The sequence below is a fragment of the Malaclemys terrapin genome, chromosome 5 (genome assembly GCF_027887155.1).
Source record: "Malaclemys terrapin pileata isolate rMalTer1 chromosome 5, rMalTer1.hap1, whole genome shotgun sequence".
Lineage (NCBI taxonomy): Eukaryota > Metazoa > Chordata > Testudines > Emydidae > Malaclemys > Malaclemys terrapin.
This window is the reverse complement of record NC_071509.1, coordinates 43,880,406-43,941,353: the sequence shown is the minus strand read 5'-3', so window position 1 is coordinate 43,941,353 and position 60,948 is coordinate 43,880,406. Positions and strand designations below refer to the sequence as shown.

General features: G+C 41.1%; 1 protein-coding gene across 2 annotated transcripts; it reads right to left on the bottom strand.

Moving 5' to 3' along the window:
• Positions 1-8,166: 8,166 nt before the first annotated feature.
• KLF3 (KLF transcription factor 3) lies at positions 8,167-43,282 on the bottom strand. Of its 2 annotated transcripts, none has more exons than XM_054029524.1 (7): positions 42,802-43,282; positions 37,931-37,984; positions 29,086-29,181; positions 19,809-20,304; positions 18,922-19,072; positions 15,116-15,276; positions 8,167-13,023 (listed from the first exon to the last, which is right to left on the bottom strand). In XM_054029524.1, exons 3-7 carry the CDS (start codon positions 29,140-29,142, stop codon positions 12,842-12,844), a joined length of 1,047 nt encoding a protein of 348 aa, XP_053885499.1. In that variant the 5' UTR covers positions 29,143-29,181; positions 37,931-37,984; positions 42,802-43,282; the 3' UTR covers positions 8,167-12,841. The 2 variants fall into 2 exon arrangements, with proteins under 2 accessions (XP_053885499.1, XP_053885500.1); XM_054029525.1 differs by lacking the exon at positions 42,802-43,282 and adding an exon at positions 38,610-39,004.
• Between the last annotated feature and the right edge of the window lie 17,666 nt (positions 43,283-60,948).

Sequence of the window (60,948 nt, the reverse complement as noted above, 5' to 3'; positions counted from 1 at the left end):
ATTTACCAGCACTTATTCTGTCCTATTTACAAGATGTGAAAAGAAGAAGTAAAACATCTTAACTTAGATTTCCTGACCTATGCAAAGCAGTGAAATCAACAAGCCATTTCTTCCTGTTAGCTAATTTCTGGTATTCTGGTTGGTTGAAGCTCTCAAACTTAGTTTTGTTGGGAATCATGATTTTTTATTTTTTTCTAATTTGCAGGTAGCTGGAAAGAGATCATTTGATTCCTGAAGTTCTCTAAATATGATTATTAACCAGTAACATTCTCTTATACTTTTTCTTTCCTCCCACAAAAGTCCAACTCAGAGGCAAAGTGTTAATTTCATTGTTTACATATCATACCCTGCTCTACTGGCATTTATAATACAGTGCAGAGTCCCTCTCAATGAGCAAACTTTTTTTTAATTTGTTTTTGGAAATGTTTCTTGTAACTTCTTTGTTGTAAATGTAGTTTGTTTTTCTGAAATTGAATAGGACAGTGTGCGTCAGGCCAGGGGATACGCAAAACGTGGGTTCCTCTTGGCTTTGGCTAAATGCCACAAGAATTTTCTTTTCCTCATAGGTTAAGTGAGAAAATATGCTATGGCCAAGAGCTTTAAAAAATAGATGCCTAAAGTTAGGCTTCTAGGGAGAGACTTTCAAAGGCACAAAGGCGGATTTAGGCACCCAGCTCTCATTGACTTTTCAATAGAAGTTGGATGTCTAAATGCCCTTCATACCATTGAAATTCTCTCCTTAAGTCATAAGAGGCCTGATTTTTTTCAAGTGTTGAGCACCAAGCAGCTCCTACTAAGTCATAGGCAGTGGCTCGCCATGACATTTTTAGTCAGCCATACAATTCTACACTTGCATGCAAAATGGTATCCTCCATGCTGTGACCTTGCTCATACTGCGTGTGCGAGGTCACACTGTATGGCAGATACTATTTTGTTCTACAAAATGGTGTCTTCTATGTCCTATAGAGTCTGGATGGAATTGCCCTGCTGACTCAGCTGGTCATGGGGCATGCAATGCATACACAGGCAGCACACCACTTGTCGTAGACCTTAAGTGGTACATGATATTTTAGTGGTGCCTCACCTTTGTGCTGTCCCCTCCATGGGGGTGAATTTCAACGCCAGAGAACAGGGTAAGTGTATTTTATAAACAAAAAATAAATATTTAACAAAGATTGGGAGTACAATCTTGAAAACATTCGGAGATCTGGGTGTACAAAGACTGCATGATCAGACTCTCTGGGGAAAGCTAGATGTACTAGCTGATTAATTTTTTAAATGTCTGATGAAATTTTTTAATTGTAATTAATTCACTTATTTCTTAATAAGTTTGTCGTTTTCCATGTTCATCTGTATTCATATGGAGTAAGGGCGACATCCAGTGGCCAGCTGTTTAATCGTTGTTGAGTATTTCCTGTGTTTCTCTTAAAGGATAGCTTACATTAGAATAGATAAAGCACACTCTTCCTTTGAATAAAATGCCACAATAGAAAGGTAATGAATTGCTTATCCAGTTCAACACATTCAGGAACATCTCCCATGTGCAGGTTCATGTACAGCAAACAACATAACATGCTGCTTAGAGCATGGGACTCCAGATGCAAAGATTTGAGTGCTATATCTACCAGTGATTCGGGGCTTGCCTTTTGGAAAGTCAATTACCTCTTGGTGCCTCAGTTTCCCATTTTGTAAAACACACATATCTACTCATTTTTGCTAAATGCTGTGAGATCTGCCAATGCACAGCATTGTATAAGCACTAAATAATATCATGTATGCCCCTAACAGGTGGTTCCATTGGAACCATTAGGAACTGGTGCTAAACAGATGTTTTATTCTCATTTATTTCAATTGTTGTTTGTAGGGACTTATTTTAGTGCATTTGTTTCTTCTGTATAGTTACCCAATACCATATTACTTTTGACAATTTTTGAAAATAAAGTAAGTGCTCATGATTTTGATTTGCTGGGCCTGTCTCCTCTCCCCGTTACTTCAGGGGGGGTTTCTGAGTATTTTGTGTGTGTATGTGTATGAAGGGAGAACACACAGAAGCTCAGAACAGACAAAGGGGGTAGAGGGAACAGGCAGAGGCAAAAAGCAAGAAAGCGGAGCAGTAGATTGTGAGCACAGTTTGACCCTGGAAAAAACTAGAGAGGCAGCTTTTGGGTCTGGTGTTGGCTAAAGAGGGTTGGTGCTGTAAGTTAAGAATCTGCTCCTTTTTGTTCTTGGTTCCTCCTATGTTTGGAGGAGCAGGACTGTGATGCAATCTTGATTGTTTACACTGAATATAGGAAGAAAACACCAGATTACATCAATTTCTACTTCCAAATGGAAGAGGGCTTCACAATTTGACTAACCATTCATCTTGAAAAGGGGAACATCTGAACATCTGAATATGACTAAGAAAATCCCTGATCCTGCAATGAACTTACCTGACATCACTTTCTCACTCCTCTTTTTCTTCACTGCCTGGTAGCTCATACTGGGTCAGAAATGTGAGCTATAACCTTCCTAATTGCAGCTGGTCTGTAGCTTGAAGCTGATACTGTAATGAATTGTCTAGCAGAGGTTCTCAACCTATTTACCATTATGGGCCACATATGCAGCTCTCTATGTGTTATGTGGGCCACATCCACACAATATACATACTACCTGTATGGCCCTGAGGATGTAACATGGGCCACATCTTGGTGCTGATTGGGCTGCAAGCGGCCTGCGGGCCGTAAGTTGAGAACCACTGGTTGTGTAGGCAGATCATGGCTCAGTTGTGTATCTTAAGCCCAATACTTATAATGGCTAAAGGAGATTCTCCTTTAGCTCAAAAAATAGGTACCTGTGCATCTGAGTTCTCTCTCTTCTGTTACAGTGAATGGCCCTGTTATACAGCACAGTAATGATGGCTAAGTCCTAGCTTGCCACAGATTTGTTACAATAACTTAGATTTTTACTAACTTAAACTCTCAGTGGGCCTTGCTGTCAGTGCAGGATTCAGGCCCCACTGTGTTTTTTAAAATCAGGTCTAGTTACTGGACTGACATTCACGTATTTTAGTTTTCTCAACCAGGAGATAGTTGAAAGTATTTTGTAAAGGATTTTAATAAGTAACTTGTGTACAACATCAATCATTAGTTGTCTCTGTTAATATTGATTCAGAACACGAAAGAGTCTGTTTCGTGCATGAAAGGCTTTGTATGAGTTTCTGGTCCTTGCTCTGGCTTCTTCACACTGCTCCAGTGACGCAAAACTGCCAGAAAGCCAGTTTAACCAGCTACCTCATGATGCCCTCAGTGTAGGGGCATCCCAAAGTGAGATTGGGACAACACAGCAAATCTTACACCACTCCCCTCGCCCCACCCTATGGGATCAGGCTGCCCAAAACATCCTGTGTTGCGTGTTCATCAGCTGGAACATAATAAGCAGGGTTAATGAGGCCACAAGGAGGAAACATTTCCTAGTCCTTTGTCTTTAAGAAAGATGTTCTGAAGCAGCCTCTTGCTGTGGTAACTATGTATTTCTTTCTGTAAAGAACAGTAAATGGACAGATGACATGCATAACTGAGCAACACGTAGGTCACTGCAACCTGAGGCTACAGTAAAATCCACACCCACTTCTTAAAATTACTTGAATCTCTGGATTTAATGGTCAAATGCTTATTCTACCCTCCTTGTGGCCTTATATAACCCTTATGTGTAGCACAATTGCATTCTTCAGCAGGGCCAGTGCTATCATTAACGCAACCTAGGCGGTTGCCTAGGGTGCCAAGATTTGGGGGCGCCAAAAAGCGGTGCCCCCAATTATTTTTTTACAGCGTTCCTGGGCTGGGCTGCCAGCAGCGCGCTGACACGTGTGGCTCAGACTCCCTCTCCCAGCGCAGCAGCCGCTCCACTTCTCCTGCCTCCCAGGCTTGCGGCGCCAATCAGCTGTTGGCGCTGCAAGCCTAGGAGGGGAGGAGAATTAGAGCGGGGGCAGCTTGCTCGGGGAGGAGGTGGAGCAGAGGTGAGCTGGGGTGGGGAGCTGCCACACGGGGGGCGCCTCAGGGCAGAGGGGGGATGCTGCTGCGGGGTGGGAGGGCGCCTCAGGGCGGGGAGGCAGGGAGCTGCCTCAGGGCTTGGGAGGGGGGCAAGGTGGAAGTTTTGCCTAGGGCACGAAACTTCCTTGCACCGGCCCTGTTCTTCAGAATTAAAAGGCTTTGGTAAATAGTGTAGCACTGAAATCTGTATGACTTTGTTTCTTCAGTTTCTGTAATGTTGATGCTTTAGAGTTGAGCAGAAAACTTCTGCAGGGTCTACATCAGTGGTGGGCAACCTGTGGCCCACGGGCCGCACACAGCCTGTCAGGGTAATCTGCTGGTGTGCCACCAGCCAGTTTGTTTACATTTGCACAGCCGCCTGCAGCTCCCAGTGGCTGCGGTTTGCCGTTCCCGGCCAACGGAGCTGTGGGAAGCAGTGCGGGCCACAGGGACATGCTGGCTGCCGCTTCCCGCAGCTCCTATTGGCCGGGAATGGTGAACTGCGACCACTGGGAACTGCGGGTGGCCATGCAAATGTAAACAAACTGTCTGGCTGACCATCAGCCACAGTTGGGCCGCAGGTTCCCCCCACTGGTCTATATGCTTCTGTGCTGACTGCTGTGCACAGCAATTATTGACAATCCAGATCTGCAGATTATACAGTAAGTCTACATAAAGCAGTGGTTCTCAATGTATTTTGCGGCCCACAATTTGGTACCTGGGCTGCAGGTTGAGAACCAGAGTGCCCCCCAGCCCCAACCTCCCCACAGACCCCTATGCCCAGCGCCTTCTCCATAGAGTGGGACCAGGAGCAGACCCTGCTGCGGAGCTGGGCAGCAGGGCAGCCCCAGACCCCACCGTGCAGCAAGGCAGAGCAGCTCTGGCTGCCCCAGAGCCTGCTGCATGGGGCAGGGCAGCTCGGCAACCCGACTCTGCTGTCTGGGGCAGGGCACCTCAGCAGCCCTGGACCCCCCCATGTGGGACAGGGCAGGGCAGGGCAGCCCCGGACTCCACTGTGCAGGGCAGGACAGCCCCAGACCTCACTGCACAGGCAGAGCAGCTCCGGACCCCACTGCACCCTGGTGGTCCCAGACCCTGCTGCACCAGGTAGTAGGGCAGCTTGGCCCCTGGGCCCCGCTGGGATGGGCAGCAGGGCAGCCGGGACCCCAGACCCTGCCGTGCCGGTGTAGCAGCCTGGTAGCCCAGACCCCACCATATGGGCCCTTGCACCTTTAGCACACAGCTGGGTTTCATCTGTATGCTAATTGGGCCGCATGCGTCCTGTGGGTTGAGAACCACTGACATAAAGAGTCTTAGTGCAGAAAACGCCATGGGGAGTCAAGAGAGGGCCTAAGACACTCAGGCCTTGTCTACACTACACAGTTTTGTTGGCAAAAGGTAGCGTTTGTTGACAAAACAGAGGTGTACATGCTAGAAAACTACTTTTGGTGACAAAACTCTCCTCTTTTGCTGACAAAATAAAAAACACCTTGATGAGTCACATAGAGCTTTTTGCAGCAAAGTTAGAGCAACAAAGTGTCAGTGTAGACACTGTATTTGTTACGTCACGTAACTGGCCTCCAGGAGGTATCCCACATTGACTGCTCTGCTCACTGTTTTGAACTCAGCTGCCCTGCATCCAGCTATACAGGTATGTGCCCCCCGCCCCTTTCAAAGCCTCTCAAAGTTTGGAAACTGCTCAGCATGGAGAGCTCACATAGCTCCTGCCAGCTGAGCATGCCGGTTCCAGCAGGAAACACACTCCTGGCTGGACTACAGGGGAGGGGATGGATCTTCTTGGGCTGTGGGGAGAGGAGGCCCTGGGAGACCTCTGAGGGAATCACAGAATCATTAATGTGGAATCCTGCTCTCCCACAGCAGAAGCAGGAAGGCAGGGCAGGCTACTGCTGGAGGAGGAGGGCAAGAGACTCATGCTCTGCTATGCAAAGCCAGGGAGGTAGGCAGGGGCTGATGTGTGTGTGTGGGGTGTCCCTCCCCCTTCCTCAGGACTGGTTGCATTAGGGTGACCAGATGTCCCGATTTTATAGGGACAGTCCCGATTTTTGGGTCTTTCACTTATATAAGCTCTTATTACCCCACACCCCGTCCCGATTTTTCACACTTGCTGTCTGGTCACCCTAGGTTTCATCCAGCTTCTGTGTGAACTTAAAAAGACGGCATGCCTGATGTACTCACTTTCCGCCAACACACACACTTCCCCCTCCCCCACTTCAGTTGAAAAGCAGCTGGCAATCTAATAGGATGCCCATGGAATGATGGGATTGAGAAACCTGCATCATGTGATGCTGTACCTGCCCCATGAGGCACTGCAAACCCTTCCCAAAGCATCCTGTGGCCAGTTGCACAGTAGGATGCTCTCTGTGTCACTGCAAGAGCTGCTATTGTGGCTGAGCTCTGCCAACACAAAGAACATAGTGTGGATATGCAACAGCGGTTTAATTAAAGTGGTGGCTGTGTGTCGGCATACATTGCGTTGACAAAACTCTGTAGTACAGACCAGGCCTCAGTGAAGTAGCCTGTACTTTGCAGGCTGCCCTCAGAGGAAAAGAGGTTGGGGGTTTTCAAGGGAAACAGGTGTGGGCTTTCAAAACCATGGACCCCATTGATCTGTGGGGGAACTCTGCCTCTAGCCCCACAGAATTCAAAGCACTTGTGTTGCTCCTCAGCTCCCCCATGCTACTCCCTTGCAGAAAGACTTCTTCAGAATCTATACCATTATTGGCTGCTTTCCCCCCCTCCATGGCTGAGTAGTAGCAGTTGGAGAAAAGCTGCTGGTTTAATTAGGGTCAGCATCATTGCTTTGAGGATAGCTAAGGAATTTGGAAGGGAGTGTATTGCAAAGTATATTAGGGGATGGGTTTACTTCCTTTCCCTCCCTAAACTCTGATATCAAACATATTCAATTTACTTTTCAATGCAATTACTAATTGCTTTATTATACTCCTGCATATAGATCTGCTGATTGTAGGCTCCTTCGGACAGGGACTATATTTTTGTTATGTGTTTATACAATATCTAGCACAATGAGCCTGGGGCTTCTAGGTGCTACCATAATACAAATAAAATATACAGTATTGTAAGAAATCTGTTGCCACCTCTGCTGCTCCATTTGTCATTATGTTGCAAACCGTAGCCACTCAGAACTTCACAGAAATGGGTATAGATCCTACGCTTCCAGAGCACACATTCCCATCAGTTGAGTCAACAGCAAGATTTTTGGGGAGAAAAACAAATATATAGGGCAGACCATGAAATAAGAGGAGGATTAGAATGGGAAAGGAACTAAGGGAAGAAAAGCTGCTTGCTTTTGCCATTTGACATTGGGGCCACAAAAAAAAAAAAAAAAAACAGGGGCGACTATAAAGACGGAATTGGCTTGAATATTATAACTATGCCATATGAGAAAGGGATATCTGCTTTATGAGCTGTGCAAAATCTTTCATCAAAACTCGGTTGTGAAACTAGAATTTGTTAATTGTTTTTACCAATTTATTTGAGCTTGGATTTCTCACAAACAGTTCAGAGCAATTATTGAGTCAGTGATTCAATGTTTGGAATTCATATGTACCAACGTCATACAGTCTTGTTTCTGTTCTGTGATTGGATGGCCTATACCTCATAATAAACATCTGCCTCAAACATTATTTATTCATTCATTAAACTAATCTGGACTGTGAACCTGAAATTCACTTTGTGAAAAACATTAGTATAAAAAAGTTTGGTTGCTAGGGAATAGCAAATAATAAAGAGGGGATGGAATCAAAATCACTGTGACCTGTTTGCACTAAGTTTTTAGTTTTGCTTTACCCTCTTCATTCGGATGTATCCATGAGATATGTGGTGCATGGACTATAGTGAATCTAACCATAATCTATATGATTAATAGATCAGCATACTCTTTAATGGATATAGAAAATGCATGAAAATGTGTGTGGTGCTTTAGATATTCCAGCAATCTGACTTCTGAAGAGTTTTTTAGGATTCAGAAATGGGAACTTGTGCTTCTGGATTTTTTTGGTTTTTGTTTTGCATTTTAACAAGTGCTAATTTTACATATTTCTAAAGCTTCTTTTCTGCACATCCTGGTTCATATGTAAGTATATTCTGTTGTATGGTATATAACTTCATGATCACATTTAATATTCTGATAGTTTTATTAACAAGTATAATACATATTGTATACTGTATATAGTATGAGGACTGTACAGTACAAATTTATGTTCACAGTTTGACATGACAAAATGTCATTACTGAATTCCCATTGGACTACCAAAGTAGAAACAGTGAAAGTACATTAAACATTCACATCTTTAGTAAGAAAGATTACCAAAATGTTTCAGTATTTGCAAGTTATAGTAATGCATGCTAGAAACCTTTAATTACCCACTTAGTCTTATTAGCTTATAAAATATATTACATTTTATTAAAAAATTTCTGTATAGTTTATACAAGTATTAAAGTAAATGTAATATCCCTGCTATATTTGCAGGTAATGTTTTAAGAAATGCTAAGCAGAAAGATTATTTTGACCCTCTAACATTTAAGGTACATAAATAGCAGAAAAGTGCTAATATCTGTAAAACAATGAAAATTTTTGTAACCCTCTTAATACATGTAAAATGTTTTTTGTTTTAAGAAAGGATTTGCATTCATTTACAGTTTGCTAACCTTGACAGAGACAAAACACAGACAACATATTCAGACAAGTTTGTGGCATTAGACAGATCACTACAGAACTACAGTGTATATTTAAATAAAACCACATTACCTGTCATACCTGTTTAACTCCGAAGGATTGTCTCGGAAATATGTAATCCATTATAATGTCGAATGGTACATACAGGTACAATATTAGTATAATGGTATTCCAAGTTACATACTATACTATACAGTGCAATATTGCTAGTGCACAGGTTTTTCTTTTAAATACACAAAGCAAATCCCGCAGCAGAGTTGTGTGCGTGTCTTTAGACCCAGACAACAAGAGGAGGAGTGAGCTCTTTAGATTGGAGCTGATGCTTGTTTAGTATTTCCTTAGTTAATATTTTTTTTTGATGCACTCCCCAAACCAAAGTTAGAGTTAATGCCCCATTTAAAATGCAGATTCACATTTTAAACTAAAAAGATAAAATTTATTTTGTAATTGCTTTTCTGACTTCCCAGAAGATATGACACCACATATATAAAGTGAAAAATCCTATTACAAAGCATTTACATGAAACGATCTTATTTGGTTACAAATAATTAAGATTCTATTTAATGTTTAAATTTAAACCTGCTGTCAGTGTCCTATGTCATAAAGCATATGGCCAAGGGCATTTTATAATTATATTGCATCTTAACAGTATTTCTCCCTACAACTCATTATAAATATATTTAAACAGAGGCAAACAGGTTAACAGCTGATTTAATAGCCTACATCTCAGGGATTTAATGCTCTGCTGGAGTAACTTCAGTGGAGTTATGCCAGAAGAGCATGTAGCCCCAGATTATAGTGAGCAAAAGATGCAAACACTTAACAAAACTGTTTTATGAAAGACCAAAAAAAAAAAAAAATTAGCAGCATGGGAAATTTAATGTCACAAAAATACCAAATTTGATGCGATACATTAGTTAAAAATAGAAATGGAATTAGAACGTCTGACACCTGCTTTTCTTTATAGGATCCTATCTGCTTGTTTCCAGGTTATAATTGTTTTCATCCACAGCATGCCAAACATCTATCCTCCTGTGATATATTTCAAAGTTCAAATTCAGGAATTGATCCTGTGCAGCTCATTGTGTGGAGCCCCTATTAAAGTCAATGAGTTCTTCATGTATGGAATAGCTAGCTGTAAATAACTAGAGCTTAATTTTGATATCAATTTTGATTCTGTGATGTTACTGGAACTTAAAAAAAAAAAATTGGTGCTAGTCTATGCTAGTTCTCTTTCCAGGAAGTTTTTTCATGTTAGTGACAGAGCCATGTATCTATCAACAGAAGGCTGAGAAAATTTACCTGGTAATTACATTTCTATCCAGTTACACAACTATAAATCTGGCATAGTTTCAACTGATTCCAGGGAAGTTACTCCAGACATACAGTGGTGTAGGAGAGCAGAATGTGGCTCAGATCCCTTACACAAAACTTCCAAGTGCTGGGAGACATGGTATGAAAATTCTCATTCCTCACTGTATGTTTTGACTGTGTAACACCACAGTATTGCAAAAGGGTAAGAAATTCTTTAGACCAGGGGCTCTCAACTTCTTTCTGAGGCCCCACCAACACGCTATAAAAACTCCACAGCCCACCTGTGGCGCACCTGGTTTTCTGCATATAAAAGCCAGGGCCTGCGTTAGGGGGTAGCAAGCAGGGCAATTGCCTGGGACCCCCGTGAAGCTGGCTTTGGCTTCAGCCCCGGGTGGTGGGGATTAAGGTGTCGGGCTTCAGCCCCATGCAGTGGGGCTTCAGCTTTCTGACCTGGGCCCCAGCGAGTCTAATGCCCTGCTTGGGGGAACCCCTGAAACCTGCACATGGACCCCCAGGGGGCCCCAGGCCCCTGATTGAGAACCGCTGCCTTAGATAAATGGATACCCAGTTCCATACGTTAGTATATGAATGTTAATTTTAGAGCAGGGAAAATACTTCATATTTTATGTCAGAAGCACCCTTTGCACTTTTCTGTACAGTAAGTGAAAATATCCCCAATTACTCTGACACTTGGCATTAAAGTTCAGACAGCTGTAAGATATAAATTTATTCTTTACCCTCCCAAATGTCTATACATTGGCCTATATTTATACTACTAGAGACGCTCCCCTTCCTGCCAGTTTTGCTGACAGAGGGGAGCAGCTGTGGATGTCAGGTAGATGTAACCACACTGCCAAGAGAGTAAACTGGCACAGCAACTCTTGGGCTTGGTCTACACTACCCCCCTAATTCGAACTAAGGTACGCAACTTCAGCTACGTGAATAACGTAGCTGAAGTCGAAGTACCTTAGTTCGAACTTACCTTGGTCCACATTCGGCAGGCAGGCTCCCCCGTCGACTCCGCGGTACTCCTCTCGCCGAGCTGGAATACCGCAGTCGACGGCGAGCACTTCCGGGTTCGACTTATCGCGTCCAGACTAGACGCGATAAGTCGAACCCAGAAGTTCGATTTCCAGCCGTCGAACTAGCGGGTAAGTGTAGCCAAGGCCTTGGATATGCAGGATTTTCCAGGTGTCCAGTGTTTAAGGTCATGAACACTTCCTGCGTCACAGGCTCTCAAATTCCTTCCCATAGAGGGCAGCATGCAGATATTTTCCTTTCCAGTGGGTTTTTCCATGAGGTGAAAATTTGACTATGACATTTTCATATTGCAGGAACTATAGCTGATTGCATAATGAACTGAACAAAAAACATTGTGGGACATAACAGTCTAGACAAATACATCTTGTTTCCTTGTGGTGTCACAAAAGCAGCCAACTAATAAATGCAGGAACCTCCCTTTTAATGCAGTTAACACCTCCAAAGTTCTGGAACAGATTTAGCACCAAACTTTAGGTTGTTTTACTTGGGTATTTATTTTATTTTGTTAACTGAAACTGGGAGTTGAACCTTTCTGACTCAATTTTGTTAATACAACAAGCACATCCATGGGATCTCTTGGTCCACCTAGCATCAAGAAACCAACAGAGCCACAAATCAAATCACAGAGTCATTAAATGGCTTATCAAGCCTACTCTCTTCATTTGAGACATTTACACAACTCAATTTCTCACAGGAAGTGCTTCCTATTGGATGCCATTTAGCCTTTTGCCATCAAAAAAATCTTGTGAACTAAAATTTAAATACTGTAGTGTATCAAATTGGCACTTGCTTCCACCAATGGTACAGTTTTGAGCATTTTGATATGACAACTGCTGCTTTTGAGGTATGATGAAGTTTTTAAAGAACAGGAAACACAGGGGAGTGATTATCAAGGGATACATCTTTACCCCTGAAATGAGGTATGGTAGGTCTCTGTGAAAATAATTTCATGTCATGGCATAGGAGTACCGTGTGTTCCACCTATACGGCTGCACACAAAACAGAGATAGTGTCACACAGGAATCACACACTTAAGGCATCTACCAAGGCATCATGCAATAAACATAAGCTCATGTACTACAGTATAATACAAAAGATAGGTGACGTTGGTTTAGAGGCACAATCATGTGTATACACCAATTTCTGCTGATGATTCTTCAAATATTATTATTCATTTAGTCCAAATCAGCTATCATTTAATCTTTCATGATGTAAAGAGAGTACTTTGCTTAGTTAGTTATTACAGTGTCATTCACTGTCTTGGCAGAGGGGATTTCTACAGTGAGAAGGTGTCTTTCTAAAAGTGTTGCTTTAAACTTGCTGCTGTAACCAGCAATGTTAGAAAGTCCATTCATTGCACTGTTGAGCATAAAAGGAGAGTGTATCCTTTGCAGGGCTCGTAAATAAAGTCTCTGGCAAGGACTGGATATTCAATAACATTTACTCGTTGATCAATTTATGCTGGCTGATTATATGGCAAAACCAACAAAGTTGCTAGTTTACAAATTCCCTTATTCACAAAGGAATACATTACACATACTGTCTGCAGGAAGGGTTTGCTTAGCATCCCTAGAAAAAAAAATGTTCACATTCTTTAGGTCTGACCCGTGGCAAGGACATAGCAAGGTTAGATAACATCTATTACTGACCATATGGAAGCTTTTAATTGTGTAAGCGCAGAGATTCAGACCAGCTGAATCCAAATTAAAATGCACATACAAAAAGAAAGTGTGATGGGCAGCTGAGGGACAAGAGACATTCAGACTAGCATATGGCGTTTCCTGTGGAGAGCAAGATGGTCCGAGCGTGAGAAACTACGGTCACAGTCCGGGCACTGGAAGGGTTTGATTCCGGTATGTTTACGGAAATGTCGTGTTAGTTCATCAGAACGAGCAAACTTCCACGTGCATCCCTCCCAGGTGCACTTGTATGGCTTTTCACCTGGGAAAGGGAACAGAGAACGAGGGATTTAAAGTGGGAAAAAAGGATGGGGCTTCTCCAGGGTGTTTCTGAATGTTAACACACAAATATGTGAACTGCTTTATACCATATGATTCATCCTCTCTCTCCCATTCAGGCTCCAACTAATTCTTTTCCACTCATCCAAACTGATCTACCTAGCTAGCATAGTTTGTGAAGTTCTTGGTTTGCTTATGAATTTTTAAATGTGCATGAAGTGACTAGGTCAAGAAGGTTTGTGTGTAATATTTTGTTTGTATTACTCTGTCAACCCATCCCTCCCTTTCTTATCCTTGCCATTGGTTTGTTACATGTGCACTTGTTGTGTCTGGTCTTAATCTTCAGTCTCTGATCTTGCAAAGACTTAGATTTCAATAAAGTTAAGCACAAGCTTATGATACTATTCATGTGCTTAAAGCAAAGCTTGAGTTTAAGCATTGCAGGATTGAGTCCTTATGTTGTAAGTTCTTTGGGGTGATGATTGTCTCTTACTACACGTTTGTACAGCATCTAACACCACAGGGTCTCAATCTGGTCGCAGTCTCTACAAGTTACTGTAATGTAAATAATGATGTTGTCATAAAAGGTACATTTAAAGGTGGATCTGCTTAACTAATTTCCTTTCTATGAGCCTGATTCTCAGTTACACTAAGCTCCAGTATGTTGCTGGGGTGTAAACAGCCATAGTGTAAATGGGAATCAGGCCCTGTATCTTCTCTGAACGTGTCTTATTGTCACAAACTTCCAGTGTATGTCCAAACGTGTCCGGGCATACCTGGAACATGGTGATTAAGAATAGGTATGGGGACATCTTTATTTGAAAGGAGCTCTTAGAAAAGAGCATTCAGAAGGAATCTGACCAGTCTAAGAGTGGCTGGATGCAATGCCCAAATCTTAAGACGCTTTACATTTGGCGCCCAGTTGAGGCCTGTGTAAATGAGTGCTACTCCTATGGAAGTCTCAAAGCCAAATGTAGCAGTGATGCAGGTTGTGAGGTAGTGCAACTTGCATTGATTTGCATTCGGTGAGTATGCAAATGAGTACCTTACATGCCATGTGGGCAGAAGTGGATCTAGTGGAGAAAAAAGCAACTAACACGAGCATATAAGAGATACTAGGAGGAGCCTGCTTTGACTTACAACTTCCTGTTAGCTGCTTTTCCTGCTCCATCCCCCTTCTACTCCATGGCCTGTAAGGGCATATCTATGCTTGGAGTGAGGGGTGTTATTCCCAGCTCAAGGAAACATACACTAGTTCCGACTTACCTAGAGTGCTAAAAATAGATTGTTGCCAGAGCAGCACAGCGGGTAGGATGGGATGCCTAGAGTATGTACCCATCTGAGACCATGGGCATGGGTGGCTAGCCCATCCCACTGCTCATGTCGTTGTGGCTGCACTCTGTTTGCAGTGTGCTAGTTCAATCAGACCTAGTGTGAGTATTTCTCCTTGAGCTTTCACACCCCTAGCTCCAATTGTAGACATACCCTATGTTACACACATTTTAACATAAGAATATAAGAACGGCCATACCGGGTCAGACCAAAGGTCCATCTAGCCTAGTATCCTGTCTTCCAACAGTGGTCAATGCCAGGTGCCCCAGAGGGAATGAACAGGTAATCATCAAGTGATCCATTCCCTGTCACTCATTTTGCAAACCCAAATGAATGTCAAACCTGTCTAACCTGCATGACTTCACCATTTATACCTGACATGTAACCTACCATTACCACTGAATTTTAATCTTGGGTTTCTGTAGCCAACCCGGACTAAAGGAAAGATTTTATCACTACATGATGGGACTTCCTGGGTCATGTGACTAGGACTCAGTGAGTTGGCAGAAGGAGATACATTTAGATTGCGTTACCCGTTCTTTCTTTAGAATGTTGTCTTGGTGGTCTTTACTTTAAACAGAACAATTCGGATAAATTTATGCTAGCCCATATATTTCCTTTTGTTTGAAAAAGCCTGAAGCACCTGTTATATATCTAGAGCTGGTCTTCTGCACAAACTAGAAGTCTGGCCTTGACTGATCCACACCAATATGGATGAAAGGAAAGTGTACCAAGACTCATACCTGTATGCGTTCTTCTGTGTGCTTTTAGGTGGGAGCTTTTAGTATAGACCTTGTTGCAACCTTCATAATCACACCTGTGTATTCTGCGTTTCCTTTGTGTGTCTGGAGATTCCACAGGTAAAGGTCTCTTTCCCGGCTGAACTATAACTGAAGGGTGATTCCTATGAAGTGAAGTTATACGTTATGACTGATGAAAAGTATTTGACAAAGTAAACCTCATTGCAATGATTCACAATAGAGCCCCTTTATTCACTACCACTCTGTCTCTTGGCAATGTGAACTACATTACGTGCATGTAAAAGAATTTAAAAAGACTTAGCAAATTTCGTAGATTTTAGCAGTAATATTTTGATTCTTTCCTCTTTTGAGTTTATTCACTTTGTGGCATGAGCAAAACCAAAGATATTCTTCTCAGCATGCTTGGATTTTAATTTATTTTTACTTATAAAGGAATGAAAGTCAGACTCTTGTTTCTCAGGCAAGTACACACAGGATTTCCAAACTCTCTCACTGAGTTTCCAGTTAACTTTCATTGCTTTTATTTACATTTTTTATTCTTCCTTAGAAGGCAGCTAATTTGTTTTTAATTTAAAACAGCTTTTCCATATTATTAAAGACATCATATCTTTAGTCTTAAAGCAGAACTCAGAGTCTTTATTGTTCCAGCCACTCCTTTAGAGAGTAATTAAGAATTTCCTGTTTGGTGCTGGCAGAAGGGTGCGGCCTCCCTTTACAACTGACGTCAATTCCTAAAAGTAGAGTTTAGACTGCATGTCACACCCACAGGATGTCTGAAATTGGCACGCCACCTTCATAAACATGATTTTTTCGCCTTTAACCCCACAGGTACTATTCAGGTAAGACATATATTTTGCATGTACAATTTTTTTTATACATATAAACATTTATGTGTATATGTGAATAAACACACCTTTCTAAGGATATTATCAGCTGCATATAAAAAAGACTGGGACCAGCCACGAACCTGCCTTCTATGCCAATGTTAGAGGAAGGAAAAGAGCAAAATATATTTTTTTAAACAGATAGGTCTTTTAAATCACACAGCTTCACTGGACACATTTTCCAACTGATTAATGAATACATATTACAGATTCTTAAATATTTTCTAGCTTTTAAGTGAAACTTAATGTGCCACTTCCCGCAGCTCACATTGGCTAGGAACAGTGAACCACGGCCATTGGGAGCTACGGGCGGCCGTGTCTGCGGACAGTCAATGTAAACAAACTGCCTCGCAGCCCGCCAGCGGATTACCCTGATGGGCCGCATGCGGCCCGCAGGTTGCCCACCACTGCTCTGAGTCCTGGATATACTTGGTGACTTCTCTGTGAGCCTAAGGTGCCATGAGTAACTCAAAAAAGCATGCCCAGCGATGGAAAGATTTGTTGTTCAACATCATATTAAATGTATTTAAATTATTATGATGGGGTCACCAGATGATGCTGTTACACAGTCCTACATGTTCCTAGAATGTGAGCAAGTTTTTAGTCTTAGAAAAAATGTCTATTATGGTTAGTTTTGTTATGCAGTAGTCCTTTGACAGATGTTGTGGCAGAAAGAAGAAAGTAAATTCTCTGCTTTATTCTCTGGATTTGGAGGCAATTCTTGAGACACCAGCTTCTTGAGAAGTAGGCATTGGTGTGCAAGCTGACATTGGTGAAAGAGGAGGTTGCCTGCATGCAGTTTGTGATGGCCTTTGTTCCAGACTGGTATAGGTGTGTAAATAAAGCAAGTTACACTTAGAGTACATGCAGACTTTCTCTCTTATTCCTCTTCCATTGGGAAGCCAAGCTGCAAGACTACAGAATTCTGCAAGTGATTTCCAGAGGGGGACACTGGTTTAAGAAATGAGACAATGGTGTCGGAAGAAGGGCCAACGTTATTAAGTAACTGCTGAAATAAAAGATCATCTGTAATTCCACAAGGTCTTGTCTCTGCTTACACAAGCATATCTGAATTTATTTGAGCCTTGCACATGTGGGTGTTTTTCCTCAAACAACTAAGAATGTCTTCCAAAAATCATGTTATGACAGTTTATTTAAGCACGGCCTTGTCCCCACACCCACAGCCCACGTGATGATGGTAGCATGAGTCAAACTTTGTGTTTTCTTGTTTGTGTGAAATCAGAATTAAGGCTTCATATTACGTTTCAACCCTGTCTGTGTATGGCAATAGTCTGAAAACAATACATGAACTTTGACTTAAAGGGAGAACTCTGATATTTCTTTAATTCCCACACAAAAGATGTTGACGTGCGTTAAGATAGCTAGATTGTACAACCCACCAATGCTCATTGTAAGACGTCAATGGCTTTTATGTATTTTACATACAACACCCCCCCTTACAATATTCAAATAGCAAATTCAAGCACTCAAGAGTTAAAAATTGCCAGATTTATGGTTGCTTGTGCCACCTTCATTCAGTCCCCTTATATGTACATCCCATGCACTGAATAAGGCAAGGGTCCTGTGGAAAAATAGTATGTTATTATATAAATATAATAATGCATGTTCAGAAGGGGACCAAATTAAGGTTGCATGGGAAACTCAAAATCTGACTTTCCTAACTTTCAAGTGCTTGATTTTGCACCTAAAAGAATGTTAGTTTAATGCAATATTTTGTATAGGATATCCTAGGTTTTTTTGAAAGGACAAAGTTAAAAACTATTCTGTACAAATGACCTCCCTATTATGCATCAATAGTAGGATCTGAACCATGAGCCTTCAGCACTACAGCAGGACTAAAAACACTACATGGCAGTAGGAGAAGGCTGATATGCCAGAGTGGAGGAAGGGCTGCTGGTGCCCGATGCTGGGTCCAGAGGGTGATCAAGGGGAGTCCAGCCCAGCTCATTCTCTCTGGTCCACCCTAGGTTACTAGATCCACAGGTTTATTGCTTGGCTCTCTCTCCCCCCACCCTTGGGAGGTTGGGGACTCCTGTCCCATATGATGCTTCTGGTGGGGATGCTTCATGTGCCAGGCTGTCGAGGATGGAGGGATTATTGGGGGGGAAGCCCAGCCCAGCTCTCCCCCAACTACTGCTATAACTGTTCTGGCATTCCCAGGCATTCCCAGTATAGAGTCTGCTGCTTTGGCAGAAGCATGGGCCAGGCTCTCTAGAATATTCAGTGGCTGTGGCGGCTGCCAGAATTTTCCTGAGGAAATGGTGATTTTTTTAACACTACAACTGAGGTAGATCTGAATGGAGTTACATGGGACAAAAAAGGCATTTCTGTAACCCGAGGGGTTTCTCCCTAGCAAATATCAAAGGCCTGATACCACCAGGAGGTGTTGCTCCTTCTCTAAGAAAAGGTCACAAAAATTCACCCCATCCCCAGTGTAATATTCTTCCAGGTTACCAGAGTTTAATACCTGTTTAAAAATGGGCCCAGTTCTGTGAGACTATTACAGGAAGAACTACTATTGACTGCACTAGAAGCTCCATTTGTAGTGGTTTGCAGGACTGGGCCCCATATTACTTTAGGAACACATTATACAAATCTAGAAGATCTATGTAGTTTACATGTACATAGCATGCATACTAACCATTACACTGCTGAAAACAAAGTTGAGGCTGAAGGTTAGAGGAGGAAAAAACTAAGCACAAAACTCAATTCATTTACAATCTGCAACCCTTATTTACGATTTTTCATCACGTTTCAAAGTACAGTAGCTTTCCCCTCAAAGAACCTATATTTTGTAGCTTCCGTATATGGAACCCAATGTACAGCAAGGCAGTATGTTTCATTGTTCAACTGAAGATTTATACTTTAGGACTAATTACTTACTCTTGCAACATTATTTGCTGAGGTGACAAGGAGGTCATCATTGGAGGAGACATTTGTTCAGGATAGAACTCGGGTCTTGGGGATTCAATTCCTGGTTCTACTTTGATTGTTTTCTTTAATGTGGGCTTCTCATAAGATTCAATTACAGGCACTAGAGGGGGAAAAATCAAATATATAAAGAATTATGTGAGTTAAAGGAAAGACAAAATCTGTACAAAACCTCCCAAACTAACATGATATCTTGCATCAAGACTCGTATTAGAATACAAGACTTTTCAATTTTCAGTCTACCTCCTGAGGAATTAGAATGCAACACAAGTCTATTCTTATGTATACCAGTTCAAATCTAGATTACTTCTATTTATATCAATAGATTTATATGGGTATCAATGAGAGCAGAATTTGATCCAGTAAAACTAGGGGAAAATATTCACACAGTAAAGTCTAGGGATTGTGTGTTTTAGAAGAAAACAAAAGAATATTTGTCTCCCTTTTTCATTTCCCTTCAAAATATTTTGACTTATCCTAAAAAACTCATGGATACACAGTTATTTTTCTAGATCTGACTAGCAAAAAAGGAGTAGTGGCCCCAATTGTTTTGCTGGAAGAAAATATGTCATACCCCCTCTCTCTCCCCAGCAACTGAGCAAAACAAAAAAAACCAAACCACACCACACCAAAGCAAACTAAAGAGACAAAACAACTCCTCCCCCTATAGCCAGCTGAATGGAGTGGAGGAACACCTCCCCTCCCCCCAAAAACAACCCCAAACCACTGAATGGCACAGCAGTACAGCAAGCCCCCGGAAGTTGGCACCCAGGGCAACTGCGTTGCATAAAAGAGCACCAATCCCGCATAAAAGAGAAACATAGCACAACAGCACCCACCTTGCATGCTACTTGGATTTTCCAACTCTTCTGGAAGAACAGTAGACACCATTATAGGTTGCTGGAGATGTGGAGCATACATAAAAGGAACAGGTTGGACCACAAGTGGCTGTATAATTGGAAGTATCCCAGGGCTCCTAAGTCCAGGGCGTGAAAGAGCAGCCATTACTGGAGGGATTGTTAATGGCATGGAAAAAGGTTGAACTCCTGGGGGAGGTGGTGGGGTGAATTTTTTCATAGGTGGGCTGGGTGAGGACAAAGTTAATCCAGGTGAGGCTCTTCTATGTACAGTCTGAAATTTCAGAGGAGAAGGAGAACTTCCAGCTGAATGTGGTGAGCTTCGTTTATTCACTGTAAGGTCAACTGGCTCCATTTGGATTCCATTAGATAGTCCTTCTGGGGTTTGATAGAATTTATTGTGCAACATATTTGGGGTAGGATAAATGACACTGTATTTGTTTGGCTTCATTTGGTCCATGTAATTGGACTGGTATGACTGTGAGAGGGGAAAAAAAAAAAAAAAAGGATGAGAATTGATACAGAAGCCATAACATAGGGAAAAAAATAAAAATCTAGCGCTAAGTTACAAATGGCTGATCAAGTGAAGGAAAATAAAAAAGATGAAGACAAAGCATTTTCATGTACTTCTTTCTCTGAGAGATTTCTCACAAGGGAAATGATTAAATTTCTGATTCACTAATCATTTGGGAAGCAGTACACAATACATGATGAAACAGGGAATAAAACCAGACAACTCAAGACTTATTCAAAGTGCTTTACAAATATTTATTAAGTTTCATATCCATCCTGCATGGTAGGTACATTACGTACTATCCCCATTTAGAGATGGATAAACTCAGGCACTATGGAGACTAAGCAAGACAGTGGTGAAGCTGGAAATAGAACCTCAGGCATCCTAAGTCCCCTGTGATTGTTCTAATAACTGGAAAACACTGCGCCTCAGTCTTCACTAAAACAGAAATCAATTCTACACACAAAGCCACCCCAAACCAAAATGTATGCAACTGAGCTCCACAAACAGTATCAGAGACAGTAAATGTGAAAAAGCAAAGAGGGAAATGAGTACATTCTAAACCATTTTTTCAGTGTTTTTTCTTGGAGAGGGGTTGGGAAGAATGCAGCTAACTTGCTGTTTTAAACTTGGAAAACAGCTATCCAGAAGAGGGGCAAAGGGTCTGATTATCTGACGTGCTGAGTGAGTATTTCCTGTAAGTCAAGGGGAGCGAGTTGATGATTCTCTTTCAAGATTAGGCCCATAACTGACCCTTTCATACCTAAGCAATAACATTTTCCAGTAAAATATTGAGAATCACCATAGCATTGCATAATTTGTACCACCTCTGAGATACTCTACTGAACAGTTTCTCGTATTAAAAATGTGTAAAACCATGTAATTTTTAATGAAGATAACTAGTTATATGAACTGATGAGATGTGCCAAAATATGAACTACACAAAGTGTAGACTATCCATTCTACTAATTTTTGATACCAGCAGTTTTATTAACTGAATTTCCACTAGAGGTTCTTGGACAAGTCAATCCTTGCTCTGTAGCTATGCTGTTTCGTGACAGTAATAAAATACAGTTTAGATTTTTGGAAGAACATTGGACCGGAAAGGGGATGTGGGGAAAATTTTTAAAAATGTTTAAGGATAGAGATAATTTATGAGCATAAAGCTAATGGATTCTAGTATACAATCACTCCCATGATATTTTTAAATGCATTTTGTTAGGACTAAAAATTCTAGCTAGAGCTTGCCTTGCTCTTACATCTGTATTCCCCTCCTCCTCCCAGGTGTATTTTAACTGCTATTCATTTGAAGCTTAGCCAAAAATGTTGTTGTAAAGTATTTTGGAGTTATTGCCTTTGTTTTGATTATTGCAAGAAACAATTCTATGACACTTTAGAAAATGGGAAGTTCTTCTGTAGAATTCCTACAGCAACAAAGCGGAGTAATTTATTCTGTACTCCATGCGTACACATAACTAGCATTAATTAAAAATAAAAAGTTACACACACACATAGGGAAATTAAAAGAGAACTGCCACCTATGTGGTTGGTAATAACATTTTTCATTTCTAGAATTTACTTAAAATTATATAATGGATTAAACCTAAGAATCTTTGTAGCAGTTATATTCAGTTGATCTTAAGGGAGTATTTTTCATATAAAATAGAACTTATGCTTATACCTATAGTAAATTAATAATTTAGCTATCATATCAGTATTTGTTCTTGATAATAAAGTTCACAGGAATTCATGTTTTAGATCTTTTAACTATTTTAGCACGTGCGCGTCTCAGAGCAAGATATACACAGAACTCACAAGCACTCTTGGATAAGGAAATAATTATATTTATTAGAATTCTGAGTGATCAAGGCCACAGACTACTGATGGAGTTTAATATTTAACACTATTTAGCATCTACTGAATCTGATTAAGGCATGGATGTAGGTAGAAATTCAAACACTTAATATATAAGCTGTATTAAGTGCTTGTGTTAAAACTTATGTTATTGGCCTACAGTACAAAGTCCACTTGACTTCATTATGTAGGAACATTTAGTGGTACAGCTAGGCAACAGTGGAACCCTGGAAGAATTATCACAACATCACTATGTGTACATTAATTTTTTGAACTGCGTTCCAGAATCAGTGAACAATAATAGAATTCCTAGAACATTTTTCATCCAAGTAAAGTAATCTTGTATTCAGACAATATAAGGTCTTGAACCTACAGACATTTGCGTATCTGACTGCCTTCATGCACAAGAGTAGGCCCACTGTGTCACAGTCTGCGAAAGTTTCAGCAGAACCGGGATGTAACCAGTCTTTCTGTTTTTAAAACCATGCTGTATTGAGAAGGCCTAGCAGGACTGTAACAGAGTAATGGAAAAGCAAAATGAAGAAAGACTATCCAATTAAAATCTTAGTTTAGAGCAGAGAATTTTTTCAGTAAAGTAGGAATCTGCAGAAGAATGAAACACCTTTGGGCTATAACCTAGTTCATTAAAACATTTTTCTTTCTTTCAAGACTCCAAGTCAAATGAAACTCACATTGGAAAAATGCCAATCTATTAAAACAGTAGAGCAGAAAAATACTGTAATGTTTCTGAGCTGTTTGGGGAACTTCTTAGTATTAGTTTAGAAAAGTTAGAGATTAAATTCAAAGTAACAAAGACTTCAAAAATTAGGATGCTGACAATTATATTTTTAAAACAGTTGATTTTTGGGGGATTCAAACCTGCTCCCGACCTCTTCAATTGCTTTGAATGAAAGGTTTTCATTGTTGTAACTAACCTGGCACAGATTTGACTTAACTCAGCTATTCTTTTGTGCCAGTCTGGAGAGGTTGTTTCATTTTTCCAAGCTTTCCTTCACTCTGAGATTTTGCTTGCCATGTTCCTATTTGAACTGCAGATAATGTTAGCGATAGGAAAAAAGTAGGAGACAAAGTTTTTCTTTACAAAACTAAGTAGGAAAAAATTCTGTAATCTTAAAAAGCAAAAGAAGAAATGCTAGGTAGAGAAAACCTTAAAAGTCAACAGAGGTATAAAAAACAGAAAAAAATGTAACAAACTTCTCACTTCAGATTATACGTATAAAAATCATCCAAAACATAGTCAACCATTTTCTACATTATATTGGTACATAAAAAACTGAAACAAAAGTGCAGGCTATGACATTATAGATCAATGTAAAGTAAGAGTATTCTGTCAATCAAACAGACACAAATAATATATACAATACAACCTACTTATACTGCAACTCATATAGTGAGGGAAAGGGAAAGTCACTTTCAGCTGAATCTCACACCTCTTTTAGTGAAGCTTCATTTGTCTTCTAGACGAGTGAAACTTCATTATGAATTAATTTTAATCCCTCTGGAATGCAACACTTACCATTGTCAGATTGATAAGAATTGATACTTTTCAAAAAGACTAAAACAGCCCCCTACTTCTCCAAGCTTGCCTGGAAAAGCTGGCCATCACGTGGGGGGAGCAGTAAAGAAGAATCTCTTACTACAAGTATCAGAGGGGTAGCCGTGTTAGTCTGAATCTGTAAAAAGCAACAGAGGGTCCTGTGGCACCTTTAAGACTAACAGAAGTATTGGGAGCATAAGCTTTCGTGGGTAAGAACCTCACTTCTTCAGATGCAAGTAAGCCACTGTGACAGGTTGGATCACAGAAACCGCTTTGGGAACTGCCACCCGATGTGCCAAGACTACCCCTGTTCCTGTTTTCCCTGCCAGCCCAGGACTCCAGCACCTTGTCTTGCTGAGCCAGACACTCCCATCTGGCTCCAACACAGACCCAGGGTCTGAATCATTTGTCCCAAAGCTGCAAGTTTACCTGAAAACAGCACATAGAAGTGTGCTTGTTTTTAGCACTCAGATGCCCAACTCCCAATGGGGTCTAAACCCAAATAAATCCGTTTTACCCTGCATAAAGCTTATGCAGGGCAAACTCATAAATTGTTAGCCCTCTATAACACTGATAGAGAGATATGCACAGTTGTTTGCTCCCCCAGGTATTAATACATACTCTGTTTTCCATTACTTGCATCTGAAGAAGTGAGGTTCTTACCCACGAAAGCTTATGCTCCCAATACTTCTGTTAGTCTTAAAGGTGCCACAGGACCCTCTGTTGCTTCTTACTACAAGAACTCCCAACAGTAACCAAGAGAAGTGGTTTGGGATCTTGCTCCCCACTAGGAGTGACTACTTGGCCTTCCAGAGCCTCCAATCACAGCAGCCAGTGGCCCTGAAGCCTGCAGTTTCGGGGAGTGAAGAGAGGTCTCCCATAAGAGATCTTTTCCTACTGGTAGATCCCATTCTGCTATGTAGGAACTTCGCTAACAGTGATGGTTTGTGTGAAAGATCTACCTAAAGATGGCTCCAAATCAGCAAACAACTTATTCACGTGAGCTTTCCACTGAAGCCAATGGCACTACTCACATGCTCGAAGTTAAGCATGGAATTAAGATCTGTACTGAACTGAAGGCTGTTAAAGAATCCCACCGTTGTCCTATGACTGCAGAGGTTGTAATAGGCCACTATACCTTGATTGGTCCCTTAAACTATCTGCTAACTACTTATGCTAAACAATGTGTTCTACCTTGCATTTAGCTGTGATGCTGGGAGTACCTTTCTTAGACCTGAAGAAGAGCTCTGTATGGTTGAAATCCTGTCTCTTTCACCAACAGAAGTTGGTCCAACAAAATACATCACCTCACCCACCTTGTCTCTCTAATATCCTGGGACTGACATGGCTACAACAATACTGCATACCCATCAAACACACACCCCTTAACTTTACAGTGACAATATACAAATGTTTTCTGTTTTGTAATGCTAAAAATAGAGGATCTCCTGCCAATATGCAAGAAACATTTTACAAGTAAGAATACCTTAGAATATAATTAACCCCAATTTAGAGTCAATTGTAGATTGCTGAAATATTACAGGATACTATATCACCGCAGAAGATTATTATAAAGGTGCAGGACTGTATTTGAGCATATATTCCTAAACAGTTTCTTATCTAGGTACTTATATTGCCCACATCACTGTTCTACCTATTTGGACCAACCAAAACTTTCTTTCCTTACTTAGTGTCTGTCCTTAATCAGGACAGACGATTTGAGCCACAGATTCTCTCTATGAAGAACAAATGCAGGTAACTTGTAAGGTTTACTTTTTTGGCTGCAGCTATTTGAAGGTAGTCAGGTAATTCATCCAATTGCAATTCAAATATGTAATTTGTTAAAAAAAAAAAATAAAAAAAGAAGTGTTACTACACTTCTCCACTTGACAATCTGGCAAGATTAAAGGCTGACCAAGTGTGGCATATGCACACCTATTCCCACCCACAATTGGTTGCTCCCATAGACATTCTGAAGGACTACTCTAAATATTAACTGCTATATTCCATAAAAAAGTTTGTAGTGAAACAACTTGATTACTTGACAGGCTTAGTTGTCCGGTTGAAGTCACATGAGAAGGGTGACCAGGATTTAACCTGATATACTATATAATTTCCCCCAAAGCATTTTTATTATTCATGCTTACAAGATGAGATTTATTCACAAATGCACTAGTTATAAAATACCTCAAGGTATCATGTAGCTAGGTCACTTGATCTTAAAAAGTTGCAAACCAAATAGTTTTGGAGACTGCTTTGGGACACAAAGGTTGTTCACTTCAATTTCAAAAGAAAGTAGGCACCACAGAAAAAAAAGCAACTTTGGCAAGTAAATTGTCACTGTCTTGCCCAAGCATTTAACAAATGCTTGTAACAAATATTCACTTTATTTTAGGTGGAACTGAGATAACATTGTAACTAGATCTATTATATACCATCATTTAAATGTTTTCTTCATTTAATAAAATGTGCACAATAATTCAATGCCACAGAGTGTATGGGCCAATAATAGGACGATAAAATACTTTGGGTGTGTGTTTTAACCATCTGAGAAGTGTAGCTAATCCTTTAAATCACATACCTTGAAACAAGCTTTGGTGTTAAAATCTTTGTAATTTGTTTCCTTCCCCCACCCCAAACTTGTTAATGTCATAAGCTAGTGGTGTTTTTGAACAAATATTGCATAGACAATACATGGTGCATTCTGACATATTTTAATCTGGTTTTGCTATTAAAATAACTAATGATTTTTAATAGTTTAATTTTGTTTGATTTCTTACAATGCTATCAAAGCAGCAGATACAACACGTTTAAGGCCTGATTTTAAAGGCTCTGAGCACTGTCAGCTCCCAGTGAAGTTAATGGAATGCTCATCTCCTCTGAGAATATGATAATAGCTCTTCCGCTATCAATCCCATGGGAGATGGTTAAGAAAGCTAACTTTCCTAGGGCTGGTCTACACTTAAAAATTAGATCAACCTAGCTACAGGGGTAGGCCCTGGTAGTTAAACTTGACCTAACCTCTGTTGTAGATGTGGCTAGATCAATGGAAGAATTCTTCCATCAACTTAGCTACTGTCTCTTGGAGAGGTGGAAGATGGAAAGCCCTTCTTTTGTTGATGTAGGAAGCATCTACGCTATAGTGACACAGCTGGAGGATAGGCATCCACTTAGTAGCTATGCTATTTTTCTTGCCATGCTCTCTTCACACGGAGATCCTCTCTCTCTTTAAAGGGGGCTACAGGCCAGCTGTCTGCTAAGGCTATATCTACACTTCAGCATCGTTATGGAACTGTAGCTATGCTGCTGTAGCCCCGCAGTATAGACGTAGACTACAGAGATGGAAGGGATTTTTCCGTCACTGAGCAATGGTAGCATGATTCCATCAACCTAGCTATGTCTAGACTGGAGGCTGGGTTAGCATAGTGATGGTACTCAGGGATATGGATTTTTCACATCCCCAAGCACAGCAGCTATGTTGACCTATGTTTTAAGTGTAGGCCAGGCTTAAGTAGTTCCTGATGGCCTAGCTCCAAGGGAGCTGTACTACCAGGGACAGCTAGGAAGACCAGCATCTCAAGGGTTTGGGGGACTAAATGGCCAGTTTACCCATAGAGGTAGACTCAAAACCTCTTACTCTCCTGAGGAAGAACTGAGGAATCTCTGAGAGGGGAACTTCATAGAATTTTCTTTCCTCCTTTGTACCTTCTTATGAGAGAACCTACAATCAGGCCCAACGTTATTTCCTTTTCCTAGCTACACTCATTTAATGCAGCAAGTAAAAGGACAACATGAATATTTAATAAAAGGAAATAGCCCTGTGATGGCTGGCCAGAGTGGTGGCAGAAAGTAATCTGCAAGACAGTGTTGAAGTCCCAGCACAGGGAAAGTACAATTTATCTTCAAATAGCACATGGAAGCGTAATAGCCCACTCCTGGGCTGGATTACTTAACTAAAAAAACACTCAAAGGGTATGTCTACACTAGAAATGTATGTGGACCTATTAGGTCGACCTGCAGCCACTGCAGTGGTGCGTGTCCACACTACCCTCATTGGGTCGATGGTGCATGTCCTCATCAGGAGCACCTCCCACCAATCTAAGAAGGGCAGTGTGGGGAGCTGAGAGTCCGGTCTCCCCTCTTCTCCCACCACCACCCCCCACACTAGTAGCCAGGCAGCTGTGTCAATTTCATGGCTCACGCTGCCAGGGCTTATCCCCCGGCTCCCAGCCTGGAGTGGGGTTCATTCTTCCCCTGGAAGCGGTGGCAGATGGGCTCTATCTGCCTGGCAGGGATGCAGTGTCTACACAGGCACTATGTCACTCTAACAACACCGACATAAGCCTTATGCCTCTTGTGGAGGTGGAGTTATTATGTTGGTGTAGTATGGCACTTGCATTGGTGGGAGAAAGGCTGGAGTGTTGACAATGACATAATTAGGGCGACATACGCTGCCTTATGTTGACCTAACTGTGTAGTGTAGACCAGCCCATAGTATTTGTCGGTTGATTAAATCCCTATTCCTCATTGCTAGAACAGGCATTTCCCTGCCTCTGCTCAGAAGACTACAATGTAAACAACACAGCAAAAAAGTAAATTGTGTTTCTAAAATTCAAGTAGTTTAAACAATCTAAAGGTATTTTAGCAACCAACATAGATAAATGTATTTAAAATTGGATTTAAATTGATAGTGCCCCTTTTACATTTTTAATTGGTAAAGGCAGCAAACTTGTCACTGAAAGCTGCTTTTCAAAGGCTTTCTACCAAATATTACAAATAACAATATCCATGACAACTTTGTTTCTAGGGCCTCAAACTGACCCTTAAGTCTTGTATAACCACTGTTGGCAGGAATAGCAACAGCCAAAACAGAGATGATCTAATTTTATAAGTTTCTCATTACCAGCTTTCTGTCCAAATTTTTTCCCTTTCAACTATTTTCCAAGTACACGGAAGCAGAGAGGCTTATGGCACCAGACTCACCCTAGAACAGCCTAGGGCCCAGATGTTCCTGCAAGGTGTTTATTCTTTCCCCTCCCTCCCTTCCTCTGCATAGCTCTCATGGTAGGCCTCAAAAATCACCATGAAAAGTAAACATGGGGCTGGCATCCTGACCAATGTAAGCAACACTAATGGCACTGTCTCCAGAAAGAGAAAATAACGCTACTAATGTGCAAATTTAGCCATTGCTGTTACTCAGGTATTCTGTTTCACAGCAGTTCTCCGAGGAGGCCAGGCCCTGTGAAGTTCACAGGAGTTCTGCTATTGATTTCATTGACAGCAGAAGCAATCCCTACATGGCAATCAGGGTGATAACATGTTTGAAGACTTACCACTGAAATAGGTTCCATGGCTTCTTGCTTGATAGGGACTGGATCAAACATTAGCATCTTTTCAGTGAAATCTTCTGATGTCTGTGTTGTCCTGGGCTACAGGGAGGGGAAAAAAACAAGTTAAGTTGTAGGAATGGCTAGAATCAAGTTTCTGAAATTTTTTTTAACTCATTATTCCATAATATTAAATTTATTTGATTTAATTCTTCCAAATCTAGAGATAAGCTTTATGTTTTCAAATATTCTATTATAATAAAACTGTTTGGTGGTAGGATATAAAAGTTACTTTGTAATTTCAGTAAAACCCTATGATCAGAATATATTTAGGCATAGTCCAGTGGATGATCGGTCAAAAAGTACCAAACAGGCATTCCATATATGTTTTTTCTATAAAAATAACCTTAATGAATTTATAATGAATGGAAATTTGTCATTAATTCCACAATGCATAAACTATGAAATATCCAACTGTATACAATAGGTCTTCTCATTAAGTATTGGACCATGCTTTTTAAAATTCCTTAAAATGTTCCAGTGTTATCATTTGCACAGTACCTTCCTAAGGAGCCCAGTCCAATTGCCATGAAAAGGCATCCATTGACTTCAACAGACGCTAGGTTGGGCTCTTAAAGTGCAGATCAGCACACCTACAGCATGGAGTTACTAGCTTTAATTAGCTGCAAGTAGCTGAAGACAGTATGTCCCAGCTCAGATCATGCACTTTTTCTATCATTCCAAGTTGAGATTAATTTAGGGTTGCCAACTTTCTAATTGCACAAAACTGAAAACCCCTTCCCTGCTCCTTCCCTGAGACCTCGCCCCCACTCACTCCACCCCCTCCCTCTGTCGCTTGCTCTCCCCACCCTCACTCACTTTTATCGGGCTGGGGCAGAGGCGTGTGAGAGGGGTGAAGGCTCCGGTTAGGGGTGTGGGCTCTGGGGTGGGGCCAGGGATTCGGGTTTTGGGGTGTGGGAGTGGGCTCCGGGCTGGGGCAGAGCATTAGGGTGCATGGGGGAGTATGGGCTCTGGGCTGGGGGTTCAGGCTGTGGGAGAGGGCTCCAGGCGGGGGCAGCAGTAAGGATTATGGTTGGGGGTGCATGCTCTGGGGTGGGCTGGGGATGAGGGATTTGGGGTGCAGGAGGGGGCTCTGGGGTGGGGCAAGGGGTTGGGGTGTTGAGGGTGGTGTGGGCTCCGGGAGGGAGTTTGGGTGTGGGAAGGGACTCTGGCCTGGAGCAGGGGTTTGGGTGTAAGAGGGGGTGAGGGGTCCCGGTGGCGCTTACCTTGGCTCCCGGGAAGAGGCCTCCAGGTTCCTACAGTCCCTAGATGCATGGGTGGCCATGGAGACTCTGTGCGCTGCCCTCATGCCCACAGACACCACCCCTGCAGCTCCCGTTGGTCTCAGTTCCCAGCCAATGGGAGCTGCGGAGCCGGCCCTCAGGGCAGGGGCAGTGTGCGGAACCTCCCTGGCTGTGCCCACACCTAGGGGTTGCAGGAACTTGGTGGTCGCTTCCAGAAGCCACACGGAGCTAGGGCAGGCAGGGACCCTGCCTTAGCTGCGGGCCCCTGCTGCACCGCTGACTGGACTTTTAACGGCCTGGTCGGCAGTGACAACCAGAGCCGCCAGGGTCCCTTTTTGACCGGACATTCTGGTCAAAAACCGGATGACTGGCAAACCTAGATTAATTTTTTGTTTAGCCGAAGAGACAGTGAACATGAAAAGATCTGAATCAGATTCAGGAAGAATGGCAGCCCAATACTTGCCAGTCTCCAGTCAGTAAGCCTGATGGCAATGTTGATAACACTCTGGTGCTTTGACACCTACTTCCACGCTTGGAAGAAATTAAAAACAAAGCTAATTTGGAGAGGTACAATAGACAGCCTCCCAATCAGGCATCACAACTGATAATTCAACTATTTCACCAAAAGGAACTATGACAACTCAACCACTATTTTGAAATAACATTTCCAAGAGTTTCCTTATTAAAAACAAGATTTCAGAATTTAGACTGTGTTCTGTGTAGCCAAAATTGCTTTAAAAAGGGAGCCATCTACTTTGTTAGCTTGTTCAAGCCAATTTTCAAGTCTATCTCATTTATAGTAACTTAACTATCCCAGGTAATAACCATATTTACACATTTACCAAGGGTGACAACTGTGGAGGAAGGATGGGAAGACGTTAGCGAGGACCAGGAGCCTTTGGAGCGGGACAGAGAAATACTAGAGAGGCTACACGGTAAAGCCAAATATTTTAGACAAGTGAAGGAAGTTAATACTCAAAGACATTAAAAATTTCCAGTTGACAAGTTTTTATAAAAAACATTTAATATCATTTATGAGACTGCAGATATCATATATGAGAAGGCAGAGCCACAAATAGAATCTTCCAGAGTACAGCCTGGAGGACTGGCAGAGTATTCCAGTTGACGAGGAGAGTATGGGATACAATTTGTCTGGGATGGTGAAGTTGTATGTCCTGTACAGTATATGCAGTGTTGTAGCCGTGTTGGTTCCACAATATTAGAGACACAGGATGGGTGAGGTAATATCTTTCATTGGACCAATGTCTGTTGGTGAGAAAGACACTTTCGAGCTTACACCGAGCTCTTGAAGAGCTTGAAAGCTTGTCTCTCTCACCAAAAGAAGTTGGTCCAATAAAAGATATTACCTCACTCACCTTGTTTCTGTACAGTATATATAAAGACTGATGTTAAGTATTAACAAATTCAATTGCATCCAGTAGGTGGCACTAGAAATCCATAACAAATAAAATGCTACTGTACTCCGTCAAGACAATTTCACTGGGTGTAAGCTTAAGACTCACTAATATATTAAAAGGTTTTAATTGTGTCTGGAATTTTTTTCTTATGAATCAAACAGTTTAAATGGGACACAAGAAAATATATGCCCCAAATTAGACCAATTCCAATAGTCCTATATTAATGAGCAATCATGCAATAGTCAGCGTGTATGCATTTGAGAAAACAATTTGAGATATATGAGAGAAAGAAAGAGTATGAATTGTTTCAAGCCTACTAGAGATTTACTTTATAAATCAAGGGCAAAGTTTAGTAATTTATGGAAAATACTACAACAGTATACTTTCTAAGTACACCTCTACCCCGATATAACGCGACCCGATATAACACGAATTCGGATATAATGCGGTAAAACAGTGCTCCGGGGAGGCAGGGCTGCACGCTCTGGCGGATCAAAGCAAGTTAAATATAACGCGGTTTCACCTATAACACAGTAAGATTTTTTGGTTCCCGAGGACAGCGTTATATCGGGGTAGAGGTGTACTTGAAATGAACAAAGGTTGATTTTGAAAGAACAACTAAAGCATCATTGAATATCAGCATGAATATCATCATCCTGAAAAAAAGGGGAGGGCCTGATTAAACCAAGTTGAGAAAATGAGAAACAGATACAGTAGTTCAAAGAAACTGCCAGTTTTGTCTAAATTAAAAGTAAGTAATACCTTTGAAAGATAGAAAATTTTATAATTTGGATGTGTCTATGTTCATTTGTCAATAAGGCCTGTGAGAAAGTTGAAAAAACAATTATGCAATCTTTCCTGCAACTTCAGGGAATCATTTAAATTAGATATTTTTCTGAGTTTAAGCATTTCATATAATTTTCTGACAAATTACATTTTCCTAGTCACTTTCATGTGAAGGAACTTTGTCTATACATGACTTCCCAAAGACACAGATATATGCATCTAACAATACACGAATGGACAAAGGATATCCCACAATGCAAAAACAACCCAAGCCTACACTGCATGCCAGTCTTCATATATATGAGAATTTGTAAATATTTGCTTTCAGAAGGTTTCCAGAAGCTTTCCATTTTTTAATTTAAATGTGTTTTGGTGAAGTGACACCATCAACTTGTAATCTAGTCACTTGAAGGGGAAAAAAAAGTTTAGTAGTTTCAGATAATACACCTTCCCTCATCCCCCAACCTATTCCCTCTGCCATTTGTTGTAGTTTTGAAAATCACATTTTTCTATTTTTAAGGTTTGTTTTTTCTCTCCTGCTGCTACGTGAGAGACTCACACAGAAAATCATAGAAAGGTGACTAAGGCCCATATCCTGCAAACACTTAGCATATGCCTAACTTTACACACACATATTTGCAGAATTAGGGGCTAACTGACTGTACATAGGTTAGAATGAAACTGACAACAGAAAGTGTCTTGCAGAGAGTAAAAGTGAAAAATTCTTTGTCTTTCGTAGTCATCTAAAATAGTAGATACAATTTTTACTTTTATTGCTGTATCATAGTATATAAGTTGGGTTTCCCTTTAATGTGTTATACTGTTCTTTTACTGTACTATTTCTACCTAAATAGTAAGAGAGGATGATTTTGGACAGAGGACCATACATTATGCATGATCTTTTTGTCCTGCCTATATTCTCAGCTGGTGTAATATGGTGTAGCTCCACTGGAATCAGTTTACACCAGCTGAAGGTCTGACACTTATGAAATTGTTGTTCTGGGATAAACTCTAAGGGTGAAAATAAATGCATGGAACAATGATCTGTTTATTTAAAAGAACAATGCTTGAATGGAAGAAAGACACACTGGTTGTGAAGTCTGAATTTATTTCAAGTAAGTAAACAAAAAAATTTTATTTTGTTATTTCTGATAATATTTTATAGTAAAGGTTCTGTAGTATACTTGTAAAAAATCATACATATGTAGGTATGCAAGATCACATTATACTCCCCTGCTATTAAATGTTTGAGAAGCAGGCGGGAGACTGCCTTATTTGTTTCAAACATAAGGTGTGAAGAATAGTAGGGATCTGCTACTATTTTGTAATATACTTGTTTCACAGCCCACAGGTTGTTTAGTAAATAAGATTAATTTATAGAAAACTAAAGTATCCTCTCAAGTACCTGTGGCACCCTCCTGACAGCAAAGAAAGGAGAAACCATACAAGTCACCCAAACCATATTAAAAAATATCAGAAGAGTCGTCTTTATCTTTCTCAAATTAGATGAGCTATTTTGCATTGAAGTGTTTTTATGTGGGTAAAAGAATGTATGCTGTATGTAATCTGAAACTAAATAATTAACTGCAATCCAGTAGGCAAACATTCCACCCTCTCTTTCTCTTTGCTAACAAGCCACCCAGTTTTACTTTCCTGCCTCCTCCCATTCACTCCACCCTATGGATCTTTGCCAAGGCAGTCCAACTTGTCCAAACAGGACATGGCTTTTGATAAGATTCTGCTCACACCCTGTATTTCTAAAAGACAAGCCAAGCAATTCATTTTTGTATGCAAATAAGGACAGGTGCAAAGGTAAAGTCCAAGCAAAGTCCCTCAACATTTTCACAGCTAAAGCCAAGCGAAAAGATAGCAGGTAAGAAAAAAACAAACCCCTGCCCTTTATTAATGGAAAATGCTATGTTCAAATCCTATGGAATTTTTACCATCAAAATCGTTAATTTTCTTGTCAACATCAGAGACTTCTCAGTTTTAACTTCTTGACATGTATGGTTTGATGTGAGTAAGAGTACTTAACACGTGTTCCAACAATAAGGATTTGTACAGACTATTTACTCTGGATGAGATTCGCCCATGGGCATAGCAGCCACAGCACTGTACCACTAACACAGGTGGAGAGCAGCCACAAAACACATTGGCCTACAAGCGCCATATAGCTTTCTGTGAAGGGAGGTGGTTTTGGGTTGGGGGCTGGTCTTAGCCACACAGATCCAGCAGTTACAAATCCTCAAGAGAGATGCAGAAGGGCTTTGGCCCACGTTGTAGTTAAATATCTGGAATAGTGGTGACCAATGATCTGATCCACACAATGGGTAGGGGTGGTGAGAACAGATTCTGCCCCTCTCATCCTCTGCACAGTACCCCACGCAAAACTTGTTTATTCAGTTTTTGTGTCGGGGGAAACAGGAGATGGCACTCTATTGCTGTGTGAGGCTCAATCATTGTTTAGAAAATGCTCAGTATTATTGGTATAATTACAAAGTAACTTAATTATTGCCACTAAATCAGCACTACATTAGTGCCCACCACTGTAGCTTTTACAGTAATGTATCCACGGGGTAACTTGAGTCAAGTGCCCAAGGTTTTGCAGTCATGGCTCTTTAGAACTAATTCTGATGATCTGAAACTACCTCTTCCTTCATGAGTCTCAAGCTAAACCCCTCCCCCCCCTCCCCCGATATTAAGGAGAAGTGATAATATTGGAAGAACTATACTGATGACATCCAAAGGCCAGGGGGGCTTTCTGAGACTGAATGAGAAATAATCTTCAATGGAGCCTTAAAAGATAACAGAAACTGGTTTTCCTCTGTTGAACTAACAGGAGTCCCTGGAAGGGGTAAAGGAAATCCCCTCCACAGCTGGCAACAGGATTTCTTTGTATTCATAGTAGTAGTTGCTTCTCAAGGCCCTGGATCAGCAAAATACACAAGAACATACTCTGACTTCCATGGGAAGTAAGCATGTGCTTAAGTGCTTTCCTTCATCAAGCCCCAAAATAGCACCAGACACAGAAAATCTCAAATTTAGATTAGCAATTAGATTCAGTTAAAGGGAATAAGAGTGAGAAAAGTGAAAATCCAGGGCGTGTCTGCACTACAGAGACTATACTAGCATAGCTACATCGCCATAGCTATGCCTGTGTAAACCCAAAGCGTAGAGACAGTCTACACAGATGGAAGAGGTTTTTCAGCCAGTGTGGGAACATAACCCTCAGCCCCCAACGATGTGGCTACATCAGTGGAAGCATTCTTCCATCAACACAGCTGTATCTACAATGGGGTTTAGGTCAGCATACCTATGTTGGTCATGGGTGAGGTTTTTTCACATCCCTGATGAATGTAGCTATGTCAACCGAACTTTTAAGTGGAGACTGAGACCCAGAGACATCACTGCTGGGGAAAGGATCAAAGCAGTTTGGCCCACAAAAAGCAGTACTGGAGAAAATTATAAGGAATTGGCTGTGCAACAAGAGAATTTCTGCTAATAGGTAGCTTTTTTTCTTTTCTTTTCTTCAAATAAAAAACCCAGTGGATTTCCAATGGGAACTGGAATAACTCCTGAAACATGCTAGTACAGTACTGAGATACAGAAAATGCATATCACAACCTTCCCATTATTATAAATCACTTTGTTTGATCTAGAACTACTTTAACATATTAATTTGTCAGAAGCCATGTAGCAAACTAGTCTGTATTTTACTGAAATTTACAGCTATGCTGTTATGAACACTCCATAGCAGTATGGCTGAAAAACACATTTTTCCATATTAAAAAAAAAAAAAAAGTCTTAGAAAACAGTTTCTAAGAGTATTCATAAAAGGTATCTGTTTTTTGAGTTTGAAGTTTCCACTGAGAAAAACTTTGCATCCATACAACCTTATGCAATTCCTATTTTATATCTGTTGGCCCTAAAGAAGAAAGAAAGAGAAAAGATCTTTAGCCACCTCCTTAGACAATACTGCATACAATACTCTCCCTTATCAGGGCAGACTGCTGTCTGGTTTCCTGTCTCAAGCTACTGCTTACAAGGAGAAATAGTTTAGTAAAGAGAACAGATCAGACCTCTGAAAACAAGTGAAGTATGCAGAATGGTATGACAATCTTTCCCTTCCAAACTGAACCTTTTTTTTTTAAAATAAAAAGAGAATTTGAAAGGAAGAATAAAAGTAGCCTTTGTTCTATTCAGGAAGACTGGTTGGGAAATGAAGAGACAGAAAGAGTGTGACAGACTTCAAAGCTAATTTTACACGCATAGAAATCAAAATCTGAAAATCAGGCTGAGTGTCTAAAAAAAATGTCAACATCAGGATACAAAATATCATCCTCTAATATTAAGGTACAAGTCTGCTCTGTTACTTGCTCAAACATATTCCAGACAGACCTTTGACCACATGAGGCAGAGCTAAAAATCTCTAACTATTAAGTGACCAAAAATACATTAATGAATAATAGTTTACGCTTTTAATTTCAATGAAGATTTGAAAATAGAAAAATGTCCATGAGCATGTGTTTGTGTGTGTGTGTATGTATCTAGGGAAATAAAGAGAGAGAAAGTGGATGGTGGCAATGGAAGAATGATTAAATAAACTTGGACTCTCTAAGAGTGGAGGTTTTGTCACTCTTTTCGTGTACCAAAGTGTGTTAGCAACCTCCCCAACTCTCCCATCTCTTTCCATTATGGCTTATTTTAGTATTTAAAATCTGTTAGAGCTTTATCTTTCTATTTAGCTAACACACACTTATACTAGTTTCCCTTGGGACAGATCAACAATGGCTATTAAATCCCTAAAAGGAAACCTTGGCATTAGATAAAACATTAAAAGTGAAGGGTTAAATCTGTTCCTAAACCAGCTCTGCCAAACTTCACATTTTGGATTGGAAGCAACTAGCCTTGGAATGAAAACACAAAGCTTCAATACTGGCTGCATAGAAGAGTTTTATTTTTGAAAGGACCTCCTTCTAGCTATGTCAGTTAATTTAAAAAACTTGTTCTACAAAATGCAGAATTTTGTTGCAATATGAATCTCAGTTTCCGATTTTATAGAAACTTGACTACAGAAAGTTGTGAATAGCAAAATTTACTATACTTACACACTGGTTCCCAGTACTAAACTAAAGCTAGTTCAACACCTTTTGCTGATCCATGGAGAAAAGATGAAATATGACTGAGGCTCAAATCCTGTACAGTTTAACTAGTAGCTAAATTACGATATTTATTCACTGTGCAATGACAATATACTGTACATAATTTTCTAATAGCAGCAAAAGAACAAAAGTAAAAATCCCTAAAAGAGAGGAAATAAGGATTCTTAAAAATACAACTTACCAAAATTATTAGCTTGTGTGTTCACTTGAAATAATTTTCTTACAATTTGTATTTCTGAAGAGACAAAAAGCAAAATAATGTAAGTATCCACATATGTGCATTTCAGTGAATTGCTACTTATATAGTTAAAATTTAGTTATCTGTGTTCACTACAAGTGTCTCTAAGTCCTATTATGCTTTTTGAAAAAAAATACTGCAAGTGTGTCCAACAGAAACGTCTCCTTTTTTAAAGTTTAACATCTAAAAGCCAGCAGTAGCAGAAGAAAAATTTCAAAAACAAATTAAATAAAAATGACATATTTAAAGATGGAAACATTTCTGTGTGAATGCAAGAAAATGTATTTTTTTCAAACATAAGTGAGTGAGAAAGACAGTCCATCTCCTATTTTGATATAATTTCTCATTCATTTAGGGCCTGATCCAAAGCCCTTTGAAGTCAATGGGAATCTTTCTATCAATTTCAATGAGCTTTGGCTCAGGTCCTTAGTTCTTCTACAGTTAGATGCAGAGTAACAGAAAGATTTCTTATGTCCTCTTTTTGAATTTCCTCTTGATTTTTCTCTGTGTTGGTCCACAGCAGACAAATGAAAAAAAAAAATCTGATATCAAAGTAGAAAAAACATGTACTTTACTCCTTCAAAAAGTGCTCAGAGTTTAGCAAAATATAGCACTGCCATACCCATTTAATCCAAAGAAAGTTGTTAGTGTCTCATTTTCCTGCATTAAATCTGGAAGAGTGTGGATCCTTGAATTCATGTAACAGTACGATATTTCCTCCCTTCAGAAAAAATGTTACAATTCTAATCTTGATCAAAACTGGAACAGAAAATGATCATGGTGACATGGGGAGAAGCCAATAGGTTTTCACATAAATGAATATATAGAGCTGGATTCTCTTCTCACTTGCACTGGTATTACATCACTGCAACTCCATTGACTTTAATGGAATTATTCCAGACTTACATTGGCACAGGTGAGAGGAGAACTCAGACTCAATTTTTTTTTAGAGTCAAACAAGTTTTTAGAAAAGGGAATGAAACTCATTATTCACCCATGTAAATATATTGGAGTAGAGGGTGTGTGTTAAAAGGTTAACTCAGACTTCTTATGCTGACATAACACAGGCAACTTAAGCAATCATGAGTGTGTAGAGACATGATAACTCACTGGGTGGGGACTGGGAGTTGCAGGGCAGTGACAAGGGGCCTGGACTGGGCTACTGGTCTACTAAAAAAACAGCCTGAAACAGGAAAGAGCACACATATGCCACTTGGAATGTATGACGCAAACCCCAGCCTTGAAACAAAGAACAGGAAACAGCTCTGCTGGCTGTGCTGGAGAGAAAGCACAGAGAAACATTTAGGCGGCCCTCTCTGACCCTATATTCATGAGCAGCTGGAGTTTTTTAAACAACAACAGTGGGTGGAGGTGTTTGTTCGTTGGGTGTGAATAAAAACACTGTCTTTATACAGGAGACCTGCCCTATTTACAAACAAGCAAATATCTACACTTAACAGAAGAGGACATGTGATGTTAGACACCACAGATCATGATAATTAACCCCAACCTTCCCTTGGATTTCTTTTTGCCTCTAAGCTGCTAATATTTAACTACAGCCTGAATTTTATATAACACCATACAGCTAACTCTTAGCCTAAAATTATCTTCTTCAAAGAGAAAAACGGAACGATCGGGTCATTACAAGAATTAATTTTAAAAGTACAGCCTATTTTAGAAATTGGCTATTTTCCCACTGCAAAAAATTCAGTATGGTTTGACAGCTGAAGACTGACATAATTTAGTGCATACAGTGTTGGTGTATCTGTTGGTCCCAGGATATTAGAGAGACAAGGTGTGTGAGGTAATCTCTTTTATTGGACCAACTTCTGTTGGTAAGACAGACAAGCTTTCAAGCGTACACAGAGCTCTTCTCAGTATACGGATGACAGAACTTAAATTTCAAGAGTTATTAAAGACTCACTGCTAAAACACATACCAATAACAATCCACACTAATTTTCACTTTTCTGTACTTTTGCTTTGGTTGCACTTATAGAATGAGATTTTAACTGTAGAACCAGTTAACCACAAATATTTTTTTTATTTTTTGACAAATCACTAATACACATCACACTAAAACCATCAAGCTGTTTAAAGAAGAAAACATACCGAGAATAAGGAGTTATGGGGGTGAGGAAGCACACCTCATCTACATGAAATGTATCAGAATAAGTTTATACTTAGTTTCATTCAGAACAACTACTTCACTATTCTTCCTTTTCCAACATGCTTTGAACTAGTTCCGCACGGTGGGTCGGACAGCTGCTGTACCAGATATTATCAGACATGTGTTACTGCAAGTTATGTGGATTAGCAGCCTAGTAATGACAGTAACCACCGTACATTTCATTTTAGTAACTGCAGTTTCAGAAGTACGAGATTACAACTGGTTACGGAAGAATCTACACAACAGTGTATGGTTGTACGTTCTATAGTTATATTATTTTCTTCATACTTAATATTTGGAAAGGTAAGTATCGAAAGTATCTAGGTACTTGATAAGCCCCTAATCACTGTAGTATCTGAGCACTTTCAACTGACTTAATTCACTTTTACATCATTACTTACCTGAACACTTTTGTTTTTGTAGTGCTGTAGTCATGTTGGTCTCAGGGCATTAGAAAGGCAAGGTGGGTAATATGGTTCTCACCCACCTTGTCTCACTTGTGGTTTTGGCTGATACTATAGTTGTTGTGTAGGTGTAGTGTATTTTCATAATATTGTAGGGCACTCTCATAACTGTTATATACTGACAACATTTCAGTTTCCTCAAAAAAGGAAAGGACCATTTTACGTCTTCTTTCTCCACCCACCTCCCAACCCCAGGCTTCACCTACTATTATACATTAACCAGTGTAGGCAAAACATATTTACCTGCTTGGATAAAAGAAAAGTATGCCACTCAACTAAACTCTGACTCAGACTCTTGTATTTGAAAATATTAGTGCTATCAAACTAAATCAGACATTTTAAAGCAAAAGGGATAAAGTAAGTTTGAAGTAAGTGTCCCCAGGGTCAGACAGGATTATCAAATCCAGATGTGGTTCCTCTCATAAAAGAAGTTCCTTATACAACAACCAAGAGAGCACATCTTAAAACTATTCTACAGAAAAATACATGAGTGAGCAGCAATTGTATTCTTTGTTTTCAATACAGATTAAAGAACATTTATGGACATTAATTTCAATAAAACCAAACCACAAAATCCCTCCATCCACGACCCAAGCTTGGCTTTTCATAACAACACCACATTCAAAGTAGAGCCCTGTGAATAGTGACACTTCCTGAGTTTTCAAAGGGCCACTATGTAGAGGCAGAGCGCAAGCAAACAATGCAGGTACAGTAAAACTGAATAAGAATGGATAGAAAATCTTTGATGAAATCAATTTCTTTGCGTTAAAAAGAATGATAATTTGAACAATTCTAAACTAGGTATTACTCCTGATTTTTTGCTACTTTGTGTAGGATTTCAAGGTGGGGTCTTAAAGAACAACTTTCTCTAGTCCATCCCCTCGCCTTGCACCCCCCAGCCAATTTCAGTGTAAGAACTTACATTGGACAAAGATCGAAGATAAATATTCCTATTCCCATTTAAGTGTAGAAAAACGACATTCATATAGGCAGGAAGTCAATTATGGATGTCATTTCCAATTCCTTATAAAAGTTACTTTATATTTTAAGTGTCAGAGCAAAATATCATAAATATTAGAGATTTGAACTTTTTCCTAAAAGAGTGTTAAATAAGACTAGATATGTTAATATTTTATTTTAAAAACATTTTAGGACTAATTTTATCCCTGGTATAACGCCACCACATTCAGTAAAGTTATACCAGGGTTAAATTTGGCCATTAAACTATTCCACAGTGCTATGACCCTAACCATAATATACTAGTGATAGCATACTATTTAGAAAAACCAAACAAAAACAACCCTCTTCACTGTTTTTTCTCCCCACAGAAATCAAACATTTTTAATCCAACAGAAGTGAATGAACCCATTACACTGTGCAACTCAATTTAGTACTTTAATAGCATTAGCAAGTTCTGATGACATTTTAAATTGTAGACTTGTCTATTGTACTGCAGTCCCCCATCTGCCAAAAGATGCTTTGGGGGCTGAAACAACTGCTATGAGTAGCAGGAGCAAAAGAGAACGTCTCATATTGTCCAAGTCAAGAGCCGGAAAGAAAGGGACTCCCTTTCATATTGAGACAATGGAGGTCTTGGGATCAGCACCAGAGAGCCGAGCCAAAGGCCACACCAGGTGTGTGATTTTTCTTACCCAATCTCTGTAAAAGTCAGTAAGACAGAGGAAACCACACACACCAGAGCAGACCCCTGTATTTTGTCCCACCCTCTCTTGCAACCTTTACAGCAACCACAGAAGCTGGGGATAGAAACATCCGCAGAAACTCCCCCTACTCGGCCCCCTACACACACGTGACCTTCTGTCCCCTCTTCCCAGAAAGAGACAAAGTATCATCGGAGTTGGTAATCCCTCCTTCCGCCCTTACAAGCTGTGCAGAAACAGATAATAAAGCACCACCGGAGTTGGAGACAGAAACATACATTCTCCCCCCACCCCCGAAAAACTTTCGCAGAAGTTGGAGCGTGTCAAGCCGCCAGGATGGTCCTCGGGCGCAGCCCTGGCCCCCAGAGCCTCAGCGGGCTCGCAGCTTTGCATGCACCCAGGTCATCCCAACGCTGACCTCCCCCCCCCGACTTCTTCCAGCAGCTGGAAACTTTCGCACGTTGCAGTCAGACGCGAGGAATAACCCCACTCCCCTCCCCGCGCTCGCGCTCGCGCTCACCCTCAGCAGGGCAGGGGGCCTCCGCCGCCGCCCGAAGCCCTGCGATGGGGGCTGTGAAACAGAGCAAAGCACCCGGCCCGCGTCCCGGCTCCCTGCGGCTGAGGCTGTGCGCTCCGCGGTGGCCGTGCGTCTCTGGGCGAGGGGAGGGCGCTCGCTCGGCTCCCCCAGGCTCCTGGCACTAGTCTCCGCTGTCACATGACGCCGGCGCCGCTCGCTCTGCCAGGCTCCCTTGGCCGGCGGGGTAAGGGGAGGGTCAGGGAGGGGAGCGCGGCCAGGGCGGCTCCCAGCCCGCTGGGTGGAGGCTTCGCTGGAGGGGCCGGGGCGAGTCACTGGCTCGCACACCCAGCCAGGCACGCACTGCTCCCCCCGCCCTGCCCCCCGGAGGCAAACAGACTCACAGACACTAATTATCCCCAGCACCGCGGCGGAGCCGCCGCCTGACCGGCCCTTCCAGCTGCTCCTCCGCCTCTGCCTTGCTGCGTGTCAGGCAGAGGCGTGCGCCTGGCACCCGGCGCCAACTACACCCGCCTGAGCAGCAAAGCTGCGGCAGCAGCCAAACAACCGCGCGGCGCAGCGCCCCCGGGGCAGCAGGAAGGGAGGCGCTCAGGGCGGGCTGCCGCGGAGCTGGCTTCACAAACACGGGCTGGGCAAGGGGACCGGCACCCAGCCGCCCACGGAGCCCGACTCTGCCGCCCTTTGCAAAGCGCCTGGCGGATCACGGAACCGCTCGGCCGGGGCACGGGCGGCGGAGCCGCAGCCGGCATGGTGCAGGGCGGGCACGGCTCCTTTGGCCGGGCTGTTTGTGCTGCTGTTGCCTGGGGGCGGACCCTTCCCTTAGTTACTATTGGCTTGGGGACTCATATTCCATGTAACGTGGGTGCACCCACAGGCCCTGTGTGGGGCTGTTTTAGGACTGTGCTCCAGTGTGGCTCGGCGTTAGAGAACAGGGGCATCACATACATGAAACAGACAAGAAGTGTAGACTCATTGCTATTAAACAAAAAGGGGAAACAAAGAAAACAAATCCTTCAAATACCATGAGGGGCTAAGTTCTGTTCTCTGATACACCAGTGTTTTGTGCTCAACAACTGAGCCAACTTCTTATAAGTGTCTAACTTTAGGCACTTAATGGGGTTGGCCAAAGTGACCAGGTCAAGGCAACACAAGAAATCCTGAATTATGCTCTTGGGCAAACCAATGTAAATCTTAAAGTCAAAGGAGTGACTGGATTTAGACTGCTTTCAGAGTATACTCTGACCCTTAAGTGGGAAACAGTGTGAGGACTAAAACTCACATCTCCTGACTTCTAGTACCATCCTTTAACAACAAGACTGTTGTTATTTATTTATGACCAGGTTCTGAAGCCCTTACTCCACAAACAATCCCATTAACTTCAGTGGAACAATGTGTGGCCTCACATGCTACCCAGCCTGAATAAGGGTGTCAGAATCTGCCCTTAGTTACACTGGTGGGCTCAGTGCTGTTCAGACTATGGAAGAGGATACTGTCCTTGCCCCAAGGAGATTACAATCAAATACAATGCGGTACAAAAGTGATATAGAAGTTGAAGGTCCAAGGCTATTCAAATTTTAGAGTGACACAAATAATGGGATAAATTTTGCTCTCTCACACATGCAATCACAGTGTGAAAGTGGTATTTGTCCCATGTCTCCAATTTATCTGCTTTTATTTAGGACAGGAGTCTCAGTGGAATCTGCTGAGTGCTCAGGACTTTTGAAAATCAGGTCACTTGTTTAGATGTCCAGATATGGATTTTAGAGCCTAATTTTAGGAGCCCATTTTTGAAAATATTGGCCTAAAGTTCCCAGCTTATTATAATAATCAATGGAGATATCCCATCTCCTAGAACTGGAAGGGACCTTGAAAGGTCATTGAGTCCAGCCCCCTGCCTTCACTAGCAGGACCAAGTACTGATTTTGCCCCAGATCCCCAAGTGGCTCTCTCAAGGATTGAACTCACAACCCTGTGTTTAGCAGGCCAATGCTCAAACCACTGAGCTATCCCTCCCCCTCCAAGAAATTCTGAATTATGCTCTTGGACAAACCAATGTAAAGCTTCATGGTTTAAACTATGATTCTGTCATTGGGTTGACACATTATGGTGTGTGAAATCAAGACACCTATAATATCTAAAAATAAGACCAGGCAAAGGACAAATCCTGCCTTCACTAAGGCTCTGATGCTGCAGTAAGAGCTGTGTGGACAGATGAAAGCCCATTGGAGCATTCTGTGAATGCAGTGGTCCTTCCTGTGTGTAGTTTTCTTATTGCAAAATCAGGTACTTATTTTGTAAGTCAATGGGAGTTGCTGGGTACTCAGTAATTTTGAAAATCAGACCATATATTTCAGTACCTAAATAAGGACTTTAGGCATCTGTTTTTCAGAAGATTGATTGTAATGTATTCCATTCCCTTTGATTTTTTATAATATTATAAAAGCAACACAAAGATATAAAGGCAAAAACCCCTAGTTGTTTAAGCATTCTACTGTTTGCTTTGTTTACAGAAACATTACAATCCATGCTTTTTTAGTTCAAGTATATTTTAATGTAGTCTTTGGCTCATCTTAGCACATTTTCTAGGCAAACATGGTGTTTTAAAAACTGAACTAAGCACCAGTCTGAAACCCTGAAGAATACTACACTGACACAACACAAAGAACTCTGGGATACTGGATCTTGGTAACTCTTAAAATGTGAAATTTTTTGTTATAAGGTTATACATATATCAAAAATAAACACACACTTATTGTGTCAGTGCACACCAAATAGTCACAGAGCATCTCAGTGTGAGGAGGAGGAGCTGCTGCAATGCTCCTACATGCATATGCTCAAGTATAAGGTAAGATAAAAGTAATACTACTAATTATGTCCCAATTCTACCTTAATTTATTCAGGTGGAGTTAACATTGGCAGCATTGGTAATTAAATGTATGAAATCTAGAACAGAATTGACTTAATCACAGTGTCATATTGTTGGATATATAACATATATCCACTAGGTCCCTCTGCTGTCCCCTGCCCTGATATCAAAGGGAGTTTTCCCTGTTATAGCCTGATTCTGTTCCACCAGTGTAACTCTATTGACTTCAGTGGAGCTACTCTGGATTTACATCAACACAAGTGAGAGGCAAATCAGAACTCTGAGTCATTATTGGCTGAGCGAAGTATGGCCCTACACTCAACTCAATGTCTATCTGTAATGCAATAACTTTTGAATGCTGCACCCTATCAATTTCAAAATTTCATGGAGTGTTCTAGGCATCCATGGGCACAATCTTATTGATTTGGGTGAAAATTGAAAAACTGGAAAGGGGAAATGAAGGACACGCAAAGCCCCAGGCACCTGGTTAGCACACACATTAGCTTCAACCAGATCTGAATCTGTCTCTAGATCAAAGATCTGGTCGATAGCAGTCATTAATACTCTCTATCTCTGTCCATCCTTCCAATAGAGTTTAAAATGTAGGGGAGAATGGTGGACCTTGGTGTGGGGGAGGGGAAATAGGTTCACACAGAGTCCCTGGCATGTGGCAGAGGAGGAAATGGGGGACACACACAACCTCTGGTATAGGAGAGGAGAACCTACAAGACTTTGGCATAGGGGGAGGAGGAATGAGGGGACATCACTGGGTGGAGGAAGGTGAGAGAGTTGCAAGAAACCACTGAAATAGAGAGGTGTGGGAGGGAGATAGTGATAGAAGAGGAGCATAGAAGGAGTCAAGGAGCTTCTGTGGTGCACAATGAGCTCAGACTACAGCAGCAATGAAGTGGACCCCCTAGTTAAAATGCTTAAAGGGCCAGTCCAAATTCATGGTAGAGGACCAAATTCTCCCTGGTGAAATTTATCCCTTCTGAAGTCAGTTGAATTACAAGGATGAATTTGGCCCAAAAGTACTTATAAAATTATGTGTATTAAAAGTAAGCCACTTTTTTATTTTGCTTTCTAAGACAAAATTAATTTAAATGAAACATTGTAAAATCCAGAGCTGAGAACTCTGCTGCCACAAGCTTTGGAGGCTGTTATAATATTTTTAATCATTTCACTAATCTTTTGGTGCCCTGCTGCCTACTGGAATTCACAGCCCCAAGTTAGGTTACCAGTCTCCCTATATAAGGCATGGGGAGAGTTAGACATCTAAAAAAGGAATTCACAAAATGCTGAGACAAGGGTGAGGCCTCAGCCCTGCCCCTAAAGGGAGTTGGCTGTCTTACTCTGGGCCGGAAGGAAGCATCTGTCTCTACTGAGGATTCACAGCCATTGGAGTTAAGCTCTCAAATCAGGTAGTTGTCTTTCACAAAAACCCAAGAAGAAGCCAGTCATAACCTGGTGGTCAGAGCACTCAATCAGGAAGTAGGGGACTCAGGTTCAAAATTCCCCTTCTACCTCAAATAAAGCAAGTCCTGGGAGTGACTGCCCTGTTTGACTCAGCCCTATTTTCCACAATCATTTCTCACTCAGTTCTGGATGCTGGCTGGGGATGGAATCAATTTGCTGCTCGCAGTGAAAGCCTCTTGTATGGCCTGTTGTAGAAGCTCCACAGTCAGGAAACACTTTATTAATAACAAATGGAAACTTCCCCTATGAAAAAAATCAAGCCCTGATACTTCAAACACACACATGAATAACTTTTTATGCATGCGAGTGGTCCTGTTTAAGTCAACCCACGTAAGCGTTTGCATAATTGGGCCCCTATTGTTTAGGTGGAGGAAGGGTGGGGGTGAGAAGTAGGAAGGTAGAGCTCCAGTCTGTGTCTGTTGTGCAGGTGCAATGGGGAGGAAACAATTAGAGACATTTAGGTAAGAGCAGATTTCAACCAACACAACATGGGGCTGTCACCGCTGCAATTAGTCAGTATGGTGCTGGCTGGCTGCTCTTTGTCAGCCCAAGCCCTAAACCTGCTACCACCATGGTTACTTTCCTAGCACTTTATTAATTAATTTAATAATTGTTATTTTTTATTCATCATTATTTATTATTATTATAAGAAATCTAACTCACAGCAGCAGCAATCAAAAATATATTGAAAAGGCTCAGGCCAGAGTTTAGCATCTGTGTGTGCCTGTGTCTGTGCGCTTTTGGGAGCCAACATGTTTCTGCTGCATTTGTAATTGGTACTGGCTGCTGGGCTTGAATTTCATTACTGAAGGTCCATAGGGACCATTGTTATTATTTATAACATAGATTTGATCCAGGGAGACCTAAAATTTTCATATTCTAAAGTGCAGCACTAATCTCTATAGCAAATAATAGAGATCCACATGTAACTACTCTAGACTCCAGGGACCTGATTCTGATCTCAATTACAATGGTGTAAATCCGGAGTAATTCCATCTGTATTGACATAACTAAGATCTCCATCCAGCCATGTGTTCTTTTGAGAGCCAGTGTGCAGCTGCTCAATTTCTTATTTCTGCTGGCTGGGCTTGAATTTCATTACTTGAGGTCCACAGGAACTACTTTAGATTTTGGTACACAGTGATGCTGAAATTCCTACCCAGTGGGTAAAATGAGGCACAGAAAGATGATGTGATTTACATAAATAGGCATATGGAGTTAGAGTTGGGAAATAGAGTCCTGTTGACTACAGATACCTGATCTCTATCTACTATACCACTCCCAGAGAAGCTGACTGGAAGCAAAGTGGCTAAGCAGTTCAGAAGAGGTGGAACACTCCTTTGAGCTCAGATATTTTGTAGCATAATTATGTAAACCAGTCTTCTGAAGTCTTCTTTATGTTGCTGTTGACTCCTACTGAATAAATGCTGGGTCCTTCTTTGCCCTGCTCCTCGAAATGAGCCACAAAAGTCCTGAATGAATGATACTGTGCTCACTGATATGACATATGCTGCATTCAAAGAAACCTCACTATCTCTGCTGCTACCCACGCAAATTCTTCCTTCAAGATCCATTTCCACCAACTATGGCCTAAATGTCTTTCTGTGTTATGGTCCATTTGGACATAAAGGGCTAGAATCTCAGTGGTTGTAATTTGGCATAGCTACATTGACTTCAATGAAGCTATGCCAATTTACAACTGCTGAGGCTCTGCTCCATCCCGTAGAGGCTGCTTTGATTTTGCTCAGTCAAGCAGTTCAATGCGTGCATTGCTGAGTTCCTTCTTGCAGGCAATGATATCCTGGATCTAGCTACTGTAATTAGCCTAAACTACTGTATTTGCAGTGCTAGTTGGTAGTTATTTGTCTTGACTTAGTGCTAAAATACTTAGGTCAGGCTCAAAACAAGATTTTTGTTTCTTTTTAAGATCTGCTTTGGGTTGATTTTTTCCCCCCATTTCCAGAGCTTTGGGCATTTTTATTGGCACATGGCTTCTGTTTATCATAATTTTCTTTTGAACTATATAGATGTGAGCACCACAGAAACCTTTGGGCTTAGGGCATCCACAAATTACAATCTGTTATATTTAGTATATATCCTTGTACCAGAAGGGCATAGTATATTGGCGGCAGGGGGAGGGATTTGGGTTTTCTATTCTCGGGGGAGCATTTTTGGGTATAGTTTGGGGTGATTTTTTTTTCTGTTTCTAGTCTGTATTTTATAGGAGGAAATTACTTTTTGCACATAATTTACATTTTTATATATAGGGTGAGTTTATTTCTAAATATAGATTAGACGGGGTCATCAAAAACTCAGTCAAATTCAGGCCTAACATAACTCTATTGACTTTAGTGGAATTTCCACACTGACGAATGACTCATAATACCTAATATTCAAAAACAGCATCTAAAGGCATGCAATTTGAAGCGACAATGTTTTGTTTATCCCAAAATCTGGATTTTCATGAAAAACTGTAAATACAATTTGAAAAGCTGCAGCTATTATAAGACCGTACGTCTTTGATTCTATTTCATTTTAATATCATGGAATATTTATTAAAAATGAGCAAATTGCTCAGCTACTCTGTGAAGTCCTAAATAACAAATTTCATTTCAGACAGAATCAATTCTTCCATATCAGCAGGTGTTATGAACTCAGTGTGATACAGGTCAATGTCTTCTTTCTGTTTGAAATAACCCTGCAGAATCTGTTTAAATTCTGACTGGAGTTAACCATTGGTACATTCAAACCACCATCTCATTTCAGTGCCTTCTGTGTTTCAGTAACTAATTTTCAGCAGAGGCTATGACATCTGAAAGCACATTGGCAAAATAATCTGATTCATAGCAATACATTAAGAGCCAGTTTAATGGGGGAGATAAAGGTCATAATGTATCAGGTTCAAAACAGGTCTGGCCTTGAAAGGCTCCATTTCTAATTTTAAATTAGTATAATTATCCAAGATGGAACATAAATAATAACAAATCCCAACACGAAACTCATATTTACAGTCACCTTAACTTCACATAATAATCAAAACAGTAAAGTAATAACCACTGGTTCTTTTTATCTCTCTTACCATTATGTAGTATTGTATGCATTAGCAAGAGCTATTCAGTTCTACATTTTCACCAGCAGGTATTGCCAGAAATTTTTATTTCACTACAATACTGAACTATAAATGAAGTAGTCAGAGTTTATTGTAAGAGACCTGTTTTAGTTAGATTCAAACACATCTGATGTTTTAAATTCTTACCAGAAAAGTTTTCTGGATAAGACTTATTGCCTTTAGTTTTGCGAGGGTTTTACATGAAAGATTTTTATAAGTGATATAAAATCACAATTCAATTACCCATTTATTCCTAAACCCCTACCAGCCCTCTCTCCCCGCGACTTACCCTGAACACAGTTTTGACCCTGAAAAGGAAGATCCAGAGACTCCATGAAGTCTGCTAGGGACTTTGCTATAACTAATGCTTTTATCAAAAACAACCAGGGAGTCCTTGTAGGACCTTAGAGACTAACAAATTTATTTGGGCATAAGCTTTTGTGGGCTAAAACCCACTTCATCAGATGCATGAAGTGAAAAATACAGTAAGCAGTATATATATCACAGCACATGAAAAGATGTGAGTTGCCTTACCAAGTGGGGGGTCAGTGCTAACGAGGCCAATTCAATTATGGTGGAAATGACCTATTCTCAACACTTGACAAGAAGGGGTGAATATCAAGAGAGGGAAAATTACTTTTTGTAGTGACCCATCCACTCCCAGTCTTTATTCAGGCCTAATTGGATGGTGTCCAGTTTGCAAATTAATTCCAGTTCTGCAGTTTCTCTTTGAAGTTTGTTTCTGAAGTTTTTTTGTTGAAGAATTGCCACTTTTAAGTCTGTTATTGAGTGTCCAGGGAGACTGAAGTGCTCTCCTACTGGTTTTTGAATGTTACAATTCTTGATGTCCGATTTGTGTCCATTTATTTTTTTGAATAGAGACTGTCTGGATTGGCCAATGTACATGGCAGAGGGGCATTGCTGGCACACAATGGCATATATCACATTGGTAGATATGCAAGTGAACGAGCCCCTGATGGTGTGGCTGATGTGGTTAGGTCCTATGATGGTGTTCCTTGAATAGATATGCGGACAGAGTTGGCAACGGGGTTTGTTTCAGGGATTGGTTCCTGGGTTAGTGTTTTTGTTGTGTGGTGTGTAGTTGCTGGTGAGTATTTGCTTCAGATTGGGAGGCTGTCTTTAAGCAGGACTGGCCTGTCTCCCAAGGTCTGTGAGAGCGAGGGGTCATCCTTCATGATAGGTTGTAGATCCTTGATGATGCACTGGAGAGGTTTTAGTTGAGGGCTGTAGGTAATGGCTAGTGGAGTTCTTTCTTTGTTGGACCAGTCCTGTAGTAGGTATCCTTCTGGCTCTGTCAATCTGTTTCTTCACTTCACCAGGTGGGTATTGTAGTTTTAAGAACGCTTGATAGAGATCCTGTAGGTGTTTGTCTCTGTCTGAGGGATTGGAGCAAATGCGGTAGTATCTTAGAGCTTGGATGTAGACAATGGATCGAGTGGTGTGGTCTGGATGAAAGCTGGAGGCATGTAGGTAAGTATAGCGATCAGTAGGTTTCCGGTGCTTTTATGTGGATGGTCAGTGCTTTTATGTGCACGTTTCTCAGATATTATAGTGATGGGCAGCAGTATAAAACCCTAAAATAGATTAATATGTTATAAACATGCCTTTATGAGTATCTAGCTGTGTTGGGTACTTATAAGTCCCCCCCACCCCACCATTATCATAATATATGAGAATCTCACAATCTTTATTGTATTTATCCTCACAATACCCCTGTGTGGTAGTGCTATTAGTTGCACTATATAGATGGGAAACTGAGGCACAGAGAGACTAACTGACTTGCCCAAGGTTACAGAAAGGTCTGTGGCACAGCAGGGAACTGAATGAGCATCTCCCAAGTTCTATACCTTGTCTACATCAGCAGCAGTGTGTAGGATACAGACACTACACATGAAGCTGCATGCTGCAGTGAAAAGCAGGTTGCATCCACACTGTAGCTCCACGCATCAGTGAAAGGCTGTGGCGGTGGGGCTGACTCCCCCTGCCAGAGCCTTTCCCTGCTGCCGGAGTCCTTCGGGGACATGAGGAAAGGCTCCACCAGCTGGGAGGCAGTGGGACATTACAGTGCTAAAAATAGCAGTGTAGATGGGAAAGGTATTGCTTGGGCTTGTAGAGAGCTGTGTAAGAGAGCTCTAACATTTTGGCATGTCTTTACTCGCCTAAGCAGTGCCTCACCATAACACTGCTATTACCTGTGCTAGGGGAGTGTGCATTGTATGTACCCTATACACCACCATAAGGAGTGTGCAGTGTAGACATACCCTCGGTTAGCACCCTACCCACAGAACAATCCTTCTCCTCTATGTAGAGTAGCCCTATTTATTTTTTAAAATACTTTTTTTCCCCATCTGGTAGAGTTCCTTATTAAATATTCAAAATTGTTTAATGTAAAAATACATTAGGGGAAATAGTTATAGCTGCACATTGTTTCATAAATATTTTTCTTATAAAAGATCAATGTCTCATTTCTGATTTTTTGTTTCCATTTTCATGTTTCCAGATAATATTTTTAAAAATACTGTCTCTTATTTTATTTGAGCCTTGCAAGGTGTGAATACACAGGCTTGTTCCACTTGTGATATCAATCATCATGTAAAATGCAGTCTGCTTAGTTGATGTTTCTCTCTCCCACATGTGCACACACACAGTGACAGAAATATTAATGTTCTCTCATATGAACATATTTTAATGAAAACCTCACTAATTAAATAAATAGTAGAATGAAATAATCATCAATAAAACCTGTTCAGAGGAGTACACATCTTTATGTCTGCATGTCTGGGTCACAGAATTCAGAGAGGGAATATACCTATTAGATTAACATTATCTTGAATACCTCACCCTCACATTTGCAGCTGTAGTACAAAGCATATATATAATTTCACTATTAGAATATGAGCAAATACTTAGAGACTCTACAGCCAGCAGAAACATGAGATGAGGATTATCTTGTAGGTCTGGTTTTTCATCCTAGACAGGGTGTGGTGTTACTTTAATAAATCAGCTAAATAATTACCTATTTACAGATTCAGCAAGCAGTAAGGTCACACTAGCATTTCTTTATATAGGCTATCCTGGTTAGGAACCATATTGAAGACATAAGATTAGTTAAACTGTCTTGACATTCTCCTGTGAGGTTGTTTCTAACAGACAGGGGACGTTGACCTGTATCACACCCAGGGAATGTCTACACTGCGGAATGTACCTGAGTCTGGGCTTCTGTTCATACAAATTCATGCTTGCCTGGCCTGCATACAGGTGTCCACACAGTAGAATCACACATTCCCCTTATCTGGTGCTGCATTGGCACATGTTTGACACTAGGATTTCTGGGATTGTATTCATAGATTCCAAGGCCAGAAGGGACCATTGTGATTCTGTAGTTTAACCTCCTGTATAACACGGGCCATAGAACTTCCCTCAAATAATTCCAAGAGCATATCCAATCGATTTATAAATTGCCAGTGATGGACAATCCACCATGACCCTGGGTAAATTGTTCCAATGATTAATTACCCTCACTGTTAAAAATGTATGTTGTATTTTCAGTTGAATATATCTTTGGAGTCACCAAGGTCCTGTATCCCAGGGTTCTTAGTATCTTGCTACCTGAAGCTACTCTAGGATTTGGTTCATGGTGTATTGTGGGAGAACTTATTTGTCATTCCCAAGCCCCTCTGTGGAAGTGTTCTTGGCCCACCAACACATCTAGCCTTGGCATGTGCAGCTCCGCACATTACTTGCTTTTGTCCATTCCAGCCAGAGCTAAGCCCTGGATCCAGACCTGATGGAAGAGCTTTTCCTGCTCACAGCTGCACTTTTATTGCCAGACACAGATGGAGAGTCTGTGAGACAGTGGTGAACATTTCAGCAGCAGTTTTTGCCCATTTGAAATGAGTGGTAGAGGCTCTCGGGGGAAGGGGGTGGGTTACAGCCAAGGCCACCACCTGTGGCCTGCTCAGAAACTCCTACTATCAATGATGCCAGTCCACAGATACAATTACATATTACATAAAAAACAAAATTGGGGCCTGGCTTGGGAGGATATCCCCATAAGGTTCAGGGTACCCATGCTGGTTTTAACATTATTTCAGGTCAGGGAAGCCTTGGAAGATGTTAATCTCTTAGAAATACCAGAGTGAAAAGGAGGACTATGTTTCCAGGTCAGTAGAGGTATTCCATCTATCTATGTGAAAGAGGTTTTTTTTGCATCTGGTGAATGAATGGAGAGTAGAGTTTCTCCTGCATGAAAAATTTTCAAGCATCACCAGCCAGGAGTGGGGGAAAATTTAGGCACACATTAGCAAAATGTTAAGCTAGAATGCAGAGGGTTGCTAGTAGCAAAACTGCCCCTCTTTCCCCCCGGTCCCTCTCTCCTGTCCAGACAATATGCCATGAATGAATGGGGGGGCCACCATCCCCAAATACCTGTCCCCAATGAGCCTTTGCTGCCTGCTACAGCCACTGGGACTTATACTCCAGACAGTCTTGGACACTGCTACCATGCTAGCAGTGGTCTAACTCTCTAACAGATTATCAGTGGAACAGAATTACAAAGAGAAGCATATATGCCCATATATGCACTCATGCATGCTAAGCCTATAATCCGGATTCTTTTTTGAATTCTCCCGACAACAGAAGCTAAATCTAACCCCCTGCATGTAATTCCTCCATATCAACCCCTCCTACTTATGCAGCAATTTGCAATGTAATAAGGTGGCTGACACTACTTACCAGTCTCTGGCTCCAGGTCCTGCCCTGGTGCCACTTCTTCTTTTGACTCCTTCCCAGGCCCATCCCTGAAACAGATCTTTGGAATATGGCACCAAGATGTTCCCTAGCCCATCTTGCTGTGTAGCCTAATCCAGGGCCAGTTCCAGCACTGTGGTCTGTTCCAGGGTCTGCTCCTCTGACTCTGCCACCAGGCTCACCTGTAATGCTGTCCCTGACCCCACTGCCTCTGATTAACCACAACTTTGGGGCACTCCTCTGGCCAGCTAGCAGCATGCTGAATGGGCATCTTCTTTCTGTCTGAACTAATGATATGAGGTGTTGATTCTGTCTGAAATCCAAGTTGTTAATTTAGGATCCTCAGATTAGCTGAGAAATGTGCTAACTTTAAACAAATACGCAGTTATATTAAAATGAAATAGAAACAAAGATGTCTTCCGGTCTCACAATAGCTGCATCTTTTCAAATTGTATTACCAGTTTTTTCAGTATTACATGAAATGTGTTTGTAAAGTACACTTCATACTAATATCACAGGGCATGATACGTAATAAAACAAAATTAAAAGCATCAAATTGAATAGTTTTCTAGCTAAACTTAAAAACATAAAAATGATTCAGTGATTTACTCCTTCTTGGTCTTGCCCATCCATCCTACAACAGCTAGCCCTGGGCCTAAATTTTCATAAATGACTAGCTTGAGATATCTTAAAAGGTCTCATTTTCAGTAGGTGGGTGATCAGTATGTTCTAGAAATCAGGCCCCTTCAACCTATCTCAAGTTGGGCACCCAAAAATTCACTAGTCACTTTTCAAAACCTCATTCCTAGTGACTGAAGGAGGAGGAGTGGGAAGAAAAAAGGATGATGGGTGTATGTGTAAATATCTATGCACTGCCAGCACTCCAGCCACCTCTCCACATAGTTGACCAATCAGTTTGGGTCATTTCTTTTTTATTTTAATTTTTAGTATGTAAGTTTAATTGGCTTGCTTCTGATCAGACTACATCGGTATAAATCAGGAGTAAATCCGTTACCTTAAATGAAGTTACTGTGCACTGGGATAAAATCTGTTCAGTGAGATCAACTTTGGGCCCTGTTTCGATCCTGCATTTCAAGGACAGTACAGTACATGCTGATTACCAGTATGTGAATACTGAAAAATGTTTGAATATTGCACTGTTTGATGGATGAAACTGCACAGAAATGGATTAATCTCCCCTTGCAAATATATCAGTATAATTGATGTTTGAAGAAGTGTGATCAAATAAAATTGTCAGAGGAGGCGCACAGTTAGGAAAAAAATGAGGTCAACAATCAGACAGTCTCTGTTTTGCGGAAAGGCTGTTCTGCTTGACTGCCAGGAAAAAGTTACTGAAAACTGTCCAGAAATGAGAGTTTACCTCTCCTCTGCCATAGAGACAGAAAGTCATGTCTGGCAGGACAATTTTGGACCATGGGTGAAGTCCTCACCCTTGTTCCATCCCCTTTACAATATATAAAAAGGGCTAGAACAGCACAGAGGGGATACAAAAGTCCGGTTCTGGCTGGGGGAGGATTCTCCTATACAGGTACTGTGGAAGACAGCTGTAAAGCTGCCTTCTAAGGAACTCCTTGCAAGCCCTGGCAAAGGGTTTGCTGCAGGTGGGACTTGGAGAAAGAGGGGGCTTGTTAAGGGCAGGGCTGCAATATGCACTGCTTTGGTGATTCTGAGAAGTGCTGCTGCAATAGGGCAGTCCAGGTAGGTTGTCAGGGGTGTCTAAATTATGCTGGATATCTTCCAGATACCAAGGCAGCCCAGGATCAGGAGGGAGCAAAGGTGGCTTTAAGCCAGCATAGTCCCCTCAGCAATGCACATTCTGTGCTGAATCTCAGAGGCACAGAACAGAATCTCACCCATAAATCACTCTGCAAACCCAGACAGCCCCAACTCAACCCCTGAAAATAGCATCTCCTGCTACAAGGAATTCTCATCTTATTTTACAGAGATGATCACCTGCATCTGTGGAAACATCACAGGACACCAAGAATAGGAAGTCTAGAGCAGAGCTAGAAGCACACCACCATCCTCCCAAGGATTTGTCTTGTTCACCCATGAAGATGTTATAGAACTATTGATGGCAACCAGGGCCACTATCTGCAATTCTCACCTCTGTCCTTCCAGGGTGGTGAAAGAGAGCAGAGGATTCCTGGGACCCTTACTGCCAGAGATCATCAATACTTCCTTTGATGAAGGCAGTCTTCCACTCTCCCTAAAGCACCATCTGGTCACTACAAAATGAACATTTGCTTGAAGCTAGAGATCTCATAAAATATAGCATAGTCTGTAAACTCCCCTTTCTAAACAAACTAATTGAGAAGTTAGGGAAAGAAATCTCCAGTACTACCTGTTGCTCACCAATACATTGAATTCTTCTAGGTCACATATGATGAGGCCAGGGTTTAATGCAGACAGTACCTGTTGCTCTTGTTGGTGACCTCTCTCTGTCCATAGAAAAAGGAAATGTATCCATACTCATTCTGCTGGACTTCTCTGTGACATTTGATACTACAGATCTCCAAATTGTTTCTGTCCTATCCTGAAGAAGCTTCAGGGGTGACCAGAAATACCTTGAAATGGCCTGTGTTCCTTCCTCTCAGATGGGATGGGCAACTGATCTACCACTTCCAAAGTCGTCCTCTGCAGAATCCCACAGGCTCTATCTTCACCACTATATTATTTAACTTCTACATGAAGCCATGGGGAGAACTGATGAGACAACACAGGCTGATGTCCCAGCAGTACACAAATGACACCCAACATTATATCTTCTTTACAGCATTACTCCTAGCTCACCCCTCTGTAGAGGATAAGCACATGGCCGACAAACCAACTGAATACTGCTTATGTCTTCCTTATTCATATTAAACCTGCTGCCTGTTCATTTCATTGGGTGATCCCTGATTTTTGTATTGTGTGAAAGGGTAAATAACACTGCTGTAGTCACTTTTTCCATACCATTCATGATTTTATGGACTGCTATCATATCCTCCCTTAGTTGTCCTTTTTCTAAGCTGAACAGCCCTAATCTTTTTAGTCTTTCCTCATATGGAAGACATTCCATACCCTTGATCATCTTTTGTTGTCCCCTTCTCTGAACCTTTTTCAGTCCACTATATCCTTTGAGGTGGGGAGATTTAACTGGACACAGTATTCAAGGTATTGGTGCACCATAGATTTATATTGTGGCATTATGATATTTTCTGTCTTATTTTCTATCCCTTTTCCTAATAGTCCCTAACATGCTGTTAGCCATTTTGACCTGTGTTGCACATTGAGTTTTCATAGAACTATCCATGGTGAGTCCAAGATCTCTTTCTTGGGTGGTAACAGCTAATTTATAACTCATCATTGTATATGTATCACTGGGATTATTTTTTCCAATGTGCATTACTTTGGACTTATCAACAGTGAATTTCTTCTGCCATTTTGTTGCTCAGTCACCCGGTTTTGTGAGATCCCTTTGTAACTCATCACAGTCTGCTTTGGACTTACCTATCTTGAGTAATTTTATATCGTTTGCAAACTTTGCCACTTTGCTGTCCACCCCCTTTTCCAGATCATTAATGAATATGTTGTAGCACAGGTCCCAATACCGATCCTTGGGGCACCTCTCTCCATTGTGAAAATGGACCATATATTCCTACTCTTTGTTTCCTATCTCTCCACCAGGTACTGATCCATGAAGGCCTTCTCTCTTATCCTATGGTTACTTAGTTTCCTTAAGAGCCTTTGGTGAGAGACCTTGTCAAAAGCTTTCCAAAAATCCGAGTGCACTATATTGACTGAATCACCCTTATCAGCATGCTTGATGACTCCCTCAAAGAATTCTAATAGATTGGTGAGGCATGAATTCCTTGACTCTTCCTGAACAAATTGTGTTTGTGTCTGATAATTCTGTTCTTGCCTATAGTTTCTAGCAATTTGCCCATTACTGAAGTTAGGCTTACCGGCCTGAAATTGCCAGGCTCTCCTCTGGAGCCCTTTCAAAAGTCAGCATTGCATTAGCTACCTCCCAGTCATCTGGTACAAAGGTTGATTTCAGTCTATGCAACTATTGTGGAATTTGTATTGCTCCAGTGGTTTAATGGTGCTGCTATTCTGTAATAGTCACTCTTGGAGGACCCTTAATGTGCTAAGTCTCTCTGGGGCTGATAGTTATAGATTTAATTTCTTTTTCAGTGTCAAACCATCTGTTTAGGTAATCACGTGACCTGAATCGCTGTAGTATCTGTGCACTACACAAACATTAATGTTTTTATCCTCAGCACAGCCTTGTGAATTAGATTTTACATATGAGGAACTGAGGAAAACTGTGGACCAGCCAAGGTCTGAGCCCAGAGCAGCCAAGTCTTAGTCCAGTGTCTTAACCAAAAGACCATCCTTCTCCGATGCTATACCTTACTCACAAAGCAGGTGGCAGATCAAATACTGCAGCTCACTAGGCTGTTGTCCAGTATCTAATATCTGATGGACTGCTCCTGTGGAAATCATCCCATACTAATAAAGATAATGGGTGCTTTGACCTTTGCATACTGGTTCAAGAGGCCTTTTAAATGGTTGATAAACTCGCTCCACACTCCTTGTGAGTGTATAAAGCAAGCCCTTGCTACGAAATAATTGTTGGCTGAAATTTACAGTTGGTGACCAACTGCTTGTCTCTTTTCTCTTTGGATATTGCAATCCAGCACGAGTGCAGGGAAGTGTGGCTGTTCTGCGCTCACTTTCCCTGTTGCTTCCCTCTTTGGCCTCCCACTCCCTCCAGTTTCTTGTCCAGTATCACAAATCAATCTCCATCCATTTTATTGTGCAGCTTTTGTTTTCCATTCAGTGCCTACTTTCAAACACTATTGGTGGTAAATGCATATGTAATCTATGCATTTGCTTATGTGTTCAATAATAAATACTTTATCTCAATAGTCATAAATCCCTGTCAATATGCATATAAAATACATGTTCCTTATATTATTTTACACATGCCTTTATGAATGGCAAAGCTGTCCCCAATTCTGCTCACCTACTGGAAGAACTCCCTTTTCAGAATCTCTGGGTGGGTGGGATTTTCAGTAGTGCTCAGCACTGGCCTAAGTCTGCTACTACTGAAATAGGAGCAGAGTTGGGCCAGTAATGAGTATGTTTGAAAATCCCATCCTTTGTAAACAGTTTAGATACTCACATTGGAAATCCACTATAGCAATTGCAAGACCCACTTCAGCATATTTGCAAATGTGCAGATATTCAGTCTTGAGTATCAAGATGGGTCTTTTTTGCATTTCTTCATACTACACCTCATGCATGTACTTTAAAGGAGCATTTGTGCTACATTTTCATCTGTAGGCTTCCCATCTGCATTGTCATCTCATCAGTATATCGATACTGAAAATGTTCCAACATCCCTCACAATGACAGCCTGGCTCAAATATCTACAAGATAATGGACAACATTCAGATCCCCACTCCAAACCATCACCAAACTCATCCATTTCATCCTCACCCATACGAATTTTACATTCAACCACAAACACTTTGTCTAAACCATGGGAACAACAATGGGTACTAGGATGGCTCCCCAATATGTCAACCTCTTCACAGGCAACCTTGAGGAAGAATTTCTAGACAAATATGGTATATCTGAGATAAATTGGGGGATGATATTTTCATCCTCTGGACAGATGACTTAAACTCCCTCATAAATTTCCACCACAACTTCAACAACCACCACCCAGCCATCAAACTCTCTCTAGAAAACTCTTGACCAGCATCAACTTTGTGGACACCATGATCAGCTTCAGCAATGGAACACTACTGTCAACTATCTAAAAGAAACATACAGTTCACCACATTTACCTTCACAGATCCCCAAACATACCAAGAAATCTGTTATCTATAGCCAT

Coding starts and splice junctions, on each gene's coding strand:
- KLF3 (XM_054029524.1), bottom strand. CDS start 29,142: ATGCTAATGTTTGATCCAGTCCCTATCAAGCAAGAAGCCATGGAACCT. Junction 20,305..29,085: donor CCATGGAACCTATTTCAGTG/GTAAGTCTTCAA, acceptor CCCCTCTCACAG/TCATACCAGTCCAATTACAT. Junction 19,073..19,808: donor AAATCCAAGTAGCATGCAAG/GTGGGTGCTGTT, acceptor TTCCCCCTCTAG/TGCCTGTAATTGAATCTTAT.